The sequence below is a fragment of the Salvelinus fontinalis genome, chromosome 36 (assembly GCF_029448725.1).
Source record: "Salvelinus fontinalis isolate EN_2023a chromosome 36, ASM2944872v1, whole genome shotgun sequence".
Taxonomy (NCBI): domain Eukaryota; kingdom Metazoa; phylum Chordata; class Actinopteri; order Salmoniformes; family Salmonidae; genus Salvelinus; species Salvelinus fontinalis.
Window position 1 is genome coordinate 22,597,735 of NC_074700.1, and position 72,089 is coordinate 22,669,823.

A 72,089-nucleotide genomic window follows, 5' to 3' on the forward strand; every position below is an offset into this window, starting at 1 on the left:
GTTATTTCCTTTCAATTCCAAGTGAGGGAAGTTCCAAACTAATCAATGACCTTAATTGACTAATCAAATACAAGGGAAGACCAAAAACCTACAAACACTCAGCCTTCCAGGAATAGAGTTTGACACACAACCTGTTCTAGACCATTGGAATGGTGCATCATGCATGTAGGATAGCTGTATGATAGATGCACAAATATCACAATGTATTTGCAGAAGACCATAATATTCCAATATTCTGGTAGAAGACCATAATATTACAATATTCTGGTAGAAGACCATAATATTCCAATATACTGGTAGAAGACCATAATATTACAATATTCTGGTAGAAGACCATAATATTCCAATATTCTGGTAGAAGACCATAATATTCCAATATTCTGGTAGAAGACCATAATATTCCAATATACTGGTAGAAGACCATAATATTCCAATATTCTGGTAGAAGACCATAATATTCCAATATTCTGGTAGAAGACCATAATATTCCAATATACTGGTAGAAGACCATAATATTCCAATATTCTGGTAGAAGACCATAATATTCCAATATTCTGGTAGAAGACCATAATATTCCAATATACTGGTAGAAGACCATAATATTCCAATATTCTGGTAGAAGACCATAATATTCCAATATCAGTGACAATATGAACTCAATAACTGTGTTTTAACATCATAGGATTGATTATGATTTTCATGGAGAAGATTTCAGTAACCGACCTCTTCCACATGGATACAGTAGAAAGGGAAGTGGTAAGTGGGGCAGGTGATGTTGATGAAGGGGCATACAGAAGGAGAAGGAAGAGTGCAACGTTTCAAAGGGCACTTACAACAAGAAAAGGAATGTAAACTAATATCAGGAATGTGAAGTATTCAGATTTTGTGAAATTATACAATATTCAACTCGTTACACCAGCATATTCAAACATTTGGAGGCATAGAATGATAGGAAAAGGGATAGCTTTTTCAGGAGATCAATGATCAGTGAATGACAGATCTCTTGCATGTCATCATCATAAACCTGACATTTTTAAAGAGACATTCAATAGGTAAATATTGATTTTACACAAAGCTAAAAATCCACAAATAACTTTGTTATTTCAATGACAAGTATACATATCAACATTTTAGGTTTTATAATAAACTAATGTTCTTAAAGTGTGACATATTAGTTTTTAGGGCATAACATGTGCTTCAAAAGTAGCTAGAATTTATAAAGGCCTAATACAGGCAGTATCTCAATTGATAAAAAAACATTATTTTCTGGTGCTCCAAAATGTCATGTGGTGCTCCTAACTTTATAAAGTTGGGAGCACCATTGCTACCAATGGCATGTTTTAATTTAAAGCCCTGCCTGCGATATAATAGCATCCTATTCAAGTGGTGTACTTACTGTATCAAGCTGCCTTGTGCTTCAGAAAGAGGAGACAGGCTACTGCCAAATAGGCCATTCTGGCTTGGACAATAATTACTTACAGTACTTATAGGCTTTAGCTCAGACGGTTAAAGACCGTTGCATGCTTCCCAGTCAAAATAGTTTGAGCATATGTTACTATGACATTTTGTGACATTTTAGTTAATTTTGGTGTTCAGCAGGATTTTTTCCAGCTGTTCCCTCACACACATTCTTTTCTTGAGGCAAGTCCAAGTTCGGTAGCCGAAGTCTACGCCCCTTTGTCGGTGATTGGTAAACCTTACTGCTCCTAGTAGGAGTGGGAACTATGGACGGAATTCTTAAATTAAGTGCTGTAATTCAATGAGAGACAACTAGTTTTATGCATATTATTTCACTTCATAAATACTGCACCAAACATCTTACAGTAGTTAGATGTAAAATTGTGCGACTAAGACCTCCTCAGCAAAAACATCAAATTAATTACAGATTTCTTGATTTATCTTAGATTAATTTAGACTATTTGAGAAAGTGAATACAGGCTATGTTGTTGCTATGGCGTCTCAAAGGGATAAACAGTAATATTTTCAAGCAAAAATCTTTTAAGGGGGAATGTGAGACACAGACATTCACTTCACTTAGCTGAGTTCTGCTAAGAGGAAACCGAACCTAGTATGAAGGTGCCTTAACATAGTCAACTGGCGAACACAGGTGACCAGGGTTCAACTCCAGTTGATTATATCAATCATTGGTAAGTGATATTTGCTAAGCTAATGGAGGGAGTGCCTATTACCATGGTGAGTGAGGCTAGCCTAAGACTAGGGAAATTACCGGTCATTAGAAGTGACTGATGGCCGCTTGGAGCAAGGAAGTTGACAGAAGGAATGAGCACGGCTCTAACTGATGCGCGACCAAATTCAAATTCCCGAATGGCCGAGGCATACCTTTTTGAGAATCAGAGCTCAATGTTACCTTTACCCACGTGACCATGGCTTTCCCCTTATGGAAGTGTTTCCTAATCCTGGTCCTGGGGACCCAAAGAGATGCACATTTATGCACATTTAAACATAACATGTAAAATGTTGTCTCAAGTTTTATGAGCTGAAATAAAAGATCCCAGAAATTGTCCAGACTCACGAAAAACATATTTCTCTCATATTTTGTGAACACATTTATTTGCATTACTGTTAGTGAGCATTTCTCTTTTGCAAAGATAATATCATGATGCTGATTAAACAGCACTGGTGCACCTTGTACTAGGGACAATAAAAGGGCGCTCTAAAATGTGCAGTGTTGTCACACAATACAATGCCACAGATGTCTCAAGTTTTTAGGGAACGTGCAATTGGCATGCTGACTTCAGAAATATCCACCAGATATTTCCAGATAATTGAATGTTCTTTTCTCTACCATAAGCCACCTCCAAACATATTTTAGAGAATTTGGCATTACGTCCAATCGGCCTCACAACTGCACACCACGTGTAACCATGCCAGCCCAGTACATATACAGTATATATTACCCTACCCCCTTGATTGGAAGGGAGAGACTAAGGGGAGTTTTCTGATGCACATCTATCCCACTGACATCCCTAAAGCCAAAACTGACCTGTACACGAATGCCACACAACCCATCTTGTGTATTGGAGCATTGCTAAATGTAACGGTTACATATTCATCAATCATTTCAGCCACCTTGTTCATGTGTGTCAGTGATTGCGAGCATCTGCGCTACTCCGGGGGTGCAGGATAGCTTGGGATTTTGACAATGAAGCCTTTACCTTCTTCCCCAGAGTCAGATGAACTTGTGGATACAGTTTTTATGTCTAAGTGTGCAGTTTGAAGGAATATGCTAACTAGTGTTAGCGCAAATGCTAACTAGCATTGGCTCACGTCACTACCTCTAACTTTCTCCATACTGGAAGCAGATACAGTTGAAGTCAGAAGTTTACATACACTTAGGTTGGAGTCATTAAAACTTGTTTTTCAACCACTCCACAAATTTCTTGTTAACAAACTATAGTTTTGGGAAGTCGGTTAGGACATCTACTTTGTCTACGACACAAGTACTTTTTCCAACAATTGTTTACAGACAGATTATTTCACTTATAATTCACTGTATCACAATTCCAGTGGGTCATAAGTGTACATACACTAAGTTGACTGTGCCTTTAAACAGCTTGGAAAATTCCAGAAAATGATGTCATGGCTTTAGAAGCTTCTGTTAGACTAATTGACATTATTTGAGTCAATTGGAGGTGTACCTGTGGATGTATTTCAAGGCCTACCTTCAAACTGAGTCCCTCTTTGCTTGACATCATGAGAAAATCAAATGAAATCAGCCAAGGCCTCAGAAAAAAAAATTGTAGACCTCCACAAGTCTGGTTCATAAACACCATGGGACCACGCAGCCGTCATACCTCTCAGGAAGGAGACGCGTTCTGTCTCCTAGAGATAAACGTACTTTGGTGTGAAAAGTGCAAATCAATCCCAGAACAATAGCAAAGGACCTTGTGAAGATGCTGGAGGAAACAGGTACAAAAGTATCTATATCCACAGTAAAACGAGTCCTATATCGACATAACCTGAAAGGCCGCTCAGCAAGGAAGAAGCCACTGTTCCAAAACCGCCATAAAAAAGCCAGACTACGGTTGACAAATGCACATGGGAACAAAGATCGTACTTTTTGGAGAAATGTCCTCTGGTCTGATAAAACAAAAATAGAACTGTTTTGTCATAATGACCATCGTTAGGTAGGAATCATGAGGTAGGAAAATTATGTGGATATATTGAAGCAACATCTCAAGACATCAGTCAGGAAGTTAAAGCTTGGTCGCAAATGGGTCTTCCAAATGGACAATGACCCCAAGCATTCTTCCAAAGTTGTGGCAAAATGGCTTAAGGACAACAAAGTCAAGGTATTGGAGTGGCCATCACAAAGCCCTGACCTCAATCCTATAGAAAATTTGTGGGCAGATCTGAAAAAGCGTGTGCGAGCAAGGAGGCATACAAACCTGACTGAGCATCACCAGCTCTGTCAGGAGAAATGGGCCAAAATTCACCCATCTTATTGTGTGAAGCTTGTGGAAGGCTACCCAAAACGTTTGACCCAAGTTAAACAATTTAACCCTAATCTTAACCAAAGCCTTAACCCTAATGTTAAGCCTAAATTTAACCAAAGCCCGGCTTGGAGTCACGGCAGCAGTGGCCATATTGTTTGACATGTGGAAGTGGAAAAATACTTTGCATCTCAGCCCTCTAAAGAGCTCTGCATAGAGGAGAGGCAACCATTAAGAGAGACGACATCAGACACAGCAGGAGACCTCAGTCCACAGAGCAGAGAACCAGACAAGAGTAGACCATAGACCTCAGTCCACAGACCAGAGAATGAGAGAAAGACCAGACAAGACCAACTAAACAGGTTCTTATATTTTAATTAGATTTTCTGAATCCAAACTGAATTATCAATCAAAATGCGGGAAATGTTGTCTTTTGTGCTTGAGATTGATATTTAACTTTAACCTTGAACATGTCGTTTTTTGGGGGTGCTAATTGATTTCTATGCTTAGAAATTGCTATACCAACTATGAGTGGTTTGTAAGGGCTTTATTACTAGTTAATAACAATTTTGAAAAAAATTACATGTTGAGGAGTGAGGACAGTGTTAGAAGCAAATGCACAATTAAAGTGCAATATTTTTGTGTTGCAGAAAGGCAAAGACTTGTATGTGTGTCATTATAATCTAACAGCGTGATTTAATTTGAATATTTGAATCAACAACATGCGATCGATTGCCGTGATAATTTACAGTTAAGTAAACTGAGCGATGCATAAATATTAGGTGTAATTTTGTCATTGTAAGGTACTATGGCTTCTGCTGACATGTTAAAACCTGTCCATGTGACAACAAATGTCTTAAGATACATTTTGATAAAGATATTTTCAATATTTGAATGTCCTTACCTTGTCAATTGACTGCTTCAAGGGTACTGAAACCAATATGTCAATTTGTAAATTGAGTCAACTATCCCTTCAGCCCCTGTTAGCAATTATATTTTATTTAATAATCCCTTTTATATTCCCTTAGTGGAAACACTGTCAGTCAGACGATGGGGTGGAGAAGCCTTCTCTTACTAACAGGTCAGTACAGTAAATTAATAGTGTGTGTGTGAGAGTGTGTGTGCGTGAAAGTGAGAGTGTGTGTGTGTGAAAGTGAGTGTGTGTGTGAGAGTGTGTGTGTGAGAGAGTGTGTGTGTGTGTGTGTGTGTGTGTGTGTGTGTGTGTGTGTGTGTGTGTGTGTGTGTGTGTGTGTGTGTGTGTGTGTGTGTGTGTGTGTGTGTGTGTGTGTGCGTGCGCGCGCGCGCCTGCTTATGTGCGTCAGTGATTTAGCGAGTAAGCATGTAAGTGAAAGACTGGTATTCCACAGTGCCCCAGTATAGCTAACAACACAGAAATATATACGGTGCTTTCGGGAAGTATTCAGACCCCTTGACTTTTTCCACATTTTGTTACGTTACAGCCTTATTCTGAAATGTGATATTTCCATTTTTAATATGTCATAAATTAGCAAAAAAATTATAATAAATATGTTTTTGCTTTGTCATTATAAGGTATTGTGTGTAGATTGATGAGGGGGAAAAAACAAGTTCGTCCATTTCAGAATCAGGCTGTAACAAAACAAAATGTGGAAAAAGTCAAGGGGTCTGAATACTTTCCGAAAGCACTGTATATTTCTGAGTTGTTAGCTATACTGGGGCACTGTGGAAGCGGTGTTTATTTTAGCTGCTACACTGAAAACGTAACTTTTCCTGGGTGAGCAGAGCAGGGCCACTTCATCAAGGATTTGAAGGTGTGAGTTGCGCCACAACATCTTGAAAATAGATCCACAGTGTGATTGTATGCTGAGCTGCACGAGCATCTCGTGAAGCTGTGTTGTTTACACCCTGGATTTATAGAACACAATGGGAGCGTCTAATGCTCTACAAAGGTTAAGCATCCAGTGTAGCAGGCCTGTGATAATGAAACAGATAATTATGCACTAAATGATAGTTTTGTTCACAGGGCTGTTTTTACCCTCTCCATGCCTCCCTCAGTACCACTTTGTGAACATGGGCAAGAACTGGAATGAAGCACAGAGATACTGCAGAAATAAGTACACTGACCTGGCCACCATAGACAACATGGAGGATATGAACAGACTGATCAACACTGTAGACAGTGGTTATAATGGATCAGCCTGGATAGGGTTGTACAATGGTGTTAACAGCTGGAGGTGGTCTCTAGAAGATATGGACTACTATGGTGAGGGAGAGACTGAGTTTAGGAACTGGGACAGTTCAGATGGTAAATACACTGATCAGCACTGTGTAGTGACAGGAGAGTATGGGACGTGGTGGGATCTCATTTGCAACCAAAATCACCACTCGGTCTGCTACAACGGTGAGAACATGTTACTCTTTGGTGTATTTACAGCTCTATGTTTCTACAATCAGAACTTTTTAAAAATAGGAAATAAGTATAACATTATCATAACTACATATTTTAACCTGCATGTGCACTGACACACTATAAAGTCCTTGTGACACAAACATTACTGAAAACATGTACAGTGCATTCAGAAAGGATCAGAACCTTGAATTTTTTCACATTTTGTTACGTTACAGCCTTATTCTAAAATGTATTCAAAAGTTATTTTCCTCATTAATCTACACACAATACCCCATAATGACAAAGCAAAAACATGTTTTTTTAAATGTTTTGCTAATTTATTACATATAAAAAACTGAAATATCACATTTATGAAAGTATTCAGACCCTTTACTCAGTACTTTGTTGTACCACCTTTGGCAGCGATTACAGCCTTGAGTCTTCTTGGGTGTGATGCTACAAGCTTTGCACACCTGTATTTGGGGAGTTTCTCCAGTTCCTCTCTGCAGATCTTCTCAAGCTCAAGTCAGGTTGGATGGGGAGCATCACTGCACAGCTATTTTAAGGTCTCTACAGAGATGTTTGATCGGGTTCAAGACCGGGCTCTGGCTGGGCCACTCAAGGAAATTCAGAGACTTGTCCCTAAGCCACTGCATTGTCTTGCCTGTGTGCTTAAGATTGTTGTCCTGTTGGTCCGTCGTCCCAGTCTGAGGTCCTTAGCGCTCTGGAGCAGGTTTTCACCAAGGATCTCTCTGTACTTTGCTCCGTCATATTTCCCTCAATCCTGACTAGTCTCTCAGTCCCTGCTGCTGAAAAACATTCCCACAGCATGATGCTGCCACCACCATGCTTCACCGTAGGGATAGTGCCAGGTTTCCTCCAGACGTGAGGCTTGGCATTCAGGCCAAAAAGTTAAATCTTGGTTTCATCAGACTAGAGAATCTTGTTTCTCATGGTCTGAGAGTCCTTTAGGTACCGTTTGGCAAACTCCAAAGCAGGCTATCATGTGCCTTTTACTTAGGAGTGGCTTCTGTCTGGCCACTCTACCATAAAAGCCTGATTTTGAGTCTCATATCAAAAGGTCTGAATACTTATGTAAATATCTTATTTCAGTTTTTATTTTATTTTATACATTTGCAAAAATTCTAAAAATATGTTTTAACTTTGTCATTGTGGGGTATTATGTGTAGATTGATGAGGACAGAAAATAATTTGATCAATTTTAGAATAAGGCTTTAACGTAACAAAATGTATAGACTGTATACAGTGCCTTCAGAAAGTATTCAGACCCCTTGACTTATTATTCCACATTTTACTGTGTTACAGGCTGAACTCAAAATGGATTTAATGACAAAGTAAAAAAAAAATATCTGAATTGTTTAGCAAATTAATTGAGAATGAAATACAGAAATATCTCATTTACATAAGTATTCACACCCCCGAGTCAATGCATGTTAGAATCACCGTTGGCAGCGATTACAGCTGTGAGTCCTTCTGGATATTTTTTATATATTAAAAAAAAAATATATGTAACCTTTATTTAACTTGGAAAGTAATTTCAGAACATATTCTTATTTACAATGACGGCCTACACCAGCCAAACCCGGATGACGCTGGGCCAATTGTGTGCCGCCCTATGGGACTGCCAATCACAGCCAGATGTGATGCAGCCTTGATTCAAACCAGGGACTCCAGTGACACCTCTTGCATTGAGATGCAGGGCCTTAGACCGCTGCGCCACTCGGGAGCAAGTCTCTAAGATCTTTGCAGATCTGGATTGTACAATATTTGCAGATTATTCTTTTAAGAAATTTTTCAAGCTCTGTCAAGATGGTTCTTGATCATTGCTAGAAAACAATTTTCAAGCTTTACCATAGATTTTCTAGCCAATTGAAGTGCAAACTGTAACTAGACCACTCAGGAACATTCCATGTTGTCTTGGTAAGCAACGCCAGTGTATATTTGGCCATGATTTTTAGGTTATTGTCCTGCTGAAAGGTGAATTTGTTTCCCAGTTTCTGTTGGAAAGCAGGTTGAACCAGGTTTTCTTCTAGGAGTTTGCCTGTGCTTAGCTCTATTCTGTTTCTTTTTAGCCCCAAAAAACTCTTTACTCCTTGCCGATGACAAGCTTACACACAACAGGATGCAGCCACCACCATGCCTGAAAAAATGAAGATCTCAGTGTTGTGTTGGATTTGTCCCAAACAACGCTTTGTATTAAGGACAAAAAGTTAATTTGTTTCCCATATTTTTTATTCTGTACATGCTTTCTTCTTTTCACTTTGCCATTTAGGTCAGTATTGTGGAGTAACTACAATGTTGTTGATCCATCTTTTATTTTCTCCTATCACAGCAATTAAATTGAACCTTCATTTAACTAGGCAAGTCAGTTAAGAACAAATTCTTATTTACAATGACGGCCTACCAAAAGGCAAAGGCCTCCTGCAGGAACGGGGGCCTGGGATTTAAAAAAATAAATGATAAATACAATATAAATATGGGACAAAACACACATCACAACAAACGAGACAACACAACACTACGTAAAGAGAGACCTAAGACAACAACATAGCAAGGCATTAACACATGACAGCACAGCATGTTAGCAACACAACATAACAACAACATGGTAACAACACAACATGGTAGCAGCACAAAACATGGTAGAAACATTATTGGACACAGTCAACAGCACGAGGGTCAAGAAGGTAGAGACAACAATGCATCACACAAAGCAGCCACAACTGTCAGTAAGTTGCATGGACTCACTCTGTGTGCAATTATAGTGTTTAACATAATTTTTGAATGACAACCTCATCTCTGTACCCCACACATACAATTATCTGTAAAGTCCCTCAGTCGAGCAGTGAAAAAAATAATTGTTTAACCACAAAGACCAGGGAATTTTTCCAATTCTTCGCAAAGAAGGGCACGTATTGGTAGATGGGTTCAAAATAACAAAAAACAGACAATGAATATCCCTTTGAGCATGGTGTTGAGAAAGTTATCAATAACATCTTGGATGGTGTATCAATACACCCAGTCACTACAAAGATAGAGACATTCTTCCGAATGAATTTGCTTGAGAGGAAGGAAACCACTCAGGGATTTCAACATGAGGCCAATGGTGATTTTAAAACAGTTTCAGAGTTACATTTTGGGCTCCTGAGTGGTGCAGCGGTCTAAGGCACTGTATCTCAGTACTAGAGGTGTCACTACAGACACCCTGGTTCATATCCAGGCTGTATCACAACCGGCCATGATTGGGAGTCCCATAGGGCGGCGCACAATTGACCCATTGTCATCTGGGTTAGGGGAGGGTTTGGCCGTGGTAGGCCGTCATTGTAAATAAGAATTTGTGCTTAACTGACTTGCCTAGTTAAATAAAAGATTATGTGACTTGTTAAGCACATTTTTAGTCCTTAACTTATTTAGGCTAAACATAACAAAGGGGTTGAATACATTTAACTCAAGACTTTTCAACTTTACATTTTTGATTAATTAGTAAACATTTTTAAAAACATAACTCCACTTTGACATTATGAGGTAATGTGTGTGACAAAAATTCTCAACTGAATCGATTTTAAATTCACCCTGTAATGTAGTGTGGTATAGAATCCCCATCACCTGGATGAGTCACCATTTAGTTTGGTGGAAATTATCCAACCCTTATGTGGTTAATTAGAAATAATCCAACCATTATATCAAATCAAATCAAATTTTATTGGTCACATACATGTGTTTAGCAGATTTTATTGCAGGTTTAGCGAAATGCTTACGTTTCTAGCACCGACAGTGCAGTAATGTCTAACTAGTAATAATAAACAATTACACAACATATACCCAATACACACAAATCTAAGTAAAGGAATGGCATTAAGAATATATAAATATATGGACAAGCAATGTCAGAGTGGCATAGAATAAGATACAGAAGAATAGAATACAGTATATACATATGAGATGAGTAATGCAAAATATGTAAACATTATTAAAGGGACTAGTGTTCCATTTATTAAAGTGGCCAGTGATTTTAAGTCTATGTATATAGGCAGTCTGATGGCCTTGAGATAGAAGCTGTTTTACAGTCTCTCGGTCCCCGCTTTGATGCACCTGTACTGACCCCGCCTTCTGGATGATAGCGGGGTGAACAGGCAGTGGCTCGGGTGGTTGTTGTCCTTGATGATCTTGATGGCCTTCCTGTGATATCTTGTGCTGTAGGTGTCTTGGATGGCAGATAGTTTGCCCCCGGTGATGCATTGGGCAGACCGCAAAACCCTCTGGAGAGCCCTGCAGTTGTGGGTGGTGCAGTTGCCGGTGGTGCAGTTGCCGTACCAGGCGGTGATACAGCCAGACAGGATGCTCTCAATTGTGCATCTGTAAAAGTTGGTGAGGGTTTTAGGTGCCAAGCCAAATTTCTCCAGCCTCCTGAGGTTGAAGAGGCACTGTTGCGCCTTCTTTACCACACTGTCTGTGTGGGTGGACCGTTTCAGTTTGTCAGTGATGTGTACTCTGAGGAACTTGAAGCTTTCCACCTTCTCCCTTGTGGTCCCGATGATAGGTGGGTGCTCCCTCTGCTGTTGCCTGAAGTCCACAATCATCTCTTTTGTTTTTTTTGTTTTGTTGACGTTGAGTGAGAGGTTATTTTCCTGGCACAACACTCCCAGAGACCTCACTTCATCCCCGTAGGCTTTCTCATCATTGTTGGTAATCAAGCCTACTACTGTTGTGTCGTCTGCAAACTTGTTGATTGAGTTGGAGGCGTGCATGGCCACGCAGTCATGGGTGAACAAGGAGTACAGGAGGGGGCTGAGAACACATCCTTGTGGGGCCCCAGTGTTGAGGATCAGCGGAGTAGAGATGTTGTTTCCCACATTCACCACCTGGGGGTGTCCTGTCAGGAAGTCCTAGGACTCAGTTGCACAGGGCGGGGTTCAAACCCAGGGCCCCGAGCTTAATGATGAGCTTGGAGGGTACTATGGTGTTGAATGCTGAGCTATAGTCAATGAACAGCATTCTTACATAGGTATTTCTCTTGTTCAGATGGGATAGGGCAGTGTGCAGTGCGATGGCAATTGCATCGTCTGTGTATCTATTGGGGCGGGAAGCAACTTGAAGTGGGCCCAGGGTGACAAGTAAGGTAGAGGTGATATGACCCTTGACTTGTCTCTCAAAGCACTTCATGATGACAGAAGTGAGTGCTACTAGGCGATAGTCATTTATTTCTGTTACTTCTGCTTTCTTGGGTACAGGAACAATGGTGACCACCTTGAAGCATGTGGGGACAACAGACTGGGATAGGGATTGATTAGATATGTCCATAAACAATGCCAGGCCCATTCTGAGATTATAAATGATGTCACAATCAAAATGTTCAGGGCTATGTAAGTTACAACAGGGGTAACATGATGTCTGATGTCTGATGTGCCCTCTAGTAAACTCTACGGTCGAGTATAACAACAGGAAAGTTTGTGGGTGCCTCCCTGCAAACTAAATGTCTTACTCACGTCGGCCACGGGGAAGAAGAGCCCACAGTTCTTGATAGCTGACCACGTCGGTGGCACTGTTTTATCCTCAAAGAAGGCGAAGAAGGTGTTTAGCTTGTATGGAAGCAAGATGTCGGTGTCTGCGACGTGGCTGGTTTTCCCTTTGTAGTCCGTGATTGTCTGTAGACCCTACCACATACGTCTCGTGTCTGAGCCTTTGAATTGCGACTCCACTTTGTCTCTATACTGACGTTCTGACAGTTTGATTGACCTGTGGAGGGAATAACTACACTGTTTGTATTCTGCCATATTCCCAGTCACCTTTCCATGGTTAAATGCGGTGATTTACGCTTTAAGTTTTGCACGAATGCTGCCATCTGTCCACGGTTTCTGGTTAGGGTAGGTTTTAATAGTCACAGTGGGTACAACATCTCCTATACACTTCCTGATAAACTCAGTCACCGTATCAGTATATTCGCCAATATTATTCTCGGAAGCTACCCGGAACATATCCCAGCCCATGTGATCAAAACAGACAAGCGTTGAATAGTCCTGAGCACAGGTACTTCCTGTTTGAATTTCTGCCTATAGGAAGGGAGGAGCAAAATGGAGTCATGGTCAATCTGCTGAAAGATGGATGGGGGAGGGCCTTGTAGGCATCCGGAAGTTGGAGTAGCAGTGGTAGCAGTGGTTGAGTAACTTCTTGCCGCACGGATCCCTTTAGCGGGATAATTTTCGTAAACAACCGTTGAATTGCAGAGCGCCAAATTCAAAAATAATACAAAAAATATTTATAATTATGGAATCATAAGTGAAATATACCAAAACACAGCTTTGCTTGTTGTTAATCCACCTATCCTGTCAGATTTTGAAAATATGCTTTACAGCGAAAGCAATCCAAGCGTTTGGGAGTGTATCAATCACTGCTAGAACAGCTAGACTTAAATTAGCTTGGTCACGAAAGTCAGAGAAGCAATAAATGAATCGCTTAGTTTTGATAATCTTCGGATGTTTGCACTCACGAGACTCCCAGTTACACAATAAATGTTATTTTTGTTCGATAAAGATTAGTTTTATAACCAAAAACCGCCATTTGGTTTGCGCGTTATGTTCAGAAAACCACAAGCTCGTTCCGGTCCTCAAGGGCCAAAAGTATCCGTATTGTTCGTAGAAACATGTCAAAGGTTTTTTATAATCAATCCTCAGGTTGTTTTTAACATACATAATCAATCATATTTCAACCGGACGATAAACTGTTCAATACTACAGAGAAAGAAAATGTCGAGCCACATCTCTCCTGCGCAGGAACTAATCAAAGGACACCTGACGCGTTTTGATAAATCTCGCTAATTTTTCAAAATAAGAGCTTGAAACTATGTCTAAAGCCTGGTCACAGCCTGAGGAAGGCATTGGAAAATCTGGTTGAAACCCCTTTAAATGGAGGAGGGGCAAGCAATGGGTTGGAGTTCCTCAGGTTTTTGCCTGCAAAATCAGTTCTGTTATACTCACAGACAATATTTTGACAGTTTTGGAAACTTTAGAGTGTTTTGTATCCTAATCTGTCAATTAGATGCATATTCTAATATCTGAGCCTGAGAAATAGTCAGTTTACCTTGGGAACGTTATTTTTCCAAACATAAAAATTCTGCCCCCTAGCTGAAAGAAGTTAACTAGGAAGTCGGGGCACCATGGAAGAATGTTTATAGAGCTGTTGTCTTCCGAATAAACTCTTAAAGACCCGGTAAACTTTTATATCAATAGCAGTCAATTATCAATCGGCACCTTATTCAGTCTCATCTGAATGTCGTAAAAATATTGGTTATCTTCACGAACCCTGGCTAACAAGTTGAATCAGCAATACAACATTTGGTTTAATTAATTATTTAATAAATACCTAAATAATCACACAGAATTCCATATACACAGGATGGATCATACATTGATTACTAATTATGTCATAAAAAAAACGTAGCAAGCGGACGAAACCTGTATGGCGGCTGGTTACACAAAGAAAGGGGGTTGGGTTTGAATGAAAGCGCGGGAAGTCTGAGGAACAAAAGGCTTGTGTCTCTATCGGACCTTATGAAGAAACGCTCTTGTAAATACTGAATCTTATGCATTCTAAATAACCGCCCATTCGGAAAAGGAAAATGCAAGAAATATATTTACTCTGAGCTGTGCTTCGAAGAGATTGGTCGAAGATGGAAGGCTGGGTTGCCCAGCAGAGATCTCCCTTGTCCTTTGAAGAATATTTCTGGGCGGATACGTTGTAGTCTGTTGTCTTGTGGTAGAACGGCTACGTTGTAGTACCGTTGTCATGTGATAGAACGGATACGTTGTAGTACCCTGTCGTTCTGAAGAGATTGTTTGTCCTTTCCTATGCCACGCACGTTTACAGCTGCTGCTGATAACTCGACGTCTAGGTGATATAGAATTTTATTATCAATGTCTATAATGTTCAATTATTCTAATCGTTCTGCAACCCAGAGTTTGTAAAGTTCTGGTTTAAATGAAACAGACAGAATTCCCAGCTCCCAATAAGTCAAAACAAAGTTTATTCACGAGAGTTCTCCCATTCACATACAAAGATGTTCCTTTTATAACATTCTTCTAACCTACGCACACACATGCACCCTAACATTAGGAGAGCTATCTTCTCTAGAATTCTCACAACAGTTTATCACTGCCCAGCTGACAGTTCCAGTCCCTTCCAGATAAAGTGGTACTCCCTGTCCTATCTTATCTTCCCAGATTTGTAGCCGGGTCGGTTCAACCATAGTTTAATTGTTTCTAGGTGTTTTCTTATGCATACACACATTCCTCTCTCTCCCAGTCTAACCTAGTTGGACTTATGTTAAATATTTTTAATTACTCCTTATCCATGCTACATAACCTCTAATCCCTACTGGTTAAGTTTCCGGGTCGAATTTTCTAATAATTTATCTTAAACCTTATAAATTATTTTATCACTAGGATGTATCACTTCTTTAGTGAATAAGAGTTCAAAGTTCATACCAAGTTGCCATACCATAAGCTCATGCTATATTCTGGCTGGTATATTCGAAATCATCCTTCCAGCGTGGCGATCTTCACCTCCATGTTGAAATTTGTCCCTCTAAACGTATGGACAGCAGTCCTCACGTCATCGGGAACACAATGTTCATTTCGTTAGGTTGTAGTCGTTCAACCATTCGCAACCAGAGCTCACGCTGAGGTTGGCTTAGTTCTGTAGTTGATATTAGCCCTTTTAACGTGTGGACAGCAGTCCTCACGTCGTCGGGGAACACAAGAGGTTGACTTTCGTCAATGGGCTTTTGTAGTGGGGAAGAGAAGAGCGTGTTTCATAGTTCACAACCAATGACTGTTCACTTGGGCGGGGCCACTGAGTGAGCTTAGTTCACTTATGAAAACAATTCTCTCACTTAAGATTAAATGTAATTTTAGCTTCTTTCACAAATATTTTCATATTTAAACATTTAAATTGCACAACAATTCCATGTGAATCTGATAACTAGAATGTGTAGACTTTCCAAGATACAGTTTATGTCATTCTATCATCAGTAATAATGTCTCAGACGACAACTGATCTGACATGATATTCTTTAAGTACCAACGGACACTTTCAACTGGTTGGATTAAATAAAGATTGTTATTTTCTCCAACCTTTTGATGTTCCAATACTCTCTCTATGTTAACAAAAACGATTTCCATGTGTCCATTCTGTAGTGTGGAGAGAAAAAGGGGGAAAGGTATTTATGGGGGGAGTCATAAACCTCCCCAACAGGGCAACGTCATGACACTGTCTGCGCGGTGAACTGAGAACCCAACTGCTGGACAGACTTAGACAGTATATCCCGAGAGAGCCATGTTTCTGTGAAACAGAGTGTTACAATCCCTGATATCTCTCTGGAAGGAAATCCTCACCCTGAGCTCGTCAACTTTATTATCCAGAGACTGAACATTAGTGAGTAATCTACTCGGAAGCAGTAGGTGGTGTGCACGCCTCCTAAGTCGGACTAGAAGACCACTCCGAGTACCTCTCCTCCGCCTGCGGTGTGTTGGGTCGGCCTCTGGAATCAGTTAAATTGCCCTGGGCGGTGCGAACAAAGGATCTACTTCGGGAAAGTATTATTCCTGGTCGTAATTCTGGTAGTGCTGGTGAGTTACCACAACTCTGATATCCAATAGTTCTTCCCGGCAGTATGGCAGTATGAAATAACACAACAAATATTCTCGGCTAAGAATGTAAGAAATAATAAATTTAAAAATATATATTGCAAAGTTTCCTAAGAGCTTGAAACATGGTAGCCCTCTCTGTCGACACCATTTTACCTGTATAGGTTGGTGGAAATGGTCCAACCATTATGTAGGTTGGTGGAAATCCCCACTGACTGAGGATGAGGGAACTCCATTACGTAGATGTGTAAATGATGTTTAATAATAATAAACTACATGTATCAATCTGACTCCAGTACTATGTGAAGGCTATAGGCCCATAATCGTATCCAGTGGGTATAGCCAAGATTGCGAGCCTTGCTTCACCATTCAGAATACTACAAGGTACACGTGTCTAGGTTTACCGTTATGCATTTATTAAGAGGCTAAGGAACAAGGAGCTAATATCTTGCAATCGATGTCCTAGCATAAAATGATTGAGTTAACCTTAGCTCAGAGATGCACAGTTAGAGACCAAGCATATATACTATGTGTATAGTGTAATTAACAACTATCAATAGGCCTACCAAGATACAGTCATGTAGTTAATCAAATAATTACTCTGTAAAACAAGGAATGCATTTAGTCAATTCAACAAATAGAATGTATTAGTCACAAAATATAGAATAACTCAGAGCAAATGACCAATAGGCTAAGACTTAACTTGGTTACATGTGTCTTCAATTCAGAATAATCTGTAAGAGAAAAACTGTGTGTGTGATACACACAGGAGTTTGGTAACAAGTTCTCAAAGTATGAACAAATGTGTTGTCCTTTAAATCAAATTCAAGTAGGAATGCAGCCCCAGCCTGAATTAATGTTACTTAACACTTCGCTAGTAAAAACAAAAGACAGGAAAACAAACCCAGATTCTAGTCTAATCAACTCAATTAAAATAATCTGACCAGACAACAGAAATGTGCTTGATAGCCAGTCAACCCAACCTACAGTTTTAATCCAGTCACTTTAAAAATACATCAATCAGAAAGCATACAATGCAATAAGACATATCAAATTTCGGCAGCTCTTTATATGCTCTTGAAAAAAAGTAAACACCACCATTTCATTCACACAGTAACATTCAATTAGTCAAAGTTTTTATCAGTCTTCACACCTCTCCTGGCACCAGTGACCCCAGGACTTCCGTGGGAACATCTCCTCCTGGAGATTGCCTCAGCGAAGGTGTGACTCTCGTATCTGACAAGCAGAGGTAGCATAATGTAGGTCTGATATCTGATTGGAGGTTAACTTTACAGAAATACTATTGATGAACAACTCAGGTTTTGAATCCAAACAACTCAGATGTTATAAAAGGGTCTCGGATTCATTGTTCTGTCACTTTTTTGTTCCTTAACTTCTCTAGTGAGACACACTCTCTCTCTCTCTCTCTCTTTCTTTATCTCTCCACCCAATGGACTTTTGGGGCATGGCTATGATTTCTCTCTCTCTGACCATTACGAGAATAATGCCTTGTAATGCTTGTTAATGGTTTGTAACTTAAAGCTTTATGTCTTGTATGTGAATCCATTCATTTTACAAAGTAAATAAATACAATTGTATTTTGAATCCATTCTCAGATATTTGCCTATTACTGTAACTCAACCATAGTCTCTTGCATATTACCAATTATCTTTATGGAGTCAGATACACATTTTAATAGGCTAATTGCTTAGTCTTATTATCAGTCACATTTGAGTTATTTATAATATCATAAATGATAAATATTACTACCCACTACAGTAACACAACAAAATGTGGAAAAAGTCAAGGGGTGTGAATACTTTCTGAAGTCCGCCTTACCCTCAGAGAAATAAGTAGTACTGCTAGGTTTTACACAGTCAAATGTGACAAATTAGTACATTTCTTATGTAAAAAATAACTATAAATGATACTTACATTCAATACTTCAACATTACATTCAACATTCAGCATTAAATATTTGCAGGAATGACAACCATCATTTCTGAGAGGTTCATCTTGTCAAATGAAGCCATGACATGGGATGAAGGGCAGAGCTACTGCAGACATCACTACACAGACTTGGCCAGTGTGAGGAACCTGGCTGAGAGCAAGAAGATAGGGAACATGGTACCGAAGGGAAACTGGGCGTGGATCGGCCTGTTCAGAGACTGGAGCTGGTCGGACCAGAGTAACTCTTCATTCAGATACTGGCGATCAGGAGCACCCAATAATCGCTACGGGAACTGTGTGTCGATGTTCGATAAATCAGGCAAATGGGCAGACTACACATGTGAGACGAAACTTCCCTTCTGTTGCTACGGTGGTGAGTTACAGTATATGTTATAGTGTGTGTGTGTGTGTGTGTGTGTGTGTGTGTGTGTGTGTGTGTGTGTGTGTGTGTGTGTGTGTGTGTGTGTGTGTGCGTGCGTGCGTGCGTGCGTGCGTGCGTGCGTGCGTGTGTGTGTGTGTGAAGTTACCCTATCTGTCTCTGTTAGAACCAATGAAGAAGAGTAGGTGGTGAGAGTAAGTGTCTGGCTATGCCTCTGTCTCTCTCTATTTCACTTTTGTTTTATTTACTTCATTTGCTTTGACAATGTTACCATATGTTTCCCATGCCAATAAAGCCCTTCAATTAAATTGAATTGACAGAGAGACAGGGACAGAGCAACAGAAACAATACAAATTAACATTACATATTACACTCACAAAAGTTCCAAAAGAATAAAGACATTTCAAATGTCATATTATGTGCAAATAGTTAAAGTACAAAAGGGAAACTAAATAAACATAAATATGGGTTGTATTTACAATGGTGTTTGTTCTTCACTGGTTGCCCTTTTCTTGTGGCTACAAGTCACAAATCTTGCTGCTGTGATGGCACACTGTGGGATTTCAGCCAGTGGAAATGGGAGTTTATCAAAATTGGGTTTGTTTTCAAATTATTTGTGGATCTGTGTAATCTGAGGGAAATATGTGTCTCTAATATGGTCATACTTTGGGCAGGAGGTTAGGAAGTGCAGCTCAGTTTCCACCTCATTTTGTGGGCAGTGTGCACGTAGCCTATCTTCTGTTGAGAGCCAGGTCTGCCTACGGCGGCCTTTCTCAATAGCAAGGCTATGCTCACTGAGTCTGTACATAGTCAAAGCTTTCCTTAAGTTTGGTTCAGTCACAGTGGTCAGGTATTCTGCCACTGTGTACTCTCTGTTTAGGGTCAAATAGCATTCTAGTTTGCTCAGTTTTTTGTTAATTCTTTCCAATGTGTCAAGTAATTCTCTTTTTATTTTCTCATGATTTTGTTGGGTCTAATTGTGTTGCTGTCCTGGGGCTCTGTGGGATGTGTTTGTGTTTGTGAACAGAGCCCCAGGACCAGCTTGCTTAGGGGACTCTTCTCCAGGTTCATCTCACTGTAGGTGATGGCTTTCTTATGGAAAGTTTGGGAATCGCTTCCTTTTAGGTGGTTGGAAAATAATTTGCGAGTATCGGCTTAATTCTGCTCTGCATGCATTATTTGGTGTTTTACGTTGTATACAGGATATTTTTGCAGAATTCTGCATTTAGAGTCTCAGTTTGGTGTTTGTCCCATTTAGTAAATTCTTCATTGGTGAGCGGACCCAATACCTCACAACAGTAAAAGGCAATTGGTTCTATAGTTGATTCAAGTATTTTTTGGCCAGATCCTAATTGTCATGTCACATTTTATGTTAATTCTATGATGGCATAGAAGGCCCTTCTTGCCTTGTGTCTCAGCTCGTTCACAGCTTTGTGGAAGTTACCTGTGGTGCTGATGTTTAGGCAGAGGCATCTATAGTTGTTTGTGTGCTCTATGGCAATGGTGTCTAGATGGAATTTGTTTTTGTTGTCCTGGCACCTGGACTGTTTTTGGAACACCATTATTTTTGTCTTACTGAGATTACTGGGTCAACAGAATCTGTGCAGAAGATCTAGGTGCTGCTGTAGGCCCTCCTTGGTTGGGGACAGATGCACCAGATCATCAGCAAACAGTAGACATTTGACTTCAGATTCTAGTAGGGTGAGGCCGGGTGCTGCAGACTGTTCTAGTGCCCTCACCAATTTGTTGATATATATGTTGAAGAGGGTTGGGCTTAAGCTGCATCCCTGTCTCACCTCAAGGCCCTGTGAAAAGAAATGTGTGTTTTTTGCCAATTTTAACCGCACACTTGTTGTTAGTGTACATGGATTTTATAATGTCGGATGTTTTTCCCTCAACACCACTTTCCATCAATTTGTATGGCAGGCCCTCATGCCAAATTGAGTCAAAAGTTTTTGTGAAATCGACAAAGCATGAGAAGACTGCCTTTGTTTTGGTTTGTTTTTTTGTTAATTAGGGTGTGCAGGGTCTGTCGTACGGTAATTTGTTAAAAAGCCAATTTGACATTTGCTCAGTACATTGTTTTCACTGAGGAAATGTATGAGTCTGCTGTTAATGATAATGCAGAGGATTATCCCAAGGTTGCTGTTGATGCATATCCCACGGTAGTTGTTGGGGTCAAATTTGTCTCCACTTTATAGATTGGGGTGATCAAATATTGGGCAAGATGCCCGAGCTAAGTATGATGTTGAAGAGTTTAAATATAGCCAATTGGAATTTGTGGTCTGTATATTGTATGATTTCATTGAGGATCCAATCAACACCATATGCTTTTTTGGGTTGGAGGGTTTGTATTTTGTCCTGTAGTTCATTCAATGTAATTGGAGAATCCATTGGGTTCTGGTAGTCTTTAATAGTTGATTCTAAGATTTGTATGTGATCATGTACAGTTGAAGTTGGAAGTTTACATACACCTTAGCCAAATACATTTCAACTCATTTTTTCACAATTCCTGACATTTAATCAGAGTCAAAAGTCCCTGTCTTAGGTCAACTAGGATCACCACTTTATTTGAAGAATGTGAAATGTCAGAATAATAGTAGAGAGAATGATTTATACAGCTTTTATTTATTTCATCACATTCCCAATGGGTCAGAAGATTACATACACTGAATTAGTATTTGGTAACATTGCCTTTAAATTGTTTAACTTGGGTCAAACGTTTCGGGTAGCCTTCCACAAGCTTCCCACAATAAGTTGGGTGAATTTTGGCCCATTCCTCCAGACAGAGCTGGTGTAACTGAGTCACGATTGTAGGCCTCCTTGCTCGCACACAATTTTTCAGTTCTGCCCACAAATTGTCCATGTGATTGAGGTCAGGGCTTTGTGATGGCCACTCCAATACCTTGACTTTGTTGTCCTGAAGCCATTTTGCTACAACTTTTGAAGTATGCTTGGAGTCATTGTCCATTTCGAAGACCCATTTGCGACCAAGCTTTAACTTCCTGACTGATGTCTTGAGATGTTGCTTCAATATATCCACATACTTCTCCTTCGTCATGATGCCATCTATTTTGTGAAGTGCACCAGTCCCTCCTGCAGCAAAGCACCCCCACAACATGATGCTGCCATCCCCGTGCTTCACGGTTGGGATTGTGTTGTTCGGCTTGCAAGCCTCCCTCTTTTTCCTCCAAACATAACGATGGTCAATATGTCCAAACAGTTCTATTTTTGTTTCATCAGACCAGAGGACATTTCTCCAAAAAGTACGATCTTTGTCCCCATGTGCAGTTGCAAACCGTAGTCTGGCTTTTTGTATGGTGGTTTTGGAGCAGTGGCTTCTTCCTTGCTGAGCGGCCTTTCAGGTTATGTTGATAATAGGACTCGTTTTACTGTGGATATAGATACCTGTTTCCTCCAGCATCTTCACAAGGACCTTGTTCTAGGATTGATTTGCACTTTTCGCACCAAGGTACGTTCATCTCTAGGAGACAGAATGCGTCTCCTTCCTGAGCGGTATGATGGCTGCGTGGTCCCATGGTGTTTATACTTGTGTACTATTGTTTGTACAGATGAACGTGGTACCTTCAGGCATTTGGAAATTTCTCCCAAGGATGAACCAGACTCTACCAGAGGTCTACAATATTGTTTCTGAGGTCTTGGCTGATTTCTTTTGATTTTCCCATGATGTCAAGCAAAGAGGCACTGAGTTTGAAGGTAGGCCTTTAAATACATCTACAGGTACACCTCCAATTGACTCAAAATATGTCAATTAGCCTATCAGAAGCTTTTAAAGCCATGACATAATTTTCTGTAATTTTCCAAGCTGTTTAAAGGCACAGTCAACTTAGTGTATGTAAACTTCTGACCCACTGGAAATGTGATACAATGAATGATAAGGGAAATAATCTGTCTGTAAACAATTATTGGAAAAATGACTTGTGTCATGCACAAAGTAGATGTCTTAACTGACTTGCCAAAACTACAGCTTGTTAACAAGAAATTGGCGGAATGGTTGGAAAACTAATTTTAATTTAACCTAAGTGTATGTCAACTTGCGACTTCAACTGTATGTGTTTTTGCTGTTTGTTCTTTGTAATAGGGATCGATAACTCTTTGTGTTGTTGTTTGTTTAGTGTTTTTCCCAGAAGTGGTTAGAGTCTATGGATTCTTCAATTACATTGAGCTGATTTCTGACATGCTGTTCCTTTTTTTCCCGTTGTGCATTTCTGTATTATTTTTGGGATTCATCATAGTGAAGGCGTAGACTCAGGTTTTCTGGGACTCTATGTTTTTGGTTGGATAGTTTTCTCAATTTTGTTCTTAGATTTTTGCATTCTTCATTAAACCATTTGTCATTAATAAAAAAAATGTTTATAGTGAATCTGAGAGGTCAATACACTGATTAGGTTTTCTACTGCCAAGTTTACACCTTCACTATTACAGTGGAAAGTTTTGTCCAGGAAGTTGTCTAAAAGGGTTTGAATTTGTTGTTGCGTCATAGTTTTTTGGTAGGTTTCCACATACTTTCCTTCCATCTATTGTAATGGTCTGGGTGGAGCTGGTGCAGAGGAGTCAGGCGCAGGACAGCAGAGATGAGTAGCACAAGTAACTTTACTCAAATATTCCAATAACATGTCGTAATACCGAGCCCACAATAACGGACCGAACATACATAAAACAATCACGCACAAAAACCATGGGAGAAACAGAGGGTTGAAACCAGGTGTGTAAAACAAAGACAAAACAAAATGAAAAGTGGATCGGCGATGGCTAGAAGGCCGGTGACGTCAACCGCTGAACGCCGCCCAAACAAGAAGAGGGACCGACTTCAGCGGAAGTCGTGACATCTATAGCATTTCTTTATGTTATTCAGCTCATTTGGCTTTGATGCCTCATTATTGAGCCTTGCTCTGTTCATGTAGACTGCGATTTTGCTGTGATCTGATAGGGGTGTCAGTGGGCTGACTGTGAACGCTCTGAGAGACTCTGTGTTGAGGTCAGTGATAAAGTAGTCTATAGTACTACTGCCAAGGGATGAGCTATAGGTGTACCTACCATAGGAGTCCCCTCGAAGCCTACCATTGACTATGTACATACCCAGCATGTGACAGAGCTGCGGGAGTTGTGACCCGTTTTTGTTGATTATGTTGTCTTAGTTGTGCCTAGGGGGAGGGAATGCTGTCACCTCCAGGTAGGTGTTTGTCCCCCTGTGTGCTGAGGGTGTCAGGTTCTTGTCCAGTTCTGGCATTTAGGTCACCACAGACTAGTACATGTCCCTGGGCCTGGAAATGATTGATTTCCCCTTCCAGGATGGAGAAGCTGTCTTCATTAAAGTATGGGGATTCTAGTGGGGGGATATAGGTTGCACACAGAGGACATTTTCCTCTGTTCAGATCATTTCCTTTTGAATTTCTAGCTAATGTAAAATGTTCCTGTTTTGATAAATTTAATAGAGTGAGTTAGGTCTGCTCTGTCTCTGTCTCGGGCTCTGGCTCCGTCTCTGGCTCCGTCTCTGGCTCTGTTAGCTCCCGCAGTGAAGAAGACTCAGCAGGTGGTGCGAGTGAAGCTGACCCCAAAAGACCAGAACATGGACCTGAGTGATTCTGCCATTCAGGAGGCCACCTTGCAGCAGGTGAATTTCACCTCTCTTCCTCGTTGAGAAATTAGAGCCACTTTAGTACAAGTGATAAAGAGTTACTGCAGTATCTGGCTATAATATATACCATTGACTACATATTTACCTGTTATCTATAATGACCATAATGTTATTGACTGTCTATGACTGATTTTATAATGTCTTATAAAGAGTTTATGAATGCATAAGGGGGTATACAGTAAAGTGTTAGCCAGCACTGACTGCATAATTGGTAGACCAGCCAGTAAACAAAATGCTGTTTGTGTTCCTCAGATAAAGAAGGAATTGACTGAGAAGGGGATGTCTGATGTCAAACTGAGATGGAAGGAGCAGACCGATGGAAAGATCTTTCACAAGGAAGAAAAGGAGAAGAAGTAAGGAGGAGAAACTGAACCGAGTTTGAAGCTGGAACTGTAAACACTATTACTGTAGACTATGGGGACTTTTCTGACCAACATCCCATTTGCAGCTTGACTAGCCAAAACCCTAAAAACTAACCCTTACCGTGTCCCTAACTATATCCTTAACCAACCCCCTAACCTTAACCAAACACATAACCAATGACGTATATAAACCCTGGATTGTTGATGCTACAGTATTTATTGGCCATTGAGAGACTTTGAAGCCACCGGCCGGCCATATTCCTCCAAAGGAATTGAATAGAATTCTACAGTATTTCAATTAAAATGTTCAAGGACAAAATGACATGTTTTTAAGTATTTTTGTTGTAGTGGGGACAGGAACATTAGTACTCTCCAAAAATAAATACTTTACGGAATGTTTATAAAATATATTGTTTTCATTTTATGTTCAGCTCACATAGTATAATTTTAAAGTATGCATTAAGGTGTCTGTTATAGAATAAATATGTCAAAACGGATGTAGACATTAATAAATGTATTTCTATAGCTTCCAAAACATTTTTTACAATTGAGGAGGAGTGACAAGATGGCTGCACCAGTAGCTTCAATAGAGCACACGCTGTCAGTCATCCAGGGTTTGTACACATCATAGCACGTAACCCTATTCTTAACGCTAAAGTCCACCTGATTTTAGCCAATTTGGATATTATTATTATTATATATATTATTATTGTCTTTCACCTCAGTCACGTCCCCTTAGTTTTTCCTTACTGTCTCATAAAAAAACATATCCCTTATACTCTAATTTTCACACACTAGCCAGTAGTTATTTTGTAATAATGATACATTATGTCAAATTGCATTTGAATTGGGTTTTCGCACTTAATGCTGTTATGAATTGTTCAAACTATAATTCCAAGACATGTCTAAATGTTTCACCTTTCCTGTTACTGATTCAATGTATTTACTTTTCTTGTTGTTTCTGTTTCTAAGCGTACACAACTATCTTAACATGAAAGAGTGTGATTGATAGATAGTAATTTTTTTCAGCATTAACAATGACGCTTAAATGTTTTAATTAGTTTATTTTTATTATGATTCATAATTATTTTAATATAGTTTATAATGTATTTTTTAACCATTATTACAATAAAATTATTTCCATTTCAAACTGCATTTATACTCTAGTATGGATATACAGTATATAAACATGTTAACAAATAATTGTCTTACTCTTTAAACTACTGTTGATGTAATTACATTAATGAAGTTAAATACTATTGAAGTATGACAATTCTGAGTCTGAAATGGTTGATTATGAGTTAAGAACCAGCATCTTAATATTACCATACTGTAATGTCATGTTTAATAGATAACATTGTACATTGAATTCAGCAACACTAGTCATCACATCCACAAAATACAACAGTAGGGTTCAAATCAACAGTGTTTTAAAAAACTATAGCGTATGATATGTTTAAAAAACACGAATTCAACATTAAATCTATTAAGACACATAATTTGAAGACCTGTCTGTCTTTGAACTAAGACGAATCAAACATTTAAATAAAATACATTAAAGTGAATGCACAGGGAACACTACATTTTAATTTAATTAAGATTTTAAATAAGTCAGAGGTATTTACTATCACCAGAGACTGAAAATCCTATTTTATTGCTGTCTGTTGAGCTGAATCACTTGGTTTTGCTTTGCCTCAAGTGAGATGATGTCAGCTCACCTACACATTGTAATACGTCTAATATATACTTAATTCCCCGCCCTAATTTGAATGTGTACAGCTCATAACCTGTCAGTCCTTGCCATATCTTCGTATTCAGCAAGCAAAAGGTCAGATAGATAGCTAGTTAACGGTAAGCAAATTTACAACATTTGTTTAACTTCCCCAAAAAGGAAGATGTAATCAAATCAAATCAAATCAAATCAAATTTTATTAGTCACATACACATGGTTAGCAGATGTTAATGCGAGTAGAGCGAAATGCTTGTGCTTCTAGTTCTGACAATGCAGTAATAACAACAAGTAATCTAACCTAACAATTCCGCAACTACTACCTTATACACGCAAGTGTAAGGGATAAAGAATATGTACATAGAGATATATGAATGAGTGATGGTACAGAACGGCATAGGCAATGGTGCAGTACATGGTATAGAGTACGGTATATACCTATGAGATGAGTACTGTAGGGTATGTAAACATAAAGTGGCATAGTTTAAAGTGGCTAGTGGTCCATGTATTACATAAGATGGCAAGATGCAGTAGATGATATAGAGTACAGTATATACATATACATAAGAGATGTGTAATGTAGGGTATGTAAACATAATATTAGGTGGCATTGTTTAAAGTGGCTGGTGGTACATTTTTACATAATTTCCATCAATTCCCATTTTTAAAGTGGCTGGAGTTGAGTCAGTATGTTGGCAGCGGCCGCTAAATGTTAGTGGTGGCTGTTTAACAGTCTGATGGCCTTGAGATAGAAGCTGTTTTTCAGTCTCTCGGTCCCTGCTTGGATGCACCTGTACTGACCTCGCCAACTGGATGATAGCGGGGTGAACAGGCAGTGGCTTGGGTGGTTGTTGTCCTTGATGATCTTTATGGCCTTCCTGTGACATCGGGTGGTGTAGGTGTCCTGGAGGGCAGGTAGTTTGCCCCGGGTGATGCGTTCTGCCGACCTCACTACCCTCTGGAGAGCCTTACGGTTGTGTGCGGAGCAGTTGCCGTACCAGGCGGTGATACAGCCCGACAGGATGCTCTCGATTGTGCATCTGTAGAAGTTTGTAAGTGCTTTTGGTGACAAGCCGAATTTCTTCAGCCTCCTGAGGTTGAAGAGGCGCTGCTGCGCCTTCTTCACAACGCTGTCTGTGTGGGTGGACCAATTCAGTTTGTCCGTGATGTGTACACCGAGGAACTTAAAACTTTCCACCTTCTCCACTACTGACCCGTTGATGTGGATAGGGGGGTGCTCCCTCTGCTGTTTCCTGAAGTCCACAATCATCTCCTTTGTTTTGTTGACGTTGAGTGTGAGGTTATTTTCCTGACACCACACTCCGAGGGCCCTCACCTCCTCCCTGTAGGCCGTCTCGTCGTTGTTGGTAATCAAGCCTACCACTGTAGTGTCGTCCGCAAACTTGATGATTGAGTTGGAGGCGTGCATGGCCACGCAGTCGTGGGTGAACAGGGAGTACAGGAGAGGGCTCAGAACGCACCCTTGTGGGGCCCCAGTGTTGAGGATCAGCGGGGTGGAGATGTTGTTACCTACCCTCACCACCTGGGGGCGGCCCGTCAGGAAGTCCAGGACCCAGTTGCACAGGGCGGGGTCGAGACCCAGGGTCTCGAGCTTGATGACGAGTTTGGAGGGTACTATGGTGTTAAATGCTGAGCTGTAGTCGATGAACAGCATTCTCACATAGGTATTCCTCTTGTCCAGATGGGTTAGGGCAGTGTGCAGTGTGGTTGCGATTGTGTCGTCTGTGGACCTATTGGGTCGGTAAGCAAATTGGAGTGGGTCTAGGGTGTCCGGTAGGGTGGAGGTGATATGGTCCTTGACTAGTCTCTCAAAGCACTTCATGATGACGGAAGTGAGTGCTACGGGGCGGTAGTCGTTTAGCTCAGTTACCTTAGCTTTCTTGGGAACAGGAACAATGGTGGCCCTCTTGAAGCATGTGGGAACAGCAGACTGGGATAAGGATTGATTGAATATGTCCGTAAACACACCAGCCAGCTGGTCTGCGCATGCTCTGAGGACGCGGCTGGGAATGCCGTCTGGGCCTGCAGCCTTGCGAGGGTTAACACGTTTAAATGTTTTACTCACCTCGGCTGCAGTGAAGGAGAGCCCGCAGGTTTTGGTAGCGGGCCGTGTCAGTGGCACTGTATTGTCCTCAAAGCGGGCAAAGAAGGTATTTAGCCTGTCTGGGAGCAAGACATCCTGGTCCGCGACGGGGCTGGTTTTCTTTTTGTAATCCGTGATAGACTGTAGACCCTGCCACATACCTCTTGTGTCTGAGCTGTTGAATTGCGATTCAATTTTGTCTCTGTACTGGGACTTAGCCTGTTTGATAGCCTTGCGGAGAGAATAGCTACACTGTGTGTATTCGGTCATGTTTCCGGTCACCTTGCCCTGGTTAAAAGCAGTGGTTCGCGCTTTCAGTTTCACGCGAATGCTGCCGTCAATCCACGGTTTCTGGTTTGGGAATGTTTTAATCGTTGCTGTGGGTACGACATCGTCAATGCACTTCCTAATGAACTCGCTCACCGAATCAGCATATTCTTCAATGTTGTTGGACGCGGTGCGGAACATATTCCAATCCGCGTGATCGAAGCAGTCTTGAAGCGTGGAATCAGATTGGTCGGACCAGCGTTGAACAGACCTGAGCGCGGGAGCTTGTAGTTTTAATTTCTGTTTGTAGGCTGGAATCAACAAAATGGAGTCGTGGTCAGCTTTTCCGAAAGGAGGGCGGGGGAGGGCCTTATATGCGTCGCGGAAGTTAGTATAACAATGGTCCAGAGTTTTGCCAGCCCTGGTAGGACAATCGATGTGCTGATAGAATTTAGGGAGTTTTGTTTTTAGATTAGCCTTGTTAAAATCCCCAGCTACGATGAATGCAGCCTCAGGGTGTGTGGTTTCCAGTTTACAGAGAGTCAGATAGAGTTCGTTCAGGGCCATCGATGTGTCTGCTTGGGGGGGAATATATACGGCTGTGATTATGACCGAAGAGAATTCCCTTGGTAGATAATGCGGTCGACATTTGATTGTGAGGAGTTCTAGATCAGGTGAACAGAATGACTTGAGTTCCTGAGTGTTGTTATGATGGTCACACCACGTCTCGTTAATCATGAGGCATACCCCCCCGCCCCTCTTCTTACCAGAAAGATGTTTGTTTCTGTCTGCGCGATGCGTGAAGAAACCAGCTGGCTGCACCGACTCCGTTAGCGTCTTTTGAGTTAGCCATGTTTCCGTGAAGCAGAGCACGTTGCAATCCCTGATGTCTCTCTGGAAAGTTACCCGTGCTCGGATTTCATCGACCTTATTGTCAAGAGACTGGACATTGGCGAGTAGTATGCTAGGGAGTGGAGCGCGATTTAAGGGAAGTGGGTTACATTCATTTCCCAAGCTGAGGATGAAACCAAAGTTTGACCACAAAGAATGCTTCGAGAACCTGCTGAAACTCAAACTTATGCCAAGTTTCTTGTACTGAAGCCTGATGCAGTTCCAACTCTTGAGTTGCCACTGACAGTCCCAGCAGCAAGTGTGGATAACTGGCTAACATACAGCCCAGTCAAAAGTTGACATCTACTCATTCAAGGGTTTTTCTTTATTTTTACTATTTTCTACATTGTAGAATAATACTGAAGACATCAAAGCTATGAAATAACACATATGAAATCATGTAGTATGCAAAAAAGTGTTAAACAAATCAAAATATATTTTATATTTAAGATTTAAGATTCTTCAAAGTAGCCACCCTTTGCCTTGATGACAACTTTGCACAATAAAAGTATTTATCAATTTACTTATATCCTCCATGTTGTCTATGGTGGTCAGGTCAGTGTACTTATCTCTGCAGTAGGCTTGTGCTTCAGTCCAGTTCTTGCTCATGTTCACAAAGTGATACTCATGAGCAAGGCATAAGGAGAGAGTGTAGAGCCCTGTGGAGAAGTCCATTGTGTCATTCATATTTTCACTGTAGTGTCTATGTGAGAAACATTATCTACATGTTGGTAGCACTGGTTTAACAATTATATTATCTCATTCATACAGTGGGGCAAAAAAGTATTTAGTCAGCCACCAATTGTGCAAGTTCTCCCACTTAAAAGATGAGAGAGGCCTGTAATTTTCATCAAAGGTACACTTCAACTATGACAGACAAAATGAGAAAAAGAAATCCAGAAAATCACATTGTAGGATTTTTAATGAATTTATTTGCAAATTATGGTGGAAAATAAGTATTTGGTCAATAACAAAAGTTTATCTCAATACTTTGTTATATACCCTTTGTTGGCAATGACAGAGGTCAAACGTTTTCTGTAAGTCTTCACAAGGTTTTCACACACTGTTGCTGGTATTTTGGCCCATTCCTCTATGCAGATCTCCTCTAGAGCAGTGATGTTTTGGGGCTGTTGCTGGGCAACACGGACTTTCAACCCCCTCCAAAGATTTTCTATGGGGTTGAGATCTGGAGACTGGCTAGGCCACTCCAGGACCTTGAAATGCTTCTTACGAAGCCACTCCTTCGTTGCCCGGGCGGTGTGTTTGGGATCATTGTCATGCTGAAAGACCCAGCCACGTTTCATCTTCAATGCCCTTGCTGATGGAAGGAGGTTTTCACTCCAAATCTCACGATACATGGCCCCATTCATTCTTTCCTTTACACGGATCAGTCGTCCTGGTCCCTTTGCAGAAAAACAGCCCCAAAGCATGATGTTACCACCCCCATGTTTCACAGTAGGTATGGCATTCTTTGTCCTCCAAACACGAGGAGTTGAGTTTTTACCAAAAAGTTATATTTTGGTTTAATCTGACCATATGACATTCTCCCAATCTTCTTCTGGATCATCCAAATGCTCTCTAGCAAACTTCAGATGGGCCTGGACATGTACTGGCCTAAGCAGGGGGACACGTCTGGCACTGCAGGATTTGAGTCCCTGGCGGCGTAGTGTGTTACTGATGGTAGGCTTTGTTACTTTGGTCCCAGCTCTCTGCAGGTCATTCACTAGGTCCCCCCGTGTGGTTCTGGGATTTTTGCTCACCGTTCTTGTGATCATTTTGACCCCACGGGGTGAGATCTTGCGTGGAGCCCCAGATCGAGGGAGATTATCAGTGGTCTTGTATGTCTTCCATTTCCTAATAATTGCTCCCACAGTTGATTTCTTCAAACCAAGCTGCTTACCTATTGCAGATTCAGTCTTCCCAGCCTGGTGCAGGTCTACAATCTTGTTTCTGGTGTCCTTTGACAGCTCTTTGGTCTTGGCCATAGTGGAGTTTGGAGTGTGACTGTTTGAGGTTGTGGACAGGTGTCTTTTATACTGATAACAAGTTCAAACAGGTGCCATTTAATACAGGTTACGAGTGGAGGACAGAGGAGCCTCTTAAAGAAGAAGTTACAGGTCTGTGAGAGCCAGAAATCTTGCTTGTTTGTAGGTGACCAAATACTTATTTTCCACCATAATTTGCAAATAAATTCATAAAAAATCCTACAATGTGATTTTCTGAATTTTTTTTTCTCATTTTGTCTGTCGAAGTTGAAGTGTACCTATGATGAAAATTACAGGCCTCTCTCATCTTTTTAAGTGGGAGAACGTGCACAATTGGTGGCTGACTAAATACTTTTTTGCCCCACTGTATATTCTAGGTGGGGAACGTCATCTACAATTTGGTGTACCCTGTGAAGATAAGTATCCTCGGATTAAAAGTTACCCGTTGGCACGACACACAATGTGTGTTTGTGTCGTCCCTGATGTAAATTCAATAAATAGCCAATGTTCTAAAAGACGTTTTTCACATCTAGCAATTTTGATATCAAAACTCACTCGACTGTCTTGCAACGTTAGAAGAAAATTAAGCTTTCAATTGTCCACACAGCGCGAAACGAGCAGAAAATAAAAACAGGTTACTTTTCAATCATGGTATCCAGGGCCGGGCTGGGACAAGAATTCGGCCTTGGACATTTTATCCACACCAGCCCACATCACTGCGCGCGCCACCAACTCGAAAGTTCAATCAGGAAGGCTGGTCTGAATGCTCGTTTACAGTCATCAAGCAGCAGAACATAATTCACATATCACCAGCAAAACATCTCGTTCTTCTATGTTCTAAAAAAAAAACATGGCAGTTATAGGCTACTATGAGACCTATGAGACCTATGCCCTTGCAATAGCCGGTGCGTATTTCACGCGCACGCTTCTCCATAACCATTGGGGCGGCAGGTAGCCTAGTGGTTTGAGCATGACAAGCTAACAAGGTAAAAATCTGTTGTTCTGAACAAGGCAGTTAACCCACTGTTCCTAGGCCGTCATTGAAAATAAGATTTTGTTCTTAACTGACTTGCCTAGTTAAATAAAGGTAAAATAAAAAAATCTCAAAGCGATATCATATCTTGGTTGTAGAATAGTTGCTATTATGTTATATGTTGAGAAATAAAGAAAGCTGAGACCCTACTCTCTTTCGACAGGGACAAGAAGATGAATCTTCCAAAGCTGAGTTTTTCTCGCAATTGCATTTTGAAATGTTGTACGATCAGAACACATTTGACTCGCTCATCACAGCGAAACAGGCACAGGGGAAGGGCAGACACTTCGTGACAGGAATCATGAGGATAATGCACATTACTGTTATACCAAATCATGGTTTTAGCTGCCCCAAAAATAAAACATTTTGAGTGAGGTGACAATGTAAAATGTGCTCTTTCGACATTGGGACAACCCTCCCACTCTGTCTGCCGAATTCTATCTCTTTGCTCTTGTTTTCCTTAATAGGATGTTGGCGGGAAGGTCGTCAGCGAAATGGGACACACCTGGGCTCGGGTGTGTCCCAGGATAAATGCAACTCTTCCTCTTTCATTGAGGAGACTCTCTCCATGCAGACACAGACAGATTTTGGTTGTGGCATTTTTGTGGCTGTTTTGTTTGTTTGGTGGTAGAGTGGCCAGATGGAAGCCACTCCTCAGTAAAAGACACATGACAGCCCACTTGGAGTTTGCCAAAAGGCACCCAAAGACTCTCATACCATGAGAAACAAGAAACAAGACTCTATGGTCTGATGAAACAAAGATTTGGGATGTTTTTCAGTGGCAGGGACTGGGAGACACAGCCCACTCCCCCGGCCGGTCCTCACAATAAATTCGAAGACACCTACCCAGTGGCATCTGGCCACTCTACCATAAAGGCCTGATTGTTGGAGTGCTACAGAGATGGTTGTCCTTCTGAAAGATTATCCTTTCTCTACATAGGAACTTGAGCTCCTTCAGAGTGACCAATGGGTTCTTGGTCACCTCCCTGACCAAGGCCCTTCTCCCCCGATTGCTCAGTTTGGCCGGGTGGTTAGCTCTAGGAAGAGTCTTGGTGGTTCCAAACTTCTTCCATCTGAGACTGATGGAGGCCACAGTGTTCTTGGGGACCTTCAAAGCTGCAGAAATGTTTTAGTACCCTTCCCCAGATCTGTGCCTCGACACAATGCTGTCTCAGAACCCTAGAGACAATTCCTTCGACCTCATGGCTTGGTTTTTGCTCTGACATGCACTGTCAACTGTGGGACCTTATATAGACAGGTGTGTGGCTGTCCAATTCATGTCCAGTCAATTGAATTTACCACAGTTGGACTCCAATCATGTTGTATAAACATCTCTAATATGATCAATGGAAAAAGGATGAACGTGAGCTCAATTTTGAATCTCATAGCAAAGGGTCTAAATACTTATGTAAATTAGGTATTTCTGTTATTCTTTTATTTTTTGAAAACATTTCTAAAAACCTGTTTTCGTTTTGTCATTATGGGGTATTGTGTGTAGATTGAAAAAATGTAATCCATTTTAGAATTAGGCTTTAACGTAACAACGTAACAAAATGTGAAAAAAGTCATTGGTTCTGAATACTTTCCGAAAGCACTGTATATATACAAAATTATTGTGCCAAAAAAAGGGGTCCGAGTTATAAATGGCAGATATGTGAGGGCGGAACTAATAAACAGGCTCTGCCCTCTCACTAAAGGATGGCCAGATGAACTACAAAGCGCAAAATGTCAGACCGCCAAAAACTACAATCCCCATAAACAAAGTGAACGCTCGCAAGGCGGGGCGAACCACATAAAAGAGGTTAAGCCACACCAGGAAGGAAGAAAGAGCTAGGAGCTGTGGAATTGTGAACCATTGAGAATGAGAAAGTGATATTACATCTGCTGGATTTACCGTGTATGACTTGGGGCCTCATTTATAAACTTTGCGTATGCACAAAAGAAGGTTTACGCCTCTTTCTAAGCAAATTTACAAAAAACAAAACTTGATGGGAGAATGTGTGGTCCTCCACGGACACTTTGACCCATAGGTACGCACATAAACTGGAGAAATGAGAAACTGCGACTCCTATGGCAGAAGGATGAAACTTTAGAAACGCTTTGAAATTGATAACATTGTGTAAAATAAATCAAAATATTACCTCTCACGTATTATATATGAAGAGTTCCCTAGATTGCACACAAAAGAAACACAAAATACATGATTTAGATTAATAAATAAAAATGGAGATATCTGTTTTTGCAAAAGAACTCCTCAAATATGTTGTACAGTTAACCGGGAATAATATTTAATTGGATCTGTAATTATTAAACAATACTTGCATGTTATGAAATATATTCTCATAAATAATGTGAACAGTAGGACAAACTGTTCTCTTTGATCTCTGTGCTGTAGTGGGCCCAGCTTTACAGAGAAGCACCCGCAGAAACCAAGCCGTGCCTGTCCCACTTCATCTCCTTGGCAACCTCGTTAATAGCGTTGATGGTGTCTCTTTGCGTTTGCAGGACAGCATCTGTGAGGACACGGAAGGTTGTGACTCGGGGATGGGCGCACTCAGCTCCTGCTGAGCTGCAGCACCACCGACCCCGCTGGAACACGCAACGACTAAAACCAATAGAAAGTGTCACAATTGTTTGTGTAAATAAACGTTTAAACAACTTGAATGCATTTGGTTTGCTCTTTTCAAACGAGGGAATACTAATTACATTCCTGGATCATCCGATGCGTCTTGCATGCCCGTGTCCCCTCCACCTCCGCCACTACTCCATTCAGGAGGGATTCCCCTATAATACTGGCGAGTTGCTCATCAAGGAGTTTGAGTTCCGGTGTCCCCTTTCCCCCGACTGTTTCACAAACACTTTGTCTGTGTAAGGCTATGCGCCTTTTGGCCTCCACTTTTATGTTGGACCACGTATTTGTTTATTTTTGAGAGGGTCCGACCTTCTTTCACATCAGCTGCCACTCTAATGCCTTTTTAGCATTTGTAATGCCCACACTGTGTCCACCAAACAATATATTTTTTCTTGCTTCAACCTCCCCTACAAGAACTTCCATTTCACATTGGGTGAAATTTCTTTTTTTTTTGCCTTTCTGTCGCGATTTGCCGTCATTGTCATCATGCAGTCAGTATGGGATGAATATTAATTATGGGTGTTTCACTGACTATTTATAAACAACTATGGCCGTTAAAAGGGTGGGACAAGACGCTTGCTCACGTGTGCCAAATTTCGAGTTGATTCTGATTTATAAAGGGAAACCGGCATGGGACGTGTGTGCGCACTGTGTTATCAATCAGAATATTTTTGTGAGTAAGCACTTTCTGTGTTTCGTCCGTACGCCACCTTTTAACGTGAATCCTCCACACAGTTTTATAAATGAGACCCCTGGACTGTTTGGACTTACCTGTTAGCGGTTTTGGACTCGGATCTACCGAGAACCCGATTTGTGTACCGGACCCTGCTATCCTCGACCAAGTCTGCGACCTGGGGTGCTCCAGAAACAAACATTAAAGTACTATCTTGTTTGATAGAATGCTCTCTGGTGTTATTTTGTGTAGGTCTCCCACTGCATTTGTGTACAAACTCTCCTAACCCTGAAGAGAATTGTCACAGTATATATGGACACCCCTTCAAATTAGTGGATTCGGCTATTTCAGCCACACCCATTGCTGACAGGTGTGTAAAAGATTGCATGGTGGTGTGCGCTCTCCTTAACAAACATTGGCAGTAGAATGTCTTTGCTGAAGAACTCAGTGACTTTCAACGTGGCACCGTCATAGGATTCCACCTTTCCAACAAGTCAGTGCATCAAATTTCTGCCCTGCTAGAGCTTCCTTGGTCAACTCTAGGTGCTGTTATTGTGAAGTGGAAATGTCTAGGAGCAACAACGTCTCAGTGGTAGGAAGTTGTAGACCACAGAAGCTCACAGAACGGGATTGCTGAAGCGCATAGCCTGTCATAATGGTTTGCTCTTGGTTGCAACACTCACTACCGATTTCCAAACTTCCTCTGGAAGCAAAGTCAGCAGAAGAACTGTTCGTCGGGAGCTTCATGAAATGGGTTTCCATGACTGAGCAGCTGCAAACAAGGCTAGGATCACCATGCGCAAAGCCAAGCGTCGGCTTGAGTGGTGTAAAACTCGCCTCCATTGGACTATTGAGCAGTGGAAATGCGTTCTCTGGAATGATGAATCACGCTTCACCAACTCAACTGTCAGTCTGACAGACAAGTCTTGGTTTGGCGGATGCCAGGAGAACGCTACCTGCCCGAATGCATAGTCCCAACTGTAAAGTTTGGTGGAGGAGGAATAATGGTCTGGGCTTTTTTTCATGGTTCAGGCTAGGCCCATTAGTTCCAGTGAAGAGAAATCTTAACACTACAGCACATTCTAGAAAATTCTGTGGTTCCAACTTTGTGGCAACAGTTTGGGGAAGACCCTGTTTCAAACAGGGTTGACAGCTGTTTGAGTCAAAAGAGTGCAAAGCTGTCAAGGCAAAGGGTGTTTACGTTGAAGAATCTCACAGATAAAATATATTTTGATTTGTTGAACACTTTTTAGTTTATACATGATTCCATATGTCCTTTCATAGTTTTGATATCTTCACTTTTTACATTCTAAAATATAGAAAATAGTACAAATAAAGAAAAACCCAGGAATGAGTAGGTGTGTCCAAACTTTTGACTGGTACTGTACAGTTGTATTTGCTGAGTTCAAGTACAGAAGTTCAAGTATGTTGACCTGTGGCGATTCTCACCTCAATAACCGTGTAGTATTCCATTAGACTCTACCTTGCCTTACTCTGTTAACTACCTAATTTTCCAACTTATTTAGTCAAGTAAATAAAACCCAAAATAATGAATTATCTGTAGCCTTGAGTTCCGTTACAAGTGTTTGGGTCCTTGAAGTTTCCGAGTTAGATGACTTTCACAATGAGAACAAAGCCACTGACTGTTGATTAATACTATTGTTGATATGGGACTGGTACAACAGTTAGGATAACTACTGATAGAGTTAATTAAAGGGATCTCTATATAAAACATTTCATTTGGATTCGTTTGTATAGGATAACTAAGTTAATTATAATACATTTGATCAAATTATTATTCCAGTAATTATTAAATAAATTATCTTGAATATCCATGTCCAAAGGCACAACAGAGATACTGTACTTTACACACATGCCTTACAATAGATTATCCTCAATATTACATTCTTACCGCATGACCTACGGTAACTAGACCTAATGTATAAGCAACTAAATGTATACCTGCTTTTAGTTGTTTAAATTTGTAATAACCACAATTAATGTTCTGTAAATGTACATACTTTTGGAGCTCAGTATTGGGACCGTGACAGATTTTCTGTTGTTTTTGCTTTATGGGGTATTTTGTGAAATTGATAATTGTAATTTCTTTAATCCATTTTAGAATAAAGCTGTAACGTAACAAAATGGGGTAAAAGTAAAGGGGTCTGAATACATTTAAAATGCACTGTATATATACAGCACCAGTCAAAAGTTTGGACACACCTACTCATTCTATGGTTTTTCTTTATTTGTACTATTTTCTACATTGTAGAATAATAGTGAAAACATAACTATGAAATAACACATATGGAATCATGTAGAAACCAAAAAAGTGTTAAACAAATATATATATTTGAGATTGTTCAAAGTAGCAACCCTTTGCCTTGATGACAGCTTTGCCCACTCTTGGCATTCTCTCAACCAGCTTCACCTGGAATGCTTTTCCAACAGCTTCGAAGGAGTTCCCACAGTTGTTAAGCACTTGTTGGTTTCTTTTACTTCACTCTGCAGTCCAACTCATCCAAAACCATCTCAATTGGGTTGAGGTCGGGTGATTGTGGAGGCCAGGTCATCTGATGCAGCACAATGTTTGGGGCAAATCCAACAACAGATCACTGAGCACCACACCACATTTTCAAGCATGGTGGTGGCTGCATCATGTTATGGGTATAATTGTCATCGGCAAGGACTAGAGAGTTTAAGATTAAAAGAAACAGAATAGAGCTAAGCACAGGCAAATTCCTAGAGGAAAACATTGTTCAGTCTGCTTTCCAACAGATACTGGGAGACAAATTCAACCTTTCAGCAGGACAATAATCTAAAACACAAGGCCAAATATACACTTGAGTTGCTTACCAAGACGACATGGAATGTTTTTGCGTGGCTTGGTTACAGTTTTGACTGAAATCAGCTTGAAAATGTATGGCAAGACTTAAAAATGGCTGTCTAGCAATGATCAACAAACAGAGCTTGAAGATTTGTTTTAAGAATAATGTGCAAATATTGTACAATCCAGGTGTGCAAAGCGCTTAGAGACTTATCTAGAAAGACTCACATCTGAAATCACTGTCAAAGGTGAAAGCTTATCTAATCAAGATATATTAGTGTTTTATTGTTCATGATTACATTTTTTACAATATTATAATTTTTCTTCAACTATATTTAGTGTAGATCGTTGACAAAAAAATACATTTACATACATTTTAATCCCACTTTGTAACACAACAAAATGTGGGAAAGGTCAAGGGGTGTGAATTTTCTGAAGGCACTGTAGATATTTAGTTGCTAATACATTAGGTCCAGTTACCGTAGGTCATGTGGGAATAACGTAATACTGAGGACAATCTATTGTAAAATATGTGTGTAAATTATCTTTGTGATCTGGTTTGCATTGTAATCTGTCTGTGTTTTATCTCCAGTGTCGTCCTCCTCTTCCCCCGGTCAACTAGCTCTGAATGATTCTCAATCGCAGTGTAAAGGTCTCTGGCAGCCCTAGGCTGATCAGTTCTGCACGAAGCTAGAATAAACAAAGGGGTTACAGAAATTAGTAAACGAGTTAACGCTACATTCCTATCCTCTTCACGCTCCTTCCCACTCATTCACTTCACTTTCCATCTTTATTCAATATCCTTATTTGTTAAAGCAAACTTACGCATAAAATCCCATTGAGTGAGGTTTTTCCTATTCTATAATCATTTTTGGAGATTAATTAATTAATTATAAAATTATACGTTTGACAGCGACTCTCACCTGTTTCAAGATCTCAGATTCGGTTAGGTCTGTCGTCATGTCCAATTTCACCCTCAGTACTAACTTATATCCTGTGGAGACACAATGAGTCAATAATACGAACAAACATGAAGCAAAACAAACAGACAGACAGTAAGACAGACACATACCGTAATACATGAAAAAAGGAGACTTGACAGGGCTGACCAATATTAACAATTTCTTTAGATATTAAGTAAAGTAAATCACACTTACTAAGCCCACTATTCGTGGTTGACTGTCCGGCAGGTGGAGTTGTAGTGCTCATTTGTGTCGTTTTTGGTAGCTCAGTAGTGGTTGTTGTAGCAGGAGTTGCAGTTGTTTTAGTTAGAGCTACCATTGTGAAATTAGGTACCATTGTGAAATTAACTGAATTTATTGTAGTTGTATTAGGAGCTGTAGTTGTTGTATTAAGAGCTGTAGTTGTTGTACTAGGAGTTGTAGTTGTTGTATTAGGAGTAGTAGTTGTTGTATTAGGAGCTGTAGTTGTATTAGGAGCTGCGGTTGTCGTAGTAGCAGCTGAGGTTGTCAAAATAGGAGCTGCGGTTGTCGTAGTAGTAGGAGCTGCGGTTGTCGTAGTAGTAGGAGCTGCGGTTGTCGTAGTAGTAGGAGCTGCGGTTGTCGTAGTAGTAGGAGCTGCGGTTGTCGTAGTAGTAGGAGCTGCGGTTGTCGTAGTAGTAGGAGCTGCGGTTGTCGTAGTAGTAGGAGCTGCGGTTGTCGTAATAGTAGGAGCTGCGGTTGTCGTAGTAGTAGGAGCTGCGGTTGTCGTAGTAGTAAGAGCTGCGGTTGTCGTAGTAGTAGGAGCTGCGGTTGTCAAAGTAGTAGGAGCTGAGGTTGCCGAAGTAGTAGGAGCTGAGGTTGTCGTAGTAGTAGGAGCTGCGGTTGTCGTAGTAGTAGGAGCTGCGGTTGTCGTAGTAGTAGGAGCTGCGGTTGTCGTAGTAGTAGGAGCTGCGGTTGTCGTAGTAGTAGGAGCTGCGGTTGTCGTAGTAGTAGGAGCTGCGGTTGACGTAGTAGTAGGAGCTGCGGTTGTCGTAGTAGTAGGAGCTGCGGTTGTCGTAGTAGTAGGAGCTGCGGTTGTCGTAGTAGTAGGAGCTGCGGTTGTCGTAGAAGTAGGAGCTGCGGTTGTCGTAGTAGTAGGAGCTGCGGTTGTCGTAGTAGTAGGAGCTGCGGTTGTCGTAGAAGTAACAGCTGTGGTTGTCGTAGTAGTAGGAGCTGCGGTTGACATAGTAGTAGGAGCTGTGGTTGTCGTGGTAGTAGGAGCTGCGGTTGTCGTAGAAGGAGCTGCGGTTGTCGTAGTAGGAGCTGCGGTTGTCGTAGTAGGAGCTGCGGTTGTCGTGGTAGGAGCTGCGGTTGTCGTAGTACGAGCTGCGGTTGTCGTAGTAGCAGCTGAGGTTGTCAAAATAGGAGCTGCGGTTGTCGTAGTAGTAGGAGCTGCGGTTGTCGTAGTAGTAGGAGCTGCGGTTGTCGTAGAAGTAGGAGCTGCGGTTGTCGTAGTAGTAGGAGCTGCGGTTGACGTAGTAGACGCTGCGGTTGTCGTAGAAGGAGCTGCGGTTGTCGTAGTAGGAGCTGCGGTTGTCGTAGTAGGAGCTGCGGTTGTCGTAGTAGGAGCTGCGGTTGTCGTAGTAGGAGCTGCGGTTGTCGTAGTAGCAGCTGAGGTTGTCAAAATAGGAGCTGCGGTTGTCGTAGTAGTAGGAGCTGCGGTTGTCGTAGTAGTTGGAGCTGCGGTTGTCGTAGTAGTAGGAGCTGCGGTTGTCGTAGTAGTAGGAGCTGCGGTTGTCGTAGTAGTAGGAGCTGCGGAAGTCGTAGTAGTAGGAGCTGCGGTTGTCGTAATAGTAGGAGCTGCGGTTGTCGTAGTAGTAGGAGCTGCAGTTGTCGTAGTAGTAGGAGCTGCGGTTGTCGTAGTAGTAGCAGCTGCGGTTGTCGTAGTAGTAGCAGCTGCGGTTGTCGTAGAAGGAGCTGCGGTTGTCGTAGTAGTAGGAGCTGCGGTTGTCGTAGTAGTAGGAGCTGCGGTTGTCGTAGTAGTAGGAGCTGCGGTTGTCGTAGTAGTAGGAGCTGCGGTTGTCGTAGTAGTAGGAGCTGCGATTGTCGTAGTAGTAGGAGCTGCGGTTGTCGTAGTAGCAAATGAGGTTGTCAAAATAGGAGCTGCGGTTGTCGTAGTAGTAGGAGCTGCGGTTGTCGTAGTAGCAGCTGCGGTTGTTGTAGTAGCAGCTGAGGTTGTCGTAGTAGCAGCTGAGGGTGTCGTAGTAGTAGGAGCTGCGGTTGTCGTAGTAGTAGGAGCTGCGGTTGTCGTAATAGTAGGAGCTGCGGTTGTCGTAGTAGTAGGAGCTGCGGTTGTCGTAGTAGTAGGAGCTGCGGTTGTCGTAGTAGTAGGAGCTGCAGGTGACGTAGAAGACGCTGCGGTTGTCGTAGAAGGAGCTGCGGTTGTCGTAGTAGACGGAGCTGCGGTTGTCGTAGTAGTAGGAGCTGCGGTTGTCGTAGTAGTAGGAGCTGCGGTTGACGTAGTAGGAGCTGCGGTTGTCGTAGTAGTAGGAGCTGCGGTTGTCGTAGTAGTAGGAGCTGCGGTTGTCGTAGTAGTAGGAGCTGCGGTTGTCGTAGTAGTAGGAGCTGCGGTTGTCGTAGTAGTAGGAGCTGCGGTTGTCGTAGTAGTAGGAGCTGCGGTTGTCGTAGTAGTAGGAGCTGCGGATGTCGTAGTAGTAGGAGCTGTGGTTGTCCTAGTAGTAGGAGCTGCAGTTGTCGTAGTAGTAGGAGCTGCGGTTGACGTAGTAGTAGGAGCTGCGGTTGACGTAGTAGACGCTGCGGTTGTCGTAGTAGTAGGAGCTGCGGTTGTCGTAGTAGTAGGAGCTGCGGTTGTCGTAGTAGTAGGAGCTGCGGTTGTCGTAGTAGTAGGAGCTGCGGTTGTCGTAGTAGTAGGAGCTGCGGATGTCGTAGTAGTAGGAGCTGCGGATGTCGTAGTAGTAGGAGCTGCGGTTGTCGTAGTAGTAGGAGCTGCGGTTGTCGTAGTAGTAGGAGCTGCGGTTGTCGTAGTAGTAGGAGCTGCGGTTGTCGTAGTAGTAGGAGCTGCGGTTGTCGGAGTAGTAGGAGCTGCGGTTGTCGTAGTAGTAGGAGCTGCGGTTGACGTAGTAGACGCTGCGAGTGACGTAGTAGACGCTGCGGTTGTCGTAGAAGGAGCTGCGGTTGTCGTACTAGGAGCTGCGGTTGTCGTAGTAGGAGCTGCGGTTGTCGTAGTAGGAGCTGCTGTTGTCGTAGTAGACGCTGCGGTTGTCGTAGTAGGAGCTGCGGTTGTCGTAGTAGTAGGAGCTGCGGATGTCGTAGTAGTAGGAGCTGCGGATGTCGTAGTAGTAGGAGCTGCGGTTGTCGTAGTAGTAGGAGCTGCGGTTGTCGTAGTAGTAGGAGCTGCGGTTGTCGTAGTAGTAGAAGCTGCGGTTGTCGTAATAGTAGGAGCTGCGGTTGTCGTAGTAGTAGGAGCTGCGGTTGACGTAGTAGACGCTGCGAGTGACGTAGTAGGAGCTGCGGTTGTCGTAGTAGGAGCTGCGGTTGTCGTAGTAGGAGCTGCGGTTGTCGTAGTAGACGCTGCGGTTGTCGTAGTAGGAGCTGCGGTTGTCATAGTAGTAGGAGCTGCGGTTGTCGTAGTAGTAGGAGCTGCGGATGTCGTAGTAGTAGGAGCTGCGGTTGTCGTAGTCGTAGGAGCTGCGGTTGTCGTAGTAGTAGGAGCTGCGGTTGTCGTAGTAGTAGGAGCTGCGGTTGTCGTAGTAGTAGGAGCTGCGGTTTTCGTAGTAGTAGGAGCTGCGGTTGTCGTAGTAGTAGGAGCTGCGGTTGTCGTAGTAGTAAGAGCTGCGGTTGTCGTAGTAGTAGGAGCTGCGGTTGTCGTAGTAGTAGGAGCTGCAGTTGTCGTAGAAGGAGCTGCGGTTGTCGTAGTAGTAGGAGCTGCGGTTGACGTAGTAGACGGAGCTGCGGTTGTCGTAGTAGTAGGAGCTGCGGTTGTCGTAGTAGTAGGAGCTGCGGTTGTCGTAGTAGTAGGAGCTGCGGTTGTCGTAGTAGTAGGAGCTGCGGTTGTCGTAGTAGTAGGAGCTGCGGTTGTCGTAGTAATAGGAGCTGCGGTTGTCGTAGTAGTAGGAGTTGCGGTTGTCGTAGTAGTAGGAGCTGCGGTTGTCGTAATAGTAGGAGCTGCGGATGTCGTAGTAGTAGGAGCTGCCGTTGTCCTAGTAGTAGGAGCTGCGGTTGTCGTAGTAGTAGGAGCTGCGGTTGTCGTAGTAGTAGGAGCTGCGGTTGTCGTAATAGTAGGAGCTGCGGTTGTCGTAGTTGTAGGAGCTGCAGGTGACGAAGTAGACGCTGCGGTTGTCGTAGAAGGAGCTGCGGTTGTCGTAGTAGTAGGAGCTGCGGTTGTCGTAGTAGTAGGAGCTGCGGTTGTCGTAGTAGTAGGAGCTGCGGTTGTCGTAGTAGTAAGAGCTGCGGATGTCGTAGTAGTAGGAGCTGCGGTTGTCGTAGCAGTAGGAGCTACGGTTGTCGTAGTAGTAGGAGCTGCGGTTGTCGTAGTAGTAGGAGCTGTGGTTGTCGTAGTAGTAGGAGCTGCGGTTGTCGTTGTAGTAAGAGCTGCGGATGTCGTAGTAGTAGGAGCTGCGGGTGACGTAGTAGTAGGAGCTGCGGGTGACGTAGTAGACTCTGCGGTTGTCGTAGAAGGAGCTGCGGTTGTCGTAGTAGTAGGAGCTGCGGTTGTCGTAGTAGTAGGAGTTGCGGCTGTTGTAGTAGTAGGAGCTGCGGTTGACGTAGTAGTAGGAGCTGCGGTTGTCGTAGTAGTAGGAGCTGCGGTTGTCGTAGTAGTAGGAGCTGCGGTTGTCGTAGTAGTAGGAGCTTCGGTTGTCGTAGTAGTAGGAGCTGCGGTTGTCGTAGTAGTAGGAGCTGCGGTTGTCGTAGTAGTAGGAGCTGCGGTTGTCGTAGTAGTAGGAGCTGCGGTTGTCGTAGTAGTAGGAGCTGCGGTTGACGTAGTAGACGCTGCGGTTGACGTAGTAGACGCTGCGGTTGTCGTAGAAGGAGCTGCGGTTGTCGTAGTAGTAGGAGCTGCGGTTGTCGTAGTAGTAGGAGCTGCGGTTGTCGTAGTAGTAGGAGCTGCCGATGTCGTAGTAGTAGGAGCTGCGGTTGTTATAGTAGGAGCTGCGGTTGTCGTAGTAGTAGGAGCTGCGGTTGTCGTAGTAGTAGGAGCTGCGGTTGTCGTAGTAGTAGGAGCTGCGGTTGTCGTAGTAGTAGGAGCTGCGGTTGACGTAGTAGACACTGCGGTTGACGTAGTAGGAGCTGCGGTTGTCGTAGTAGTAGGAGCTGCGGTTGTCGTAGTAGTAGGAGCTGCGGTTGTCGTAGTAGTAGGAGCTGCGGTTGACGTAGTAGTAGGAGCTGCGGTTGTCGTAGTAGTAGGAGCTGCGGTTGTCGTAGTAGTAGGAGCTGCGGTTGTCGTAGTAGTAGGAGCTGCGGTTGTCGTAGTAGTAGGAGCTGCGGTTGTCGTAGTAGTAGGAGCTGCGGTTGTCGTAGTAGTAGGAGCTGCGGTTGTCGTAGTAGTAGGAGCTGCGGTTGTCGTACTAGTAGGAGCTGCGGTTGTCGTAGTAGTAGGAGCTGCGGTTGTCGTAGTAGTAGGAGCTGCGGTTGTCGTAGTAGTAGGAGCTGCGGTTGTCGTAGTAGTAGGAGCTGCGGTTGTCGTAGTAGTAGGAGCTGCGGTTGTCGTAGTAGTAGGAGCTGCGGTTGTCGTAGTAGACGCTGCGGTTGTCGTAGTAGTAGGAGCTGCGGTTGTCGTAGTAGTAGGAGCTGCGGTTGTCGTAGTAGTAGGAGCTGCGGTTGACGTAGTAGACACTGCGGTTGACGTAGTAGGAGCTGCGGTTGTCGTAGTAGTAGGAGCTGCGGTTGACGTAGTAGACGCTGCGGTTGACGTAGTAGACGCTGCGGTTGTCGTAGAAGAAGCTGCGGTTGTCGTAGTAGTAGGAGCTGCGGTTGTCGTAGTAGTAGGAGCTGCGGTTGTCGTAGTAGACGCTGCGGTTGTCGTAGTAGTAGGAGCTGCGGTTGTCGTAGTAGTAGAGGCTGCGGTTGTCGTAGTAGTAGGAGCTGCGGTTGTCGTAGTAGTAGGAGCTGCGGTTGTCGTAGTAGTAGGAGCTGCGGTTGACGTAGTAGACACTGCGGTTGACGTAGTAGGAGCTGCGGTTGTCGTAGTAGTAGGAGCTGCGGTTGTCGTAGTAGTAGGAGCTGCGGTTATCGTAGTAGTAGGAGCTGCGGTTGTCGTAGTAGTAGGAGCTGCGGTTGTCGTAGTAGTAGGAGCTGCGGTTGTCGTAGTAGTAGGAGCTGCGGTTGTCGTAGTAGTAGGAGCTGCGGTTGTCGTAGTAGTAGGAGCTGCAGTTGTCGTAGAAGGAGCTGCGGTTGTCGTAGTAGTAGGAGCTGCGGTTGTCGTAGTAGTAGGAGCTGCGGTTGTCGTAGTAGTAGGAGCTGCGGTTGTCGTAGTAGTAGGAGCTGCGGTTGTCGTAGTAGTAGGAGCTGCGGTTGAAGTAGTAGACGCTGCGGTTGACGTAGTAGACGCTGCGGTTGTCGTAGAAGGAGCTGCGGTTGTCGTAGTAGTAGGAGCTGCGGTTGTCGTAGTAGTAGGAGCTGCGGTTGTCGTAGTAGTAGGAGCTGCGGTTGTCGTAGTAGTAGGAGCTGCGGTTGTCGTAGTAGTAGGAGCTGCGGTTGACGTAGTAGACACTGCGGTTGACGTAGTAGGAGCTGCGGTTGTCGTAGTAGTAGGAGCTGCGGTTGTCGTAGTAGTAGGAGCTGCGGTTGTCGTAGTAGTAGGAGCTGCGTTTGATGTAGTAGTAGGAGCTGCGGTTGTCATAGTAGTAGGAGCTGCGGTTGTCGTAGTAGTAGGAGCTGCGGTTGTCGTAGTAGTAGGAGCTGCGGTTGTCGTAGTAGTAAGAGCTGCGGTTGTCGTAGTAGTAGGAGCCGCGGTTGTCGTAGTAGTAGGAGCTGCGGTTGTCGTAGTAGTAGGAGCTGCGGTTGTCGTAGTAGTAGGAGCTGAGGTTGTCGTAGTAGTAGGAGCTGCAGTTGTCGTAGAAGGAGCTGCGGTTGTCGTAGTAGTAGGAGCTGCGGTTGACGTAGTAGACGGAGCTGCGGTTGACGTAGTAGTAGGAGCTGCGGTTGTCGTAGTAGTAGGAGCTGCGGTTGTCGTAGTAGTAGGAGCTGCGGTTGTCGTAGTAGTAGGAGCTGCGGTTGACGTAGTAGTAGGAGCTGCGGTTGACGTAGTAGACGGAGCTGCGGTTGTCGTAGTAGTAGGAGCTGCGGTTGTCGTAGTAGTAGGAGCTGCGGTTGTCGTAGTAGTAGGAGCTGCGGTTGTCGTAGTAGTAGGAGCTGCGGTTGTCGTAGAAGGAGCTGCGGTTGTCGTAGTAGTAGGAGCTGCGGTTGACGTAGTAGACGGAGCTGCGGTTGTCGTAGTAGTAGGAGCTGCGGTTGTCGTAGTAGTAGGAGCTGCGGTTGTCGTAGTAGTAGGAGCTGCGGTTGTCGTAGTAGTAGGAGCTGCGGTTGTCGTAGTAGTAGGAGCTGCGGTTGTCGTAGTAGTAGGAGCTGCGGTTGTCGTAGTAGTAGGAGCAGCGGTTGTCGTAGAAGTAGACGCTGCGGTTGTCGTAGAAGTAGACGCTGCGGTTGTCGTAGTAGTAGACGCTGCGGTTGTCGTAGTAGTAGGAGCTGCGGATGTCGTAGTAGTAGGGGCTGCGGTTGTCGTAGTAGTAGGGTCTGCGGTTGTCGTAGTAGTAGGGTCTGCGGTTGTCGTAGAAGTAGACGCTGCGGTTGTCGTAGTAGTAGGAGCTGCGGTTGTCGTAGTAGTAGGAGCTGCGGTTGTCGTAGTAGTAGGAGCTGCGGTTGTCGTAGTCGTAGGAGCTGCGGTTGTTGTAGTAGTAGGAGCTGCGGTTGTCGTAGTAGGTGCAGCGGTTGTCGTAGTAAGAGCCCCGGTTATCGTAGTAGGAGCCGCGGTGGTCGTTGTAGGAGCCGCAGTTGTCGTAGTAGGAGCTGCGGTTGTCGTAGAAGGAGCTGCGGTTGTCGTAGAAGGAGCTGCGGTTGTCGTAGAAGGAGCTGCGGTTGTCGTAGTAGGAGCCGCGGTTGTCGTAGTAGGAGCTGCGGTTGTCGTAGAAGGAGCTGCGGTTGTCGTAGAAGGAGCTGCGGTTGTCGTAGTAGGAGCCGCGGTTGTCGTAGTAGGAGCCCCGGGTGTCGTTGTAGGAGCTGCCGTGGAAGGAGCCGCAGATGTCGTAGTAGGAGCCGCCGTTGTCATAGGAGCTACCGTTGTCGTAGTAGGAGCCTCTGTTGTCGTAGTAGGAGCCAAAGATGTCGTAGTAGGAGCCTCGGTTGTCGTAGTAGGAGCCTCGGTTGTTGTTGTCATATTAGGATCTACGGTTGTGCTTGTTGCAGAGCAAAGGCTGCCTAATCCTGGAAAAAATACAAAATATTACAATTATTAGTAAGTATAACAATACCTTAATCCTAGGCACCAGAAATGGGCATTTCCAAAACATCAGCCCATGTTTTTCCCTCAAGGCCACCACATCCTGCGCAAAAAACTCAAAACAATTGAAATAGGCCCATTGGCCTGAAGATAGACCAGCCCATCTGGCATTTGCCTGAAATTCCATATAACCATTCCTTTTGTGACTCGTTTCAAGAAGCTGGGCTTATGTCGCATGTCACTACTTCACAGGAGAGGAGAGAATGTTATTTTTTTTTAAATATCAAAATGCATTTTTTGGGGAGAAATTCCTTCTGGAACGTGTTCTTTCATGTGCCTTAATTATTAACGTATATGTCATCTTTAAATACGAATAAAATTGTAAATTACCAGCCTAGTAAAATCCAGGCACTAGCAATGATTGGCTGAGATACTGGATGGGCTGGACATGCTGAGAGATGAGTTTGGATTGGTCTGCCATTTAGCATGGTCTTATTTATTACATGAGCTGCTCAGTATGTGTGGATAATCATTTCTACGGCTACTTAAAAAAAAGATATCATGAAGAACTGAAAAAGTGTTTGCTGGACTACTTTCTGGAGGACGATCATGCCATGCTGACTCTCCCCGATACTGAAAATGAATCAGACAATGAGGAAATCCCTGACTTAGGTCAAAACATTTTCATTGAACCAGACATTATAGTCTTCTGATGACAGTGGTGCGGAAGAAACTGTGTCATTGTCAGGAAATAAGTTGACCGAATTTATGAAATCAGTAGAAGCAGAGAGATGATTGCCAAATGCTGAGAGTCCAAAAGGTAACACAGAAGGCTGTTGTATAAAACTTGTCTTCTGATTACATTTTCTAACTAAGGGCAACCATGGCATACATGACATAGAGGAAGAAGCATTTTTCATCCATGTATACGGCTAATAGTCTAATTACATTTTCAGATTTTATACGTTTCTAATTTGGTCAGAAAGTCATTTTTCATTGCAAGTTAAAGTGTACTGTTAGCTATCTTTCTCGCGTAGTTTACTGCACTGTGAATCCTTAAAGAGATGGGTGGGGCTAAGGCTTAAGAGTGTGTGAACAATGCTGAATGGGTGTAGACAAAGAAGAGCTCTCCAGTAGGTGTACTGTACCAAAACATTCACAGACCATTTTCTTAAAGGTGGGGTTACACGTTTATCAACATTCAAAGCAGGATTACTTCCCCATTGCTCATCAACTGTGCAGTGTATGATATAAAAAAGGTATAGCTCTGAGTCTCTTACTTTTATCCAATGTAAAAAAAAAATACCATTTCAAATTTCCTGCATAGGTGAGTCACATTTCTGCTTAAGCTTCACATTGAATATATTTTTTACAACAATAGAGATAGATACTAACCTGAAAATATGAGGAACACCCAAAGTTCCATGGTTGTATTGGTATTCCCTAATACATGGGAGAAAAATATGAATCAAATTCTAAATAAATTAAACCATTATTCATTTAAATGATACATTTAAATACTAATCAATAATACAACTTGATTCATGTTAAGTCTCTAAACAAAAGTTAAACTGCTTACTGTTTAGGTTTTCTGAGTGTGATTTTTCTATCAATACAGTAGTTCTAAAGTACCTGTAAGTGACAGTGTTCACTATTTCGTACATTTACATTCTGATAAGTGCATGTACTTTCAATGTATAATATGTTATAGAATTATAGAAAATGTCTTACCAAAATGGTTGCTGCTTGTCTTGGTGTTCAGGCTTCTGTGAGCTCCTCAACTGATATGCATAAGTTTCTCTTTTGATATTCTGTCGGGCGGCATCCCAAATGGCACCCTATTCCCTATATAGTGCACTACTTTGACTAGAGCCCATAGGGAATAGGGGCGGCAGGTAGCCTAGTAACCGGAAGGTTGCAAGATTGAAATCCCCGAGCTGACAAGTGAGATGTACATTTGAGCTGTACATTCCATCTCTGGCAGTTACAGTAAATACAGTTGAACAAGGAAGAATAATCTACATTCCAACACTATCAAGCCAGTAAGCAACTTCTGGTAACACTTGTTAGATACTTTTTTGGTACAGTGGTTTAAAAGTTGTAGCATACAGCAGCACAGCTTGCATGGTGCCGGAGAATTCCATGGCACATTATTTAAGTGTCAGCCATTAATGCTAGCTAGCTAGTTTGACCACCAGAGGACATCTTTGAGAAGCATTTGATAGCCTTCAACAGTGGCTGTACTAGAGAATTTAAAACATTTTTGTAAGAACATGGTATATGGGACTGATTTTAAGAAATGTTGCTTAATTTGATATGGTGTTTCTAGTCCAAGAAAAACTCTGGGTTTCTGTTAGGATTGAATGGGAAATATGGCGCTGTACAACGTAATGGTCGGGAGTAGGCTACAGTACTGGGCTATTTAGCTAAAGAATCCCTGTCGTGTACCAGTCGTGTATAGACGTAATGGAAATATTTGACCTTTTTTGGCGCTTCTGACACACGGTTGGATCCCTCCTTGGGGCACTACTTGTTGAGTAAAGAAAACACTTAACAATCACAATACAGTAACTATTGGTCACTTATGTATTATTATTCTAATGTATTCATTCTAGAATTGTGTCAGTTATTAATGATAAACCTTTAAACTGCACTCTTCCTCCCCATTTCTATTTTTCAGCTCCAGATGACAAAACCTGCACACAGTCCAAGGGTTGCAGGTCTGCCGACTTCCTTCTGGTCACACATTGTAGTCAGAGAAATATCCAATAAACCAAAGACATTGCTTTAAGTGTGAATGTACTTTATTACAGATATTTTCCTCAAATAAAACAAACAAGTTATTACAACTGATTTACATTGTGGATAGTGTGTGTGTGCGCATGAGTAGTTTTATTTTTCCTTGTCCGCCACCCATCTCTGCTCTGTCAGTCTTGATAGGCCCAGTGTATGCACTTCTGGGTGAGGCTGTCAGGCAGTGGTGGAGTGCATGGCAGATCTGAAAGAGAGCTGCACAAAGTGACAGTAAGTATACTTATCAACAACATGTCTGTGTGTGCATCTGTTGGTGTGGGTGAGCATATGCAATATAATTCTGAATTACCTGTATCCATCTGGGAATCCTCAAAAGTGTCTCCCTTCACGGCCAGTGTAGTAGGAACTGGTGCAGCCGGTAAATATAACACCACAGCAAGGGAATGCCGTGACTGCATCTACTACGCAGATCTAAAAGAGGAACAATTTTCTTAACTGACAATAATCATACAACTAAACAGACTGAATGAGTGTAAGGCCTGGATTCAATCAGATCAAGTGTTAAGCGGTGATAGCTGACACCCGCATAGCTGATGTTTTGGCGGTGTCTGAGGTCGACCGATTATGATTTTTCAATGCCATACCAATTATTGGAGGACCAAAAAAAGCCGATTCCGATTAATACATTTATATTTGTAATAATGACAATTACAACAATACTGAATGAACCCTTTTATTTTAACTTAATATAATACATAAATAAACAAAAATCAATTTGGTCTCAAATAAATAATGAAACATGTTCAATTTGGTTTAAATAATGCAAAAACACAGTAAAATCCAGAAAAGGGACAGGAGAAGGTGTATTGACATGATGAGAAGACAGGGACAGGAGGAGGTGTATTGACATGATGAGAAGACAGGGACAGGAGAAGGTGTATTGACATGATGAGAAGACAGGGACAGGAGGAGGTGTATTGACATGATGAGAAGACAGGGACAGGAGAAGGTGTATTGACATGATGAGGAGACAGGGACAGGAGGAGGTGTATTGACATGATGAGAAGACAGGGACAGTTGTGCTAAAATCCTCAGAGCAACAAGAGCATTTGTTTTTAAAGTGTCACACCCTTCCGAGAGTAGAGCCAACTGTGGAGGCTTGTGTCAATGGTGAGTCATTAATATTTCTTGTTGATACTGGGGCTGCTATGTCTGTGATTAACTGCAAGGCTATGACAAAACCTCCCATGTCTGGTGAAATAGTCAAAACTGTAGGGGCTTCAGGCCTCCCACTCAGAGAGCAGGTAACTATGCCTCTGCCTGTCTCCTTTTGTGAGGAGAACTGTCAACATCAATTTCTCTACTCTGACCACTGTCCTGTCAACCTGATGGACAGGGACCTCCTGTGTAAACTTGGCATCAACATAACATAACATAACAACCGGTTTAACTGTTATTCATGAGGAAGAGGAGGAGGGGGGGGGAGCAATTGATGTTAATGTCTGAGTTTTGTGACTGGTATTATGCATGGGATGTTGATGATGAGGTGCCCAATATTGCTCGTGTTTTCTCAATGGCCAAAACCCATTGGGGCCACGAGGGCAGCTTCATGTCTGAAGCAGGCTTACATTGCACCTCCCATTTTTCACCATTGACAAGAGATCTCTATTATGAGAAACAATGGCTGTGTGATACATTACAGAATGAGTCAGTGCAGTGTGAGGGTTTATACTGTAGCAGTGATTTCTGTGCTTTATGGGTTAATCTAACCCCTGCACAGAAAGAGCTCTACCTGTTTGAGGATAGCGCACCACATGTGTCCCTGGCAAAATCAGACAGAGTAGAATGATGGATACTGGAATGTGGATGAAATGCTTGGTTAATGCTACAGACCGGGAGATGTGCCCTGATGGGTCAACTTATTCACCCAGCACACTGACAAGTTGTTACCCACTCAGTTGGGAAACTCTAACTGAAAGGGGTGTGCATGGTGTTGATCAGGTTTATTTTTCTACCAATATCATGTTGTTGAGTGAAGACTCACCCCTCCTGAGGGGTCCCTGAATGCCTATGGGCAACGGACAAATATGATTTTGGGAGAAAAAAGAGAGCTGAGCCAATGGTGGTCACTCCTAAAGATACCAGGCGGCCATCTAGAGCACAGTATCCACTCAGTAGGGAGGCAATAGCAGGTATTATTCCTGTTCATGCATCCCTGTTAGCTAATGGTGCTTTGATTCCCTGTCCAGAATCACCCTGTAACACCCCTATCTTGCCTGTTAGAAAACATTCAGGTGATTGGAGATTGGTCCAGGACTTAAGGCCTGTGAACGATGCAGTTTTTGCCCGTGCCTCGGTGGTTCCTAATGTTACTACACTGTTGGGGGCGGTACCACCCACAGCAGAGTGGTTCTGTGATTGATTTGACGAATGCATTTTTCAGTATTCCAGTGGCACCAGAATCTCAGTTCTGGTTTGCTTTCACGTTTCTAGGAAAGAGGTTTACGTGGACTGTGGCTCCAATGGGCTACGTGGAATCCCCCGCTATTTCTTCAGCGGCTTTAGCACAAAATCTGGAGGGTTTTATACCTCTTGAGGGCAGCACTCTGATTCAGTATGTGGATGATTTGTTGTTGTGCTCCAGCTCAATAGAAACTTGTGAAACTGATACTCGGGCTCTGTTGATATTTCTCGCTGAGAATGGCCACAAGGTTTCAAAGAAGAAGTTACAGTTGGTTTCACAGACAGTGAGGTATTTGGGTCATGACATCTCTCCCAATGGCAGGCAGCTGGGTGAAGAGAGGATACAGGCTATTCTCTCCGTCCCACAGACGGTTACTAAACGACACATGATGTCATTGACTGGTATGGCAGGGTATTGTAGGGCGTGGTTACCTGACTATGCTGAGGTGGTGCAGCCCCTTGCTGACCTTATTTATGGCCACAAAATGGCTATGATCGACAAAATGAAGTGGACACCAGAGGGACTGACTGCTCTGACCAGACTGAAACAACTCATGACTACTTCTCCCTGTTTGGGACTCCCTGACCATTCTAAACCTTTTACCCTCTTTGTTTGTGAGAAAAGTGGTTTTATGTCATCTGTTCTAACACAGGATCATGGAGGAAAGCAGCGCCCGGTTGGGTATTATTCCAAACAGCTGGACAGTGTGGCCAGAGGTCTGGTTTGTTGTTTGAGAGCTGTGGCTGCTGCTACTGAAGCTGTGTTTAACTGATGTCTCTTTGCAAAATGCACATTTGGAACTGTTTGTAGATGGCTCTGCTCAGCGTTCTGAGAAAGGAGAACCATTGGTTGCGTATGCGGTTACTACTGCCTCAACCACACTGGAAAGTGCTAAATTACTCTCCCACCTTTCTGCTCAAGCAGCAGAACTCTTTGCACTCACTAGAGCCTGCAAATTAGCTAAAGGCCAGTCTGCCACTATCTATACAGATAGCAGATATGCCTTTGGTGGGGTACATAATTTTGGTACTCTGTGGAAACAGCGCGGCTTCCTGACCTCCTCTGGTAAGACAATCTCTCATTCAAAACTTGTTGATAACTTGCTAAAGGCTATTTTGCTCCCTTCTGAACTTGCTGTTTGTAAGTGCCTTGCTCATGCTAACTCTTCCGACCCTGTCTCCAAAGGTAATGCTATGGCTGACTTGGCAGCTAAGGCAGCAGCTGTCTCCTTGGAGGCACCTGTGTTACAAATGGTTTTACAAATGGTTTTACTTCCTGATCATAACCTCTTCTCTCCCACTGATATCTCTGACTTGCAATCCGCTGTAGGTCCTGTTGAGTTGAGGAAGTGGAAGTGGAAACGACTATGTACATATGACCAGGTGCAGAAACTCTGGCTGGGCCCGGCTGGGCCTTACCACGTTCATGTTTTCCCTACTTAGCTAAGTTGTCACATGGTAGGGATCATGTGTCAAAGGGGGGAGTTGTTGATTTTGTAAATACATTTTGGTTTGCACCTGGGTTTTCTGGGTTTGCTGAACAATTTGGTGCATAATGTGTGATTTGTATGACTAACAACATGGGAAGAGGGATTCCGATGCCACTATTGGCTCATCCAACCCCTGAATGACCATTTGAACACATAATGATGGATTTCATTGAACTCTCTCCTTGTCAAGGTTACAAATATTGTCTGGTGATAGTGGATGCCTTCTCCAAGTGGGTAGAGCCTTTCCCATGTCGACATTCCACTGCTGTAGCAGTAGCCAAGAATCTCCTTAGGGAGATCATCCCAAGGTGGGGGTTACCATCTAAATTAACCAGCGACAATGATTCCCACTTTGTAAACCTGGTGATACAGAACTTGTCTGAGAGTCTGCAGATAGACCTCAGGACCCAATGTAGCTATAGGCCACAATCCGGTGGCTTAGTTGAACGCGCTAATCAAACCCTAAAATCTAATATGGTGAAGCTTATGGCAGAGACAAGGCTTTCCTGGGTCACTGTGATGCCCCTGGCTCTGATGTACATGTGAGGGCGGCCCCACAGAACCACTGGATTGGCTACTCATGAGGTTCTGACAGGTAGACCAATGAGGATGATTAATTCTCCTTTCCAACAGAACAAGCTGACACTGATGGGCTGTGACGATGACATGGTAAGTTATTGTACTGCTCTAAACAATTTTCTGAAGGCTATTTTCCCCAGGGTGAAAGCGGCTCTACCCCAGCCTCTGGTGGGGATCCTGCACAAACTGCAATCAGGTGACTGGGTGGTGGTGAAAGACCTGAGACGAAAGCATTGGAACCAGCAGAGGTGGACTGAACCATACCAGGTGATGCTGATTACCCCCACTGCTGTTCGCGTACCTGAGAAGTCTACTTGGATCCACGCCAACCACTGCAGGAAGGTGCCATACTGCCCACCAGACCCTGAGGATGGAGGACCCGAGACTCCGGAAGTCACCGCCTAGATGGCCATGGGAGGATCAGGCCCAGACTCTACGCATAATGTTTCTTGCTCTTGTCTTGAGCCTTCTCATTACAGTTGCCATATGGACAGTGACTCAAGGACAACAGGTCCTGGAAAGACAACATGGTACTGACTCGACTAATGACCGTTTATTCCCATGGCGGGACTTAAATAACAGCCACTCCAGCTCGAGCCAACGGCAGGCTCAGGACAGGAGTCCGGCAAACAATAGCCGCTCCCATATCGAAAGAAGAAGAAGGTCGATGCATCCACTGGATGAGCATCACAGTAGGAATCATGAGGGAAACACTTGGTGGTCACTGCTTAACTATACAGTAAAGACTGAACTGATGTTAGGAAATACCTCCTGTTATGTATGTAGCTTGTTTCCACATTCACCGATCTCCCCATTCTTACAGTATTCAGTAGAGGTCAGCATTAAAGACCCTCTATGTGCACTAGAAGTGCTCTTGTCCAATGAGAACACAGTGGATCAACCATCACTAGGTAGAACACTGAGGGATAAATGCATTAATGGTAATTTGTCATCAACAAAAGATTTGCGAGGGGGATTTGATTGTTCACATTGGTGCAGTAGAATCATCTTAGAACCTAGATCCCGTGTACCAGAACCTATTCAAGTACAACCCCGGCGAACCCCATTTAGGACCTGTCATTGTCACAACCCAAGCAATATTTCCATACCACAATTTAATGAATCCTATCTGGGAATGTCAACATGTGTCAATTATAGTGTTTCCCAATAGGATGTAGCTGGAAGAAGGGAACATGCAGCTCTGGATACCCCATTAGACTGAGGGTGGGGCACACCATTATTGATGCGGAAACTGGCAATCGTTCTCCTCATCAATTTGGCTCGGCAACATTTACTGATCATTATTGGATTTGTGGTGATAAAGCCTATCTCTACCTACCCACAAATTGGACAGGGTCCTGTATTTTTGGTAAACTAAACATATCCCTTGTGGTAATGCAAAAAACAAATTCCTCCATTCCAAGCAGGTTAAGACTAATTAAGAGGGACATTTCGCAATCCAATTATGTCCCCAGTGACTCGCGACGATCCTTGAAATTGGAAAAGTTCTGACGCGGTTTAATCCCTTGGATGGGGCATCGGAGAATGCACATGAGTTGGATAGGCTAGGATATCATCTGGAATCCCTGGTATGGGGCATCGGAGAATGCACATGAGTTGGATAGGCTAGGATATCATCTGGAATCCCTGGTATGGGGCATCGGAGAATGCACATGAGTTGGATAGGCTAGGATATCATTTGGAATCCCTGGAAAATTTGACCACTGCAGGGTTTTCTATGATAAGACCAGAGTTGCAAGCCACTCTACTCAGGGCAACACAAAATAAGGTGGCACTTGACATGTTGCTAGCACGTGAAGGAGGGGTGTGTCAAATGATAGGAGATCACTGTTGTACATTCATAACAAAGGGAGATGACAATTTGACTATTGTAGTGGAACATTTGAAAGAGCTTAGTGGTGTTCTCATAAGGGAACACCAGCCTGACATCGACTGGAATCCGTTAGGGTGGGTTCAGTCAGTGTTTGGTGCTTGGGGAGCGACTATTTTCCACTGGTTCATCTATGGTGTAATATTACTGATTGCTCTGTTGCTAATTATCATTTGTGTGAAGAAATTGCTTAATAAGGTGGTTGATGTTGTTCTTACTATGCCCTTGCTTGCAAATTAAGTAGGTGTAAATGAAGAATCTGAGATTGATGGACGACAATCAGGTGAACACAGTGAAATATTCTCACTGGACAGTGTAGATAGAGAGGGTTCACAGTATATGAATGATTTCCCTCACCTATTCCCTATTCCTGACTACATCTCTGATAGTTAGGAACCCAATTCTGAGCATGAGGACTCGGAGGGATGACTGTCCTTATGTTCTGATGAGGGCTGCGTTTAGACACTGGTTTTCCTGTAATTTAGGGAGCATTTATATGTTCTGTTATTTTTTGTTTTACTCAACAAATGTATTATTCTGTGTGATTAAACATGTGCAAGTCTGTCTTGTGGTATAAAGGTTGTAAACTTAGTTTCTGACGGGATTTGATTCCCTATTATCTTTAAATTTTGAATTTGTATTTTTTTATTTTTTCATATACTCTGCAACTACTTTTAGTAAGGTACCATGTTACTGTTCTCATTCTTCAGAAGGGAAAGAGTCCCTTGAGAGGGGAATGTTGGGGATGAATCAGAATGAGTTGGGTAACATAGATAAGATGTTTTATTTTCATCATATGCTTGTGAGATACTTGTCATTAAAATCTTTCCCTTTGTCTATAGGGTTGGTAGTTGCAGTTATCCCTTCTCAGCTAGGGATTAGTCACATTGGGGCGCAGAGAGGGGAGAGGTCAGGCTTGTCTTCATATGTCAATGTAACTATTCCTAAACCATGGGAAGGGATGGCGTTATTAATGGGGAACCATTGTCACTCATACAATGTCTGTACGCCAGTCACTGCCTACTTTTCTCATTGGGGGAAAGAGTATGGCTGTGTCTGGAACCCTTGTATTTCCCCTCTGAGGTTGCCCTTATCTTGACCTAGTATTTGACCTAAGAGGCTCACTGTCTGATTTTGCGTTTGTCCAGGTTTGGGAGTATCTAGGATTGACAATTAATATATGCCATTGGATGAGGTAATGTTTTCATAGACAGTGAAGTATCAAGGATGAGATTAGAACCTTGTTTAGGAGACCAAACTGAACGATAATTTATAGCGAATGCTGTCTCTGTATGGGATACTCCTCTCTAAAGTAAAAGTCTTTATTTGTGAAGCAGTTCCTATTATCTGTGGTTTGTCATGTCGACTAGGGGGTGGATCTTTACTATAAAAGATCTCAGTTGCCATCATGTTAGGCACTCAACTTTTCATTAGATATACTGAAATGTTGAAAGTCAAATGCTATTGCAAAAGCTTAATGATTATTAAAGGTGAAGTTTAAGTATAACTCTGACTGGAGTGTGGTTTACTCTCTCATCATTTGGTAATACAGGAAATTGCCACGACACGTTTCCGTGAGAATACCGATTTTCGATCTGTCTCATGATCTGACAAATACCACTGTAGCTCGGCCACCTGTGGATTGAGACCCAACTCACACAAAAAAAGTGATATCTCTTGATTGAAGTGATGGATTTTCGTATTAGAATACTTTAAATGTTATATCATGAGAAAGTTAGAGGCGATTTACTGTGTTATGCATTATATGTGTCCCAAATGTCCTTCAAAATTCCTGAGATTTAATGCTAGTAAAAATTCCCTGTTTTAGGTCAGTTAGGATCACCACTTTATTTTAAGAATGTGAAATGTCAGAATAATAGTAGAGAGAATTTCTTTATTTCAGCTTTTATTTCTTTCATCACATTCCCAGTGGGTAAGAAGTGTACATACACTCAATTAGTATTTGGTAGCATTGCCTTTAAATTGGATAACTTGGGTCAAACGTTTTGGGTAGCCTTCCACAAGCTTCCCACAATAAGTTGGGTGAATTTGGCCCATTTCTCCTGACAGAGCTGGTGTAACTGAGTCAGGTCTGTAGGCCTCCTTGCTCAGACATGCTTTTTCAGTTCTGCCCACAAATTTTCCAGGGGCTTGAGGTCAGGGCTTTGTGATGGCCAATCCAATACCTTGACTTTGTTGTCCTTAAGCCATTTTGCCACAACTTTGAAAGAATGTTTGGGGTCAATGTCCATTTGGAAGACACATGTGCGACCAAGCTTTAACTTCCTGACTGATGTCTTGAGATGTTTCAATATATCCACATACTTTTCCTTTGTCATGATGCCATCCATTTGTGAAGTGCACCAGTCCCTCCTGCAGCAAAGCACCCCCACAACATGATGCTGCCTCCCCCATTTTTGTTTCATCAGACCAGAGGACATTTCTAAAAAAATAATAATAATCTTTGTCCCCATTTACAGTTGCAAACCATAGTCTGGCTTTTTTATGGCAGTTTTGGAGCAGTGACTTCGTCCTTGCTGAGCGGCCTTTCAGGTTATGTCGATTTAGAACTCGTTTTACTGTGGAAATAGATACTTTTGTACCGGTTTCCTCCAGGATCTTCACAATGTCCTTTGCTGTTCTGGGATTTATTTGCCCTTTTCACACCACAGCACGTTCATCTATAGGAGACAGAATGTGTCTTCTTCCTGAGCGGTATGATGGCTGTGTGCGCCCATGGTGTTTATACTTGCGTACTATTGTTTGTACAGATGAGCGTGGTACCTTCAGGCATTTGGAAATTTCTCCCAAGGATGAACCAGACTGGTGGAGGTGTACAATTTTTTTGGGCCTTGAAATACATCCACAGGTACACCTCCAATTGACTGAAATGATGTCAGAAGCTTCTAAAGCCATGACATCATTATCTGGAATTTGCCAAGCTGTTTAAAGGCACAGTCAACTTAGTGTATGTAGACTTCTGACGTATTGGAATTGTGATACAGTGGATTATAAGTGAAAAAATCTGTCTGTAAACAATTGTTGATAAAATTACTTGTGTCATACACAAAGTAGATGTCCTAACCGACTTGCCAAAACCATAGTTTGTTAACAAGAAATTTGTGGAGTGGTTGAAAAACAAGTTTTAATGACTTCAACCTAAGTGTATGTAAACTTCCGACATCAACTGTATTTGGACCTCTTTACTTTTCCCACATTTTATTATGTTACAGCCTTATTCTAAAATGTTTTTTTTTTAAATCCCTCATTAATCTACACACAATACCCCATAATGACAAAGCAAAAACAGGTTTTTAGAAGTTTTTGCCAATTTATAAAAATAAAAAAAAACGAATTTACGGAAGTATTCAGACCCTTTACTCAGTACTTTGTTGAAGCACCTTAGGCAGCGATTACAGCCTCAAGTCTTCTTGGATATGACACTACAAGCTTGGTTCACCTGTATTGCGGAGTTTCTCCCATTCTTTTCTGCAGATGCTCTCAAGCTCTTTCATGTTGGATGAGGAGCATCGCTGCACAGCTATTTTCAGGTCTCTCCAGATATGTTAGTTCGGGTTCAAGTTGGGGTTCTGGCTGGGCCACACAAGGACATTCAGAGACTCATCCCGAAGCCACTCCTGTGTTGGCTTGGCTGTGTGCTTAGGCTGGGTGAACATTGTTCTGTTGAAAGGGGAACCTTCGCCCCAGTCTGTGGTCCTGAGCGCTCTGAAGCAGGTTTTCATCAAGGGTCTCTCTGTACTTTGTTCCGTTCATCTTTCCCTCGATCCTGACTAGTCTCCCAGTCCCTGCCGCTGAAAAACATTCCCAATCTTGGTTTCATCAGACCAGAGAATCTTGTTTCTCATGGTCTCAGAGTCCTTTAGGTGCTTTTTTTGCAAACTCCAAGCAGGCTGTCATGTGCCTTTTACTGAGGAGTGGCTTCCGTCTGGCCACTCTACCATAAAGGCCTGATTCTGGGAGTGCTGCAGAGATGGTTGTCCTTCTGGAAGGTTCTCCCATCCCCACAGAGGCTCTGGATCTCTGTCAGAGTGACCATCAGGTTCTTGGTTACCTCCCTGACCAAGGCCCTTCTCCCCTGTTTGCTCAGTTGGGCCGGGCAGCCTGCTCTAGGAAGAGTCTTGGTGGTTCCAACCTTTTTCCATTTAAGAATGATGGAGGCCATTATGTTCTTGGGGACCTTCAAAGAGGCCTTTTGGTACCCTTCCCATGATCTGTGCCTCGACACAATCCTGTCTGTGAGCTTTACAGATAATTCCTTCAACCTCCTTGCTTGGTTTTTGCTCTAACATGTACTGTCAACTGTGGGTCCTTATACGTATATAGACCAGTGTGTGCCTTTCCAAATCATGTGCAATCAAGTTGTAAAAACATCAAGGATGATCAATAGAAACAGGATACAACTGAGCTCAATTTCAGGTCTCTTAGCAAAGGGTCTGAATATTCATGTAAATAAGAAATTTCAGTTTTTTATTTTTAATAAATGTGCAAAAAAATATCTAAAAAACTATTTTCGCTTTGTTATTATGGGGTATTGTGTGTAGATTGATTCAAGCAGTTTTAGAATAAGTCTGTAACGTAACAAAATGTGGAAAAAGCCAAGGGGTTGAATACTTTCCAAATGGTAAATATTAGGGTGTGATTTGGGATGCAATCAGTGACTAAACAACTACAAGGGAACGCCTGGTAAGGAACAGAGAGCCAAAGCCCCGAAGGGTTTCTGAGGTAAAATGACATCCTGGATGGTAGCATTCCATAATGTAATGTTTAGGTGAGTGTGTTATCGGAGAATGACATGCAAAAACCTTAGGCTTGAAAACACAGTACAGTGTTATCTGTATATGGTTGTTTAACATGCACTTCTATCTAAAGTGACTTGAAGTTCACACCTACTGGGGCCTATAGCTACATGTAGCCAGCAAGGAACCAATCTCACTTTATTGGTATTGAAAATATTGCAGTACGACAGGTATTGTCATTTTATTTATCAAGGCAAGTCTTATTTTCAATGACGGCCTTGGAACAGTTGGTTAACTGCCTTGTTCAGGGGTAGAATGACCGATTTTTACCTTGTCAGCTCAGGGATTCGATCTTGCAACCTTTCAGTTGCTAGTCCAATGCTCTAACCACTAGGCTACCTGCCTCCATTCTTATAGGGATTCATATTTTACCCACAATCTACCAATTATCAATACCTGGAATAGCTAAAATTTATCCAGAGAGTCCCGGGAAATACCTAAAAAATCAGAAGTGCCTATCTGAACACCAATAAGGGCAAAGTGTTGCCGTTTTGAATATATTTAGGATATTTTTTCCCCATTTGCATCCACTGCCACAGGACTTAATGTGGCACAAACAGGGAGCATAACTTCTGGAGCTTACTCAGAATGCATTACATGTAAATGCTGAACACTTGTTGGATTTGTTTGAAGTGTTACCAGAAGTTGCTTACTGTCATGGCAAAACATTCAAATTATAATGTCAGAATGACAGAATGTCTTTGTCTGTCTGATGGTAGTATTGGAATGTAGTTTATTTGTTCTTGTTGAACTACATAGTTCCTATACCTGCTGAGGGTACATTCCAAATGGCACCCTAATACAGTGCCATTTGGAACGCATCCTGACAGAGAAACAAAATAAAAGCGAAAAGAGACATACGCAGATCATTTGATGAGGAGCTCATAGAAGCATGAACACTGAAGAAGACAAGCAGCAACCATTTTGGTACGACATTTTCTATTATTCTTTAAATCATTATACATCGAATGTACATGCTCTATTTTCAGAATGTAAATTTAGGGAATAGTGAACACTGTCACTTACAGGTAGGCCTACTTTATTGATTGAAAAATCTCACTCAGAAAAACTTCATTAATAAAATTATTTGGTAGCACTTCATTATAACTCCACGTAATAAAGCATTTATAATTGGATAGTAAATTGTTTACTCCTCATTTATTAGTCATTACTCCCACATTTGTAATTGTTAGTAGCCTAGTTATTCACACATTTATTAACAACTTTTAAAGTATTTAATAAGGATTCATACAACGTTTAAAATAGGTCCTTATAAACCATTTACTAATCATTAGATAAGTATTTTTGCGTGGCCTCCTCTAAAGTGTGGGGTAATTATACTTTATAAATATTTTATAAATGTTTTGAGTGACCAGTGTATAATTTCTTACAAAAAGATGGACATGCCAATGGTAGACATTCCAGTAGTACCTGGTCTCAAATGGCCCCCAGAACATTTCAATGGTTGAACTGTTTATTGAGTGAGAGGTTATTTTCCTGACACCACACTCCGAGGGCCCTCACTTCCTCCCTGTGGGCCGTCTCATCATCACTAACATAGAGAGGCTGCTGCTTGCATACAGACTCAAATCGCTGGCCACTTTAATAAATGGACTTAATAAATGTATCACTAGTCACTTTAAATAACGCCACTTCAATAATGTTTACATATCCTACATTACTCATCTCATATGTATATCCTGTATTCTATACCATTTACTGCATCTTTCCTATGCTGCACGGCCAACGCTCATCCATTTATTTATATGTACATATTCTTATACATCCCTTTACATTTGTGTGTGTAAGGTAGTTGTTGTGAAATTGTTAGATTACTTGTTAGATATTACCGCATTGTCGGAACTATAAGCACAAGCATTTCGCTACACTCACATTAACATCTGCTAACCATGTGTATGTGACCAATACAATTTGATTTGATTTGATCAAATGTGCTCTATTTATACTTTAGAATGAATTTATACATGTTTGTGTCCAGTGTAATTTCTCACAAAAAAATGGAGGGGGGGGGGGGGGGGGGGGGTGTTGTTCTACTAAGCTCTATGGAATTGTTTTAAGAAGGTCAGTTACTATTTAATTTTGAATTTCAAGAGCTCTTGAAGTTTACAAAAGCAACATACATTTGTTTTTTTGTTTTTTGCCTTACTGCTAAAATGTCTAAAAACTGTTTTTGCTTTGTCATTATGGGGTATTGTGTGTAGATTGATGAGGGTGTCATGTCCTGACCATAGTTTGCGTTGTATGTTTCTATGTTTTGTTTGGTCAGCGTGTGATATGAGTGGGCATTCTATGTTGTATGTCTAGTTTGTCTGTTTCTATGTGTTTGGCCTGATATGGTTCTCAATCAGAGGCAGGTGTTAGTCGTTGTCTCTGATTGGGAGCCATTTTTAGGTAGCCTGTTTTGTCTTTGTGGGTGGTGGGTGATTGTTCCTGTGTTTGTGTTCACTATACCGGGCTGTTACGTTTCGTTCGTTTTGTCGGTTTATTGTTTTGTTCGTTATTTAATTATTCTTATTAAAATGAATACTCACCACGCTGCGCATTGGTCCTCCGATCCTTCCTACCATTCCTCCTCAGAAGAGGAGGATGACTAGCGTTACAGAGGGATAATCAATTTTAGAATATGTCTGTAACGTAAGAAAAAGTGGGTCTGAGTACTTTCCGAATGCACTGTATGTTAAATAGTAATCAAACTGGATGGTCTTCAGAGCTAGAAGGGCGACAGGTAGCCTAGTGGTTAGAGAGTTGGACTAGTAACCGAAAGGTTGCAAGATTGAATCCCCGAGCTGACAAGGTAAAAATCTGTAATTCTGCCCCTGATCAAGTCAGTTAACCTACTGTTCCTAGGCTGTCATTGGAAATAAGAACTTGTTCTTAACTGACTTGCCTTGTTAAATAAAGGTAAAATAAAAAATAGATGGGAGGGGTTGAGGGTAGCTGAAGGATGGGATTCATTTTTGGGGGGGAAGACTGGCTTCCCTTGGCATCCATGAATACAAGCCCCTGCTTTACTGGGCCTTTAAAGGTAGTAACTTTAACATAATAGTACAGATCAGCGAATGAATGGATTTAGACATTAGTTTCCTTACCTTGTAAGCATTCTATGGTGCTTTGGCTGAGAGCTGGGATGTCACCAGGACCGGGCTTTAGTCCAGAATGATTTTGGGTCAGCACAGAATTTTTTGCGCTGCTTCCATCGTGTAAACATTTTTTGTAGGCCTTTTAACTTAGTGTGGTGCTTTGTTTCATAGAGCCGTGGTTATGTGAAACTCCAAAAGTCATTCAACCATTAAAATAAACTCAAAGCTAATTTTGCTGTGTGTGGTCAACTAATGTTAGATGCAAATTTCGTCACGGTTTTGATTGGTACTGCGCCATTGTGCTGCTTTGAGACAAGCATGGGGGGACTTATCTTGATAGATCGATCAATGTTGGATTTTTGTTTTCACTGAATCTCTGTTGCATTCATCATCATTAGTCTAGTTGCTCATCAATTAGCAGAACTGATCAGAACATTTTGAGGGCATGTAATGCATAGCCTAGACCCAGTGGATTATTTTGCACTTCACTATTCTAGGCTACTCCCAACCAAAAGCCTGTGACTTGTCTGATAATCCATCAATGTGAATTTGTTGAACTAAATCTCCATCTGTATATTTTGTTAAAATTGATCTCTGGCTGGGAAAATAATAATAATAAGTCTTGATTTTTTTGGCCACAGGGAGAGCACAGCACACGGACGGGGTGCTAGAGGTACTCCAAATTCTATAATTACTCCTGTCTGTACAGAAATAAAATAAATCATTGAAAATACTACACCAGAAAGCATAATTTAGCTAGAGTATCAATCAGCTTTGTTAAAAATATTGCTGTGGATTGTTACATCTGGAACGCATGTAGGCCTACATTCAGGAAGCCCACAATTATGCAGCCTGCAGGGCAAATATCAAACAGTTGATTGTTGAGTTGTGGCTGTCAATTTTATATTTATTTAACTAGGCAAGTCAGTTAAGAACAAATTCTTATTTTCAATGACAGCCTAGGAACTGTGGGTTAACTGCCTTGATCAGCAGAAGAACAACAGATTTTTACCTTGTCAGCTCATGGATTCGATCTTGCGGTTACAAGTCCAACGCTCTAACCACTAGGCTACCTGCCACGCCAAAAATCAACAGCAGCTAAAAGGCCTCATGCAATATTTCAGAATTAGGAAAGGAGGAAAGTTGGTGGACTACAACAGGAACAGGAAAGTTGGTGGACTACAACAGGAACAGGAAAGTTGGTGGACTACAACAGGAACAGGAAAGTTGGTGGACTACAACAGGAACAGGAAAGTTGGTGGATTACAACAGGAACAGGAAAGTTGGTGGACTACAACAGGAACAGGAAAGTTGGTGGACTACAATTACCTCCTCATATTGCAGACCTACAATCTGTTTATCCACAATCCATCCATCCATTGTCATTGGCCTGTGCTATTGGTTGCATTTAAAAGTGATACCAAATCATTTTATAATCTTATTAAGGTTTTCTGAGTGAAATTTTTCAATCAATACATTAGGCCTACCTGTAAGTGACAGTGTTCACTATTCCGTACATTTCTATTTAGATAATAGTGCATGTACTACCAATCTTTTTTCATACTGTGTATGCTATGTGTGGTGTTGAGTGTTAAATATGCAAATTTAAATAAATCATTGTTTATAATTCAATGATAAAAACATTATGTATTAAAGGGAATACCGATTTATAATGAATGATTAAACATTTTCTAATTAATCTTAGTTTTTTTCTCCCATGTATTAGAGGGAATACCAATGCAACTATGGAACTTGGGGTGTTTCTCATCATAATTTTCTCAGGTCAGTATCTATCTCCTGTTTAGTTATTGTTATTGTTCTAAAAAGCTATTCAAGGTTAAGCTTAAGCAGAAATGGACTGGCCATTTGGAAGTTCAGGCAAATGCCAGATGGGCTGGTCCATTTTCAGCTCCGTGGGCATGTCTAAATTGTTTTGGGGTTTTGCGCAGAATGATCCTAATTTGGCAAATTGTGGCCTAAAAAAGTTAACCCAATCAGCCCCAAGTCAAATCAGCCTATCAGTCCGGTTTTGTCACCAATTTAATGTAACTGTTCGTTTAGCCGCCATAAGGGTTGGTAACACTTTAGATTAGGGAATGCAAAAATAATTTACTAATGATTAGTAAATGGTTAATACATGTGGAAGTAATGATTAATAAATGTTGAACACACACTTTGTAAAAGCCTTCTGAATTGTTTAATAAGGACCCTTTAATTAAACAAAGTGTTATGAAAGTGATTTACCATTTTCATTTTAGGACAAGCAGGGCTACAAGTAGAATGAAAAACGATTTGATATCAAAAGTTACGTTCATGAGTTTAATTGACTAGTTTCACCACAAAAATTAGGTCCGCTAAACAAAAACCTGATTAAAAAAACATTTATAAGAATGCTGTCAGCAGGGCTTTAATGTGCGACCACTTTGGGATATCCAACTAAATATTTTGCTCTGCCAAATCATGCACTCAATAAATTCTTCCAAAACAACAAAAATGCTGCTGTCCACATTGCTTCTATAAATATAAATCCACGTTTTCTCTAGTATACTACTAGTTTGTGTATATTGCCCTCTGTAAAACAGAAGTTGTCTAAGGAAGCTGGCATGTGCCTAAAATAACCCTAATCGCTTATACTAATTGCTAATTAGCTAGATGGCAAGCTAAATACCATTAAGCTAAAAGCAATAGCTATAGCTAATAGCTAATAACTTCGCACATCCATTTAAGGGGAGTTGGACAACATTCCACAGGCCACAATCAACAGTCTGACTGATACTGACTGGTTTTCTTATCCATGCCCTTGCCTTTTTTTTAAGGTATCTGTGACCAACTGATGCATATTTGTATTCCCAGTTGTGAATTCCCAGTTGTTCAATTGACTGATTTCCCTACATTAAACTGTAAAATCTCACCTTTTTTTTTTTATTATTGCATGTTGCAGTCAAATCACAATATTTGGTTGAAATATCACAATTCAATTTTTTTTACCCGTATCGTACAGCCCTACTAACAACCTGGCAACTTTACCAGTAGTCTATATGTAAACATTTGGTGGCACAAAAATGAAAGAATAGTGATATCGTCTTCAGGGGATGGGCCTCAAAAGTAAGTAGGATTCATATTGCCCCAATGTGGGCTGTAGCTCAAAGCTGTAGCTTGTGGCCTGCTGGAGGTCATTTTGCAGGGCTCTGGCAGTGCACCTCCTTGCACAAAGGCGGAGGTAGCGGTCCTGCTGCTGGGTTGTTGCCCTCCTACGGCCTCCTCCACGTCTCCTGATGTACTGGCCTGTCTCCTGGTAGCGCCTCCATGCTCTGGACACTACGCTGACAGACACAGCAAACCTTTTTGCCACAGCTCGCATTAATGTGCCATCCTGGATGAACTGCACTACCTGAGCCACTTGTGTGGGTTGTAGACTCCGTCTCATGCTACCACTAGAGTGAGAGCACCGCCAGCATTCAAAAGTGACCAAAACATCAGCCAGGAAGCATAGGAACTGAGAAGTGGTCTGATCACCACCTGCAGAATCACTCCTTTTTTGGGGGTGTCTTGCTAATTGCCTATAATTTCCACCTTTTAACTATTCCATTTGCACAACAACATGTGAAATTTATTGTCAATCAGTGTTGCTTCCTAAGTGGACAGTTTGATTTCACAGAAGTGTGATTGACTTGGAGTTACATTGTGTTGTTTAAGTGTTCCCTTTATTTTTTTGAGCAGTGTATATATGCGTAGATCAGGAGACATGTTGGACATAACCCACTGAGTCGATAATGGCTCTGAATGATTTTTGGAGCGGGCCTGTGAAATTCTCCATGTGAATATTGAAGTCACCAAAAATGTGCATTTTTTTCCTGCCATGACTACAAGGTCCGAAAGGAATTCAGGGAAATCAGTGAGGAACGCTGTATCCGGCCGAGGAGGCCTGTAAACAGTAGGTATACAAAGTGATTGAGTAGGCTGCATATATTTCATAACTAGAAGCTCAAAAGACAAAAACACAGTAATTTATCAGGTTGTGCAAAAATTTGGAACAGCTTATTTGAACCAATATGGAACACAGACCATACCCAGCAGTTAAACCTGGAACCAGGCGCACGGTTCACCACGACTGGACCATACCCAGTAGTTAAACCTGGAACCAGGCGCACGGTTCACCACGACTGGACCATACCCAGCAGTTAAACCTGGAACCAGGCGCACGGTTCACCACGACTGGACCATACCCAGCAGTTAAACCTGGAACCAGGCTCACGGTTCACCACGACTAGACCATACCCAGCAGTTAAACCTGGAACCAGGCGCACGGTTCACCACGAATGGACTGTTGGTAGACCGTTGTCAATGCAGCTCCTACTACAATAACAACAACTGCAACTAGGACCTCTGTTCAAACTCTATTGTACACTTTTCTCACCTTCCAATATTTTATGAATTGAACAATTTAATATGACTTTCCGGATGAATCAAACAACTCTAATTTTGATTACCAATATATTTCGAGCATAAAGAGTCTTCAACCCTGTTTTTTTACTAGTCATAAATACTTTACAAACACAAAATTATATACAAGATCAGATAATTTTTAATCTACAAGTTGGTGCTGAAAAGGAGACGATTATGTTTACATGGATTTCTTTAATTGATCCCTAATATTCTGAACCATTCTCTACATACTGTATGTTCTAGTGTCTGTTGAGAACATTCAAATTAAAGGTACACCAAATTTAAAGGGATGGCTTCAGATAAATGTACTGAAAACCCTATTGAATGAAAAGTCCACGAGAAAGTCTGGTAGCCAGCATGTGGGAGGGTTTTCAACAGTTGAATTCAAATGATTCAATGCGCGCAAGGGAACCATCTCTGCAAAGCCCGTTGCACACCTGCATAAGAGAAGTCTGAATACCAACTACTGAGAAGTGTAATCAAATCAAATCAAATTGTATTGGTCACATACACACGGTGAGCAGACATTAATGTGAGTGTCGTGAAATGCTTGTGCTTCTAGTTCCGACCGTGCAGTAATATCTAACAAGTAATCTGGATAAGAAAGGTGTGCATAGGAAAGGCGTACATTTCCTAAATCTGAATTGGGCCCTTTGCACTTAATCCCTGCCCAACGATCTGCTTTGAAATAGATGCTTATCAAAAACCAAACGTTAGATTGTTGACATTTTAAAGGAGACTGGCATAAGTTTGAGCGGTCAATAAAAGACGTTTGCAAAATTCTAATATCAACAGAAAAATATACTTTGTACAAGCAACAGTTGAAATGTGCATTGCTTTTCTTTTGAAATAAATCGTTCTAGTGACAATTATGTGGCAAGTGAATTTACACCCCACAAAAACAGGGAAATAATGTCTGAAAAGGGAGGAATCCTGAGGTAGGTGGGGCACACATGTTGCTTTTATCTCCTGTTATTTTTGTCAGCCACGAATGTGAGCTACATGGTCCTTCTCCTGTTACAGTAGTTTAGTCCAGTTAAACCAGACTGAATGCCTCACTCAGTGTAGGGATGCAAAGTTCACATCACTTACTCAGGTTTGAAAGAAATCCTGTTTGGAGGATTCTGGATTTCCAGCGTATTCTTTCATGATCACTAGATCAGTGTGAATGCAGCGCTGAGACTGCTGTAACCAGACTATAGTGTGGTGATTTGTACATCCTGCTGAGACTGCTGTAACCAGACTATAGTGTGGTGATTTGTACATCCTGCTGAGACTGCTGTAACCAGACTATAGTGTGGTGATTTGTACATCCTGCTGAGACTGCTGTAACCAGACTATAGTGTGGTGATTTGTACATCCTGCTGAGACTGCTGTAACCAGACTATAGTGTGGTGATTTGTACATCCTGCTGAGACTGCTGTAACCAGACTATAGTGTGGTGATTTGTACATCCTGCTGAGACTGCTGTAACCAGACTATAGTGTGGTGATTTGTACATCCTGCTGAGACTGCTGTAACCAGACTATAGTGTGGTGATTTGTACATCCTGCTGAGACTGCTGTAACCAGACTATAGTGTGGTGATTTGTACATCCTGCTGAGACTGCTGTAACCAGACTATAGTGTGGTGATTTGTACATCCTGCTGAGACTGCTGTAACCAGACTATAGTGTGGTGATTTGTACATCCTGCTGAGACTGCTGTAACCAGACTATAGTGTGGTGATTTGTACATCCTGCTGAGACTGCTGTAACCAGACTATAGTGTGGTGATTTGTACATCCTGCTGAGACTGCTGTAACCAGACTATAGTGTGGTGATTTGTACATCCTGCTGAGACTGCTGTAACCAGACTATAGTGTGGTGATTTGTACATCCTGCTGAGACTGCTGTAACCAGACTATAGTGTGGTGATTTGTACATCCTGCTGAGAATGTGATGGAATGACATTTGTTTGTGTTACACAGTACCAACAACTACACAGACAACAACCAAACCTGCAACAACTGAACTCACAACCATAATACAACCAGCCAATGAGCTAGCAGCTACACAAACAACCAGTGAACTTACAACTGAAAATTCAACTACTGAACTCATAACCATAACACAACCTACATCAGATCTCAAAACCACAACACAGCCAACCACAGAACTAACAACAAATAGACAACTAACTACTGAACTAGGTATTACC

General features: G+C 42.1%; 1 protein-coding gene and 1 long non-coding RNA gene across 2 annotated transcripts; one reads left to right on the plus strand and one right to left on the minus strand.

Moving 5' to 3' along the window:
• Positions 1–6,437: 6,437 nt before the first annotated feature.
• LOC129835644 (lymphocyte antigen 75-like) lies at positions 6,438–24,829 on the plus strand. The gene is made up of 4 exons (XM_055901365.1): positions 6,438–6,834; positions 18,469–18,807; positions 24,342–24,448; positions 24,725–24,829. Exons 1-4 carry the CDS (start codon positions 6,438–6,440, stop codon positions 24,827–24,829), a joined length of 948 nt encoding a protein of 315 aa, XP_055757340.1.
• A 14,439-nt stretch (positions 24,830–39,268) lies between these two features.
• LOC129835814 (uncharacterized) lies at positions 39,269–40,539 on the minus strand. The gene is made up of 3 exons (XR_008756542.1): positions 40,133–40,539; positions 39,899–39,969; positions 39,269–39,665 (listed from the first exon to the last, which is right to left on the minus strand). It is a non-coding gene; the product is annotated as an uncharacterized LOC129835814 (long non-coding RNA).
• Between the last annotated feature and the right edge of the window lie 31,550 nt (positions 40,540–72,089).

Coding starts and splice junctions, on each gene's coding strand:
- LOC129835644 (XM_055901365.1), top strand. CDS start 6,438: ATGATAGTTTTGTTCACAGGGCTGTTTTTACCCTCTCCATGCCTCCCT. Junction 6,835..18,468: donor CCACTCGGTCTGCTACAACG/GTGAGAACATGT, acceptor AAATATTTGCAG/GAATGACAACCATCATTTCT. Junction 24,449..24,724: donor AGGAGGCCACCTTGCAGCAG/GTGAATTTCACC, acceptor TGTGTTCCTCAG/ATAAAGAAGGAATTGACTGA.